This window comes from Saimiri boliviensis, chromosome X (assembly GCF_048565385.1).
Source record: "Saimiri boliviensis isolate mSaiBol1 chromosome X, mSaiBol1.pri, whole genome shotgun sequence".
NCBI lineage: Eukaryota > Metazoa > Chordata > Mammalia > Primates > Cebidae > Saimiri > Saimiri boliviensis.
The window spans coordinates 130,540,974-130,601,921 of record NC_133470.1 but is presented as its reverse complement, the minus strand read 5'-3'; the positions used below and the strand labels follow the sequence as shown (position 1 = coordinate 130,601,921).

Genomic DNA, 60,948 nt, shown 5'->3' with positions numbered 1-60,948 from the left:
TTTCTTTAGTAATGGCAAGTAATCAAAGTTATATATCCAAAGTTATTTACTTGTTTAGAAACTGAACCCAGACAAAAACTCATAGCTCCTAATTCTGTCATTATTAATTCTACTTTTGTTAAGTGCCTGCCTCATTAGGAAGAAATCGGCATGGCCAACATACATTTCAATTCTGAGAACAGGAGGTATGCTGGACTAGTGAGACCTGCCTTTGAACACTCTGGTAAATATCTGAAGGGAATATCTGAGGATGGGAGTCTTGCATATTAGGTGTGGACAGGAGAAAAAACAGGTAAACACAGATCTTACACAAATGACCTCATTCCAGTCATGTGAAGGAAATGCCACCCCCAATGTATACAAATTCCTGGGTTTATTCACCTAAGAGATCCAAATTTGATCAGCAGGTACTTTTTTCTTTGTTTAAAAAAACTTTAATTTAGGTTCCAGGGCATATGTGAAGGTTTGTTACATAGGTAAATTTGTGTCATGGGCAGGTGGGGGGGCTGTTGTACAGATTATTTTATCACCCAGGTATTAAGCCTAGCACCCTATCTTTTATGTTCCTCTCTCTCTTCCCACTCTCCACCCCCACAGATCCCAGTGTGTGTTTTCCCTTTTTGTGTTCATGAGTTTTCATTTAACTCCCACTTAAAAGCGAGAAGATGCAGTATTTGGTTTTCTGTTCCTGCATTAGTTTGCTAAAGATAATAGCTCCCAGCTCTATCCATATTACCATAAAAGACATGATTTCTTTGTGTTTATGTCTGCATAGTATTCCATGATGTATATGTACGTTTTCTTTATTCAGTCTCTCATTGATGGACATTTATGTTGATTCCATGTCTTTGCTATTTTGAATAGTGCTGATCAGCAAGTATTCATTAAGCGATTCTACTGCTTTCAAAGGTTATTTTAAAATGTTTTCAATTATTCTCAAATTACAGAAAATATAAAAAATACATTAACCCATTTCACTGAATGAGTCCGTATATTAATCCTTTGGTATGTTTAATTTCAGTACTTTTCATATATTAAGTTGATTAATACAAATTTTTTAATAAAAAAGAATAGATTACTTTTTAAAGCTGCTTTATTAACTTCACAATATATAATGAACATCTTTCCATGCAATAGGTAAAATTCTTCTGCTAACAAAAATCTTACAGACTGGGTCAGAAACACAATATTGAATTAGAAGCTGGTAATAGGAGACCCACGTAAACAAGTGACAGATAAAGGTTTACAACAAGGGCACATCATGAACATGTAAATTTCGAAAGCAGGGGTCTGTCTCCCTAATAAGAATTCAGGGCATAAGGCAAAACTCATCGTGATGGTCATGGTGAGGGGGGTCAGTGCTGACAGCCCGCAGACTATGACTCAACTGCTTTTCCCTCAGCTTTTCCATCAGCTGTCTCACCTCCTCCCCAAGCCTTTCCATATTCTCCTCTCTCATCCTTGCCTGTGGTTCTCCAAGCCTATGCACCATGTCCCATCTATACTGCAGGATGGGCTGCCTAACGCGGAACCGCCTACGATTTCCTCTGGGCACATAGTATTCACCAGCATCCAAAGGGAGGGCCAAGGGCTCCCCTTTACTAGCAACTTGCTTCTTCTCTTCCTTTTCTTCATTTTCTTGGTCGGCATTTTCCATGCTGAGATTGTTTAACGCTCGTTTCTCTTTGGACTCCATTACTCCTAGGGGACAAAAGGAGAGAAAAGCGGCTGAAAAGCTGGTGAACGCTTCAGTACCGAGGACAGAGGCACGACTACTTATTTTCAGGATTCAGCGTCATGGATATCAACATGTTTTATTCTGTCTAATTTCATGTATCCCACCTGAGAGGCTTCGTGCGCCCACTAGGGGGCCCTCATTCGAGCCCCCCCACTTTTCGTGTTTCCCCCCCCTCCCCTCAAACCCACCATTTTCCCTACAGATCCACCCCTAGATCTTGGCAGGCACCAAAATGGAGGACGGGAGATGGGAGAACTGGGAGGGGACCACTAACTGGACTCCGCACGCGCCCCGACCACCGTCCCTCGCACTGACCTGGGCCTATCCTTGCGGTCTCCTCCTCCTCGGGATTCTCGCCGCGAGGTGCGCCGCCGGCACACTTAGCCTCGCAGACCTGAAGACCGGCCGGGGTGTGGGGAGTGGGGGCTGCTGCAGCGGAACGCTAGCGAGGACCCTCCACCACCCACCTCCTTCACTGGCCCGGGCCCTCCTCACTACCAGGCCCCACGACTCCCGCTCCCCGCCCCAACCCTCGGCCGCCCCGCCCCCCACGCACCCCCCCGCCCCCCACGCACCCCCACGCACCCCACGCACCCCCCGCCCCCCACGCACCCCCCCGCCCCCCACGCACCCCCCCGCCCCCCACGCACCCCCCGCCCCCCACGCACCCCCCCGCCCCCCACGCACCCCCCGCCCCCCACGCACCCCCCCGCCCCCCACGCACAACCCCCCGCCCCCGCCCCCGCTGTGGTGTTCACCGGTTTTCTGCAAGGACTCCGGGGTGGTTTTCCATCGCTCTTGGTTGTTCTGCTGCCCCTGGACCCCCAGCCGCCCCTGCTTGCCCACCCCAGAGGACCCCCATGTTCCCAAGAATGTTGGGGTGTGGAGTAAGCTGGCGGGAGTAAGCTGCGCCCGTGGCCGGGGTCCGTGAGCCGCCGCCGGCCAGGCCAGGGCTCGCGGGCCCGGGGCCCTTACCTGCTCCGCTTTTCCTGGGGCCGGATGCCAGCCCGCCGAGCGCAGGGCAGCGGGGAGCTGGTAGCCAGACGCAAGTGACTGCTGCACCGAAGGCTGCGTAGCGCTGCAGCTCCCGGTCACGTGAGAGCCGCGCGTCACCGCCAAGCTCAACCTCCTACCCACCAACCCCCACGGGCCGGCAGCCAGTCAACTGAAACTCCCCTCTTAGAAAACACAGACAGCCCCCTCCTCCCATCTGTGCGCTGTGCGCGGTGCCCCAGTGCGCACAGCCCAGTCACTCATCTCCGTCCTCTCCAATCTGAGGGCCCGCAAGTGGCATCATCGCCTTGCCGTTGGAGTTTACCCATCTTCAGTTACCGGGGAGGCTCTGTACCCTTCCTTTCCCCCACCCCAAACCGTCATCCTATGGTCTTGGCCTTGGCCTTTTATGCTTTCTGTCCACCCTGACTGTGTATATGCTTCCTAATAATTTCTGTTTATTTCCTTTTTAAAAATCAGCATGCCTCACAAAATTGAAAATAATCAATTTTATTTTTGAAAGAAACACTTCAACCTGGAAAAGTAAATATATATATATATATTTATATATAAAATATTTATATATAAATATATATAAATATATTTTTATATATAAATATATAAATATTTTATATATTTATATATAAATGTATATTTATATGTAAAATATATATTTATATATAAATATATATATATATATATATATATATATATATATATATATATAGTTTATGTTCATCTATACCACACAGAAAACATTTTCTCTGGGCTCCACACCAGAGAAATTTTAGAAAATGTTTTCGAACATTCACACTTGTTTGAAAATTTTTTGGACAAAAAGGAGAGAAAATTTCCTGAAGGGCGTTGGTGTTTTGAAAATTATCTGCGAAGCAAATCTTCAGGAAGCAGTTCTGTTGTCAGATCTTGGCTGTTTTATGTAAATATTCTACCTTTTTATCCTCTGGGACAAATTTCAGGTTTTGTTGATAAACATTTCTATTTTATTGTATTATAATAAACATTCATTAAATACGAAAAAGCATTTGCTGACAACTAATGCCACCTGCTAAAATTAATGGCTACTAATATTGATGGTTTGAAGACCTAAGCAAAAGGAAGAGCTGTGAGGCCAAGGCAGGTTGAGTATTGCAGAGATAGATCATCCCTGCCCTGACAAGAGGTTGGGAAGGTGCTGGTCTTCCACTGCTATATTCCAGAGTTTCTCATTTCCTACGTCCAGACTCCTAATTCTGTTGCTTATTCCAAAAATATAAATCGACAGGTTACCAAGGTGGTGACTTTAATACGTGACTTTGACTCCTTCCCTCCGTTTCTTCCCCAAATTCCCGCCTACTAACTCACTTCTCAGCATAGCTGGGATGTCTCTTCCCATTCTGGAAACCAGAATAGGGCTTTTCTACAGCTCTGTGGTGACAGATTCCAAGAAAAGCCTAGAAGTAATTGACGTGGCGGGAGTGGAGAGCAGTTCTCAAACCTGCCTGCTCTCTTCTCTTTTTCACCCACCCCAGGGAAAAGCCTCTTTGGGACATTTTTGCTATCTCTCACTTGGCTTTGGTAGTGCAGAGTAGTGGGACCCTCACCCTAACTGCCTCACCTCCAGGTCACCCAGAAAGCACCTAGTCTTGCTGCAGGGTCACTATCTGCCAGTCCATACCCACTCTGATACCTCTTCATTTGTGTTAGGGCCTGAGGAACACGCTCCACTGACCATTCTTACTACACTTGGCTTTCTCAACTCAGAAGCCTGTGGAACCCCTTAATTATTATTATTATTATTATTATTATTATTATTATTATTTTCTCTCCCTCTCTCTCTCTCACTTCTTCCTATGTTAGACCTGTTTATTTTCCTTTGTTTTCTACCTTAGTACTCACCCATTTACCAATCCAGAAACGTGGTCATTATCCTTGAATTGCTCTACGTTGTCTCTCAAATTCAAATAATAACCAAGTAACCAAGGCTGGTTAAGTTTCAATTTCTATCTTTTTTTTTTTTTTTTTTTTTTTTTTTTTGAGATGAAGTCTCACTCTGTCAACCAAGCAGGAGTGCAGTGACAAGATCTTGGTTCACTGCAACCTCTGCCTCTCGGGTTCAAGGGATTCTCCTGCCTCAGCCTCTGGAGTAGCTGGGACTACAGGTGCATGCCATCATGACCAGCTAATTTAAAAAATATATTTTTAGGAGAGATAGGGTTTCAGCCATGTTAGCCCTACTGGTCTCAAACTCCTGACCTTAGGTGATCCGCCCTCCTCAGCCTCCTGAGTACTGGGATTACAGACATGAGCCACCATGCCTGGCCTCAATTTATATTTTTTAAAAACAACTTTATAGAGATGTAATTTACAAACCATAACATTTGCCCATTTAAAGTGTAAAAAATGTTTTTTAGTGTATTCATAGATACGTGCAACCATCACCATGGATATTTTCATCACCTGAAAAAGCAACCTCCTATTCTTTTGCTATCACTCCCCTGTTCCCCCATCCTCTTCATACCAAACCAATTACTAATGTTTTCTGTCTATAGATTTCCCTATTTTGATATTTCATATGAATGAATTTGTATATTATTTAGAAATTGGTTTTTTTATTTAGCATGATGTTTTCAAGCTTTATGATGCCACTATGATTACTCACTTGAGGAATTGCCAAACGATTTCCCAAACTGGCTGAGTATTTTACATTGCTACCAGTAGTGTATGACGGTTTTGATTTCTCCACATTTTTGTCGACATTTGTTATTATCTGAAATTTTGATTCCAGCCATTTATCATGGTGGTTTTGATTTGCATTTTCCTGATGACTGATGATATGGTGCACCTTTTCATGTGCTTATTGGTAATTTGTATATCCTCCTTGGATCAATGTCCATTCGGATCTTTGTGCACTTTTTATTTGGGTTTTTTTTAATTATTATTGAGTTGCAAGGGTTTTTATATATTCTAGACAGAAATGCCTCACTGCATATATGATTTGCAGATATGTTAGCCCATTCTGTGGATTTTTTTAACCACTTTCATAATAGTGCCTTTTGAAACAAAATAGTGTCTCGCCAGTCACGGTGGCTGATGCGTGTAATCCCAGGACTTTGGGAGGCCGAAGCAGGCAGATCACTTGAGGTCAGGAATTCAAGACCAGCCTGGCCAGCATGGTGAAACCCCATGTCTGCTAAAAATACAAAAAATTAACTGGATGTGGCGGTGCATGCCTGTAGTCCCAGCTACTCAGGAGGCGAGGCAGGAAAATCGCTTGAACCTGGGAGGCAGAGGTTGCAGTGCGCCAAGATCATGCCGCTGCACTCCAGCCTAAGCCATAGAACAAGACTCTGTCTCAAAAGGAAAAAAAAAAAAAACACACATACACACACACAATAGTTTTGTTTTTTTTGTTTGTTTGTTTGTTTGTTTTTGTTTTTTTCTTCAGCTAAGACAGCGGAAGAGGTGATTTATTTTATGGTTGTTACACTCGGCCACAAGTAAACACAGAAATAGTCCAGAATGTCACAGGTCCAGGGCAAAGGACCAACATGGGCAGTTTTGGTTATGAGCAAGGTGGGTCTCAGAGGTGATCGACGATCAGATGGCGATGAAGTTCTAGATCCATTGAGACAAGCTCTAGACAGTAGCATGCAGTCCCACCACTTGTACCAGCATCCCCAGCGTCTGGCATTCCATGTTTCTGCTCCTGTGGCCTCCACGGTGCAACAAACTAGCGGTTTACTTGGACCTCTGCCTCATCTTTCTTCTTTTGCGCTTCAGCCTGCGCATTCGTTTCTTCCTCCACTTGGCTCTCATGGCACAGAGGTTTCCAAAAAAAATGGCTCTAAGGCCGAGAGAACACACAATAGTTTTTAATTTTGATGAAGTCTAGATTTTCTCTTTTTCTTTGCTACTTCTGGTATTGGTGTCATATCTAAGAATCTTTTGAATTCAAGAGTCATTTAAATCTAAGAATCCTTTGTAATCCAAGGTCACAAATATTTATCCCCACATTTTCCTATAAGAATTTTATAGTTCTAGCTCTTCCATTTAGGTCTTTTACCCAGTTTGAATTAATTTTTTTAAGGTGGGAGCTAAGAGTGTAACCATTCTTTTATATGTGGCTATCCAATTGCCCCAGCACCTTTTGTTGAAAAGACAATTATTTCTCCACTGGATTGTCTTGGCACTCTTGTCAAAATTCAGTTGAGATTAGTCACATAGCTTTACTTTTGGACTGTCAAAACGATTCTATTGGCCGGGTGCAGTGGCTCACGCCTGTAATCCCAGCACTTTGGGAGGCCAAGAGGGTGTGGATGACTTGAGATCAGGAGTTCGAGACCAGCCTAGCCAACATGGCAAAACTCCATCTCTACTGAAAAAATAGAAAAATTAGCCAGGAGTAGTGGCACGTGCTTATAGTCCTAGCTACTCAGGAGGCTGAGGCAGGAGCTAAGTTACACTCTTAGCTCCCATCTTATAAAAAATTAATTCAAACTGGGTCAAAGACCTAAATGGAAGAGCTAGAACTATAAAATTCTTATAGGAAAATATGGGGATAAATATTTGTGACCTTGGATTACAAAGGCTTCTTAGATTCAAATGACTCTTGAATTCAAAAGATTCTTAGATATGACACCAATACCAGAAGTAGCAAAGAAAAAGAGAAAATCTAGACTTCATCAAAATGAAAAACTATTGTGTGTGTGTATGTTTTTTGTTTGTTTGTTTGTTTGTTTGTTTGTTTTTTCCTTTTGAGACAGAGTCTTGTTCTATGGCTTAGGCTGGAGTGCAGTGGCATGATCTTGGCGCACTGCAACCTCTGCAGTGAGCTGAGTTCACACCACTGCACCCCAGCCTGGGTAACAGAACAAGACTCCATGTCAGAAAAGAAAAAAACTAGAAATTATTAAGTGTATTGAGGAAGGCAGGTCAAAAGACAAAATAGACCAAAAGCTAGGCCTCTTGTACTGAACGGTTAGCCAAGTAGTTAATGCAAAAGGAATATTTTTAAAGGAAATTAAACACACTATTCTAGTGAACACATGAGTGATTTTAAAAAGGCAAAACAGTCTTATTGCTAATATGGAGAAAGTTTTAGTGATCTGAATAATAGATAAAACCAGCCACAACACTCCCTTAAGCCGAAGCCTAATACAGAGCAAGGCATTAACTCTCTTCAGTTGTATGAAGGCTGAGAGAGTGAAAGAAGCTGCAGAAGAAAAGTTCGAATCTAGCAGAGGCTGGTTCGTGGAGTTTGAGAAAAGAAGTTATCTCAATAATACAACAGCACAAGGTAAAACAGCAAGTGCTGATATGGAAGCTGCAAATGCAGCAGGTTATCCAGAAGATTTAGCTAAGATAATTGATGAAGGTGGCTACACTAAATGACAAATGTTCAATATAGATGAAACAACCTTCCACTGGAAGAAGATGCTATCTAATACTTTTATAGCTAGTGAGACGTCAATGACTGGCTTCAAAGCTTCAAAGAACAAACTCACTTTCTTTTATTAGGGGCTTATGCAGCTGGTGACCTTAAGTTGAAGCCAATGCTCATTGACCATTCTAAAAATCCTAGGATCCTAAAGAATTATGCTAAATCTACTCTGTTTGTGCTCTAGAAATTGAACAACCAAGCCTGGATGATAACATATCTTTTTACAACCTGGTTTATTGAATATTTTAAATAAACTTTTGAGAACTATTGCTCAGTAAAAAAGATTCTTTTCAAAATATTACTGTTTATTGACAATGTACTTAGTTACTGAAGAGCTCTGATGAATATATGCAAAGAAATTAACATCGTTTTCATGCCTGGTAATACAGCATCTATTTTGCAGCCCAAGGATCAAGAAGTAATTTTGACTTTCAAGGTTTATTATTTAAGAAATACATTTCATAAGGCTACAGCTGCCATAGACAGTGATTCCTCTGATGGATTAAGACAAAATAAACTGAAAATCTTCTGGAAGGGATTCACCATTCTAAATGCTATTAAGAACATTTCTGAATCATGTTCAGAGGAGGTCAAAATATCAACATTAAGAGGAGTTTGGAAGAAGTTGATTCCAATTCTCATGGATGACTTTGAGGGTTTCATGACTTCAGTGGAGGAACTCACTGCAGATGTGGTAGAAATAGCAAGAGAACTAGAATCAGCAGTGGAGCCCGAAGATGTGAATAAATTGCTGCAATGTTATGATAAAACTTAAATGGATGAGAAGTTGTTTCTTATGGATGAGGAAAGAAATGGTTTCTCAAGATGGAACCTACTCCTGGTGAAGATGATGTGAACAATGTGGAAATAACAACAAAGGATTTAAAATATGGCATAAACTTAGTTGATACAGCAATGACAGCCTTTGAGAAGATTGATTCCAATTTTGAAAGGAGTTCTACTGTGGGTAAATGCTATCAAACAGCATTACATGCTACAGAGAAATCGTTCACGTAAGGAAGAGTCAATCGATGCAGCAACAACTTCATTGCTGTCTTTTTAAAATTTAAGAGTCAGGGGTCTCACTAGGTTGACCAGGCTGGACTCAAACTCCGGCACTCAAGGGATACTCTCTCCTCAGCCTCCCAGGTATCTGGGACTACAGGCATGTGTCACTGCACCCAGCTATTGTTGTCTTAAGAGATTGCCAGAGCCAACCCAATCTTCAGCAGCCATCACCCTGATCAATAAGCAGCCACTAACATTAAGGTAAGACCATTTATTATTTCAGCAAAAAGATTATGACTCACTGAAGGCTTGGATCATCATTAGCATTTTTTAGCAATAAAATATTTTAAAATTAGGATAGTTACATTTTTTAAACAATGCTATTGCACACTTAATAGACTACAGTGCAGTGTAAATATAACTTTTAAAAATAATTTCAAAGGTATTACAAGAAAACTATAGAACAGTACCCTTTATGGATACTGATGCAAATATCCTCAACAAAATACTTGCAAGCTAAATTCAACAGGATGTTAAAAGGTTATACATGGTGACCAAGTGGGATTTATTCCTGGAATACAAGTATGGTTCAGCATATAAAAATCAAGTAATGTAATGAACTATATTAACAGAATGAAGGGGAAAGTGCACATAATTATCTCGATTTAGAAAAAGCATTTCACAAAACTTATACCCTTTTACAATTGAAAACACTCAATAAACTAGGAATAGAAGGAAATCATATTAATATAATAAAGGCCATATATGAAAAACTCACGAGTAAAATCATACTCAATGGTGAAAGACTGAAAGTTTTTCCTCAAAGACTGGAATAAGAAAAGAATGTCACTCATGCCACTTCTATTCAACACAGAGCTAATAATGTCTGAATCAAATGGATTTTGCAGGGATTTGACATAACAGGCAGCATCATTCTTTACTGTGAAAAGAAACAGAGATCCTGGGGGTGACAGGGGTGGACAAGTTCACAGAACAACTGGCCCCTTTGGAACGATGAGAGTCAGCCCTGTGAGTTGGGCTTTGGCTTCTTAGCCACAGCCAAATCTTCTGATTCAGTCACAGGGATGTACACCTATTGGAACAAAAATGCAGGGAAGATGATGAGGCTGAAGATTATGACACTTAAGGATTTCTTCTTAGGGCTTTGTTTTCAGGATCCTAGGTCAGTCTATGTGAGGGCCTTCTCTGGGATCTTGCTCTTAGCCAAGAGGAAGTGCAGGAGGGCGTTGGGAGATCAGCAGAGTTGGAAGCCCAAAGTTCCATCCCCAGGCCACCCAGCCTCTCCTCACTTGGACTGAATTCCTAGACTTAACCTTGGGTGGTGCAAGAACTGGAACAGCTCTGCTCTAGTCCTGCTGGTTGTTATGAAGGCATCTGTGGTGGAGGAAGGACAGGTAACATCCATTAGGATCCAAGTGGAGACACTCTGACAACACAATGCCATTTCTTAATTTATGCAACAGAAACATGTCAGCATTTACTGGAATTTATTGCAACAGAAGGAACCCTGTGACATAGTGTATCATGGGGGAAAAATCCAGAAAAGCCAAATGTCTATCAACAAAGGAACAGGATCCACTGAACTGTGAAAGGGAAATAAATCTTGGGGTCCCAAAATCACTAAGCTAAAGGGAAAAGTCAAGCTGGGAACTGGGTCATGCAAACCTGCCTCCACTTTTGGTTCCTAAATAAGACAGCTACAAGATGAAAAGCTATTCACCTCCCCCATATTTTGTCCACAAGGAAATTCCTTGTGAGCTGCAAGATCTTTACTGCAAGGTGTTTCTGTTAAAATTTCACCATGACAACATAAATTGATAGCTTATCTTTATAGGTGCAGTCACCCCCCTGTCCACCAGATACAAATGCATATCTGATTGTTCCCCCACCCCATTTGTCTATGTCATCCTACATAAAAAAATGCAGATTCACTGAGCCAGACAAAGGCATGAATAACTATTTTCCCTACCCCCCTCCTTACATAAAAATTGTGTACTTCTCAATATCCTACCCTTTCCCCTTTAAATTTAGAGTCCTTAAAATCATCTTTAAAAGGCATAGACCTATCTCCCAGGCACACGTCCTTAACTTTGGCAAATAAACCTCCTAAAATGATTGAGACTTTTCTTGTCATTTTTCTAGAATGACAGAATTCAGAGAACTAAGGTACATCTGTTCAAAATAACTAGGTAGCTGAATACGTACCAAGAGAGAAATGTACAGTGTGATACTGAGTGAAATAAATAAGCAAAACCAAGTACCTGCAAGTTCCTATTATTCACTCCCCTGCTCCTCCCAGCTCACACCAATCATTAATCACCATACACACTCAGCACTCACTTCTGAGACCGCTGGAAGTTCATCCCAGACCGGGCAGAGAAACCCTGCACCATTTTCTGCTGCTCCTGGGAGAAGGCAGGCATGGAGCTGGAGAAGGATGTGGGCACTAGGGCGAACAAGGCACTCTGGGTCCTTGGGTGGCTGGTACCTCGCAAAAAGAGCTCATCATTCACGATGCATAAACTTGAGAAAAAAATGGGCCGTCAGGAAGCCAGAGAGAGAGACATCCATCTCCCTACCCCCAACAAAGATCTTTTTCCTCCTGTTCAGCAACCCAATTTGTTTGATACCTCTACTCTGCCTGCCTCCTAGCTTTTTGGCTGGTACCCTCTAACCCTCCCACAGAGCCCGCCTTTGGAAAGATTGCCTACATGCTTCACCAGTTTTGTAGGTTTACCTACAACCCGAGGATGGTTTTGCACTCACATTTGCCCTTTACAATAGCCCAAGGGAGTGGACAGTGTAATCAACATTTTCAAAGGAAGATTCTGAACTACAAAGAGGTCATATGACTTGACCAAAATCACATAGTGAGTATTGCATCAGGAAAGAACTCATCCTCTGACTCCAGAGCTCATACTGTTTTCTTTTTCAAGACAGGGTCTCACTTTGTCACCCAGGCTGGAGTGCAGTGGTATGATCTCAGCTCACTGCAACTTCGACCTCCTGGGCTCAAGAGCTCCTTCCACCTCAACCTCCTGAATGACAGGGTCATAGATGCACACCACCAAACCCAGCTAATTTTTAAATTTTTTGTAGAGACAGTGTCTCACTGTGTTGCCTAAGCTGGTCTCAAACTCCCAGCCTCAAGCAGTCCTCCCACCTTCAGCTTCCTAGAATACTGGGATTGCAGGTATGAGCCACTGCACCTGCCCACACTAAACTACTAGACTAGACTGTTGGTTTTTTACAACATTGAGAACACCCCGAGGACTGCACCCAACACATTCCCACACCACCAGCCCCAGGCTGGGATGGGTGCTCCCACCCACAACACAGAACTAACCTGGAATTGCTACCAGGGGTAGTGATGAAGGTCCGGGTGAAGGCAAGAACAGAACCCTGAGACTGTCCTTCCACTTCAAAGACAACAAACACCACCACCTTAGAGTTGTACAGGCTTTACGTGCTCACACGGTGATCCCCAGTCAGAGTCTCGCTTGACACTCACACAGAAGCGGGGTAGACCAGGACAACTGTTCACATGGAGTCAGGAGGATGTGGCAGGAATGGCGAGGGCAACAACGGGAACAATATGCTCCCAGTGATAGGGCCCCTATCATGTGTGGGGCCCCGTGAAAACCACAAGTTCACTTGATTCCTATTTCACATAGCCCAAGAGATGGGTTATTGTTGGCCCCATTTTGCAAATGAGGGAACTGAAGGGTTAAGTAACCAGCACAAGTTCACAGAGTAAGAACCTGGGATGAGAGCTGTCAAACTCCACAGTCCGTGTCCTTAAAGCACGCCTGAGCTGTGCAGGGCAGACAGTCATGGACATAGTTCAGACCAGGGTGGTTTGCGGGCACAGTAGGGGTGGGAAAACATGGAGGGAAGAAGAGAGGGAAAGGGACAAAATCAGGGAAGCTGGGAGAGTTCTGAGAGGGAGCCCGGCCAGGGGGAGGAAGCAGTGGGGATCGAGGGAGGGGACTCTACAGACACTCACCCTCCTTGAACACCCCGTTGACAGAAAAGCAGAGCATCCATTCCTGAAAGGGAAGAGCTCAGGTGCTCGGGATCCTCCTTAACCTCCTTACCCACCTCTGGCTCTCTGGGCCTGCCCAAGGGAGGAAGCAGGTGCTCACCGTCTGGTACCACATGTCCACCAGGATGGAGCTGAGGTCATGCTGAGTTTTGGGCAATGCACTGAGGAAGTCCACAATGTCACGTTTTGTGTGCTTCAGCAGCTGCCCCCGAAGGTCTATAAAGGAGAGAAGCACGGATGGGGGTGCTGCCACACCCTGACCCTTGGCCCCTTTGATTGTTCGCGTCACACCCCCTTACCCTGCCCAGTCTTCTCTATCACACACTTACAGGGGTTCTGGAGCATTTTTATATTCCTGTTATCCTTGAAGTACTTGAACAAAATGCTCCTAGGAGAAAAAGAGGAGTAGGAGTGGATAGTCTGGCCAGTGAGGGCATTTCCAGGAGCTGATATCTTTCTGCAGGGGAGTCACACAGACCTGGACAAGGATCTGAGCTGTGATACTCACAGGGCTGAGTCCCCAGGGTTGAAGGAAATGCTCAGGGAGAAGCAGGCCTCATCGTGGTAAGCACCGAGGAGACCCTGTCGATCTCCAGAGTCATAGGTTAAGTAATACCTGTTGGGGACCAATGAGACTTGAAAGTCCCACTGTGGGCAGACTTGTACTTGGGTAACCTCATCTGACCTAGCCCTCTGTTTCCTCAGAATCCCAGGAATACTTACTGCTTCAGGAATTGCAGGACCAGATTCTTCAGCATCTCAGATCCAAAGAAGCTTCCCTGGAATAAAGAGTCCCCAGGACCACAGATGGTACCCCCCACTTCCTCATGCACCACCCTGCTGGATCCTCTCTTCTCACCTTACAGGTTGGTAACCTCTTGTGGGCTTCAAGACCACATGGAGTTGGTCCAGATGACTGCTGGCCATCCTGGGGAAGGCAAGAGGAAGTCAATAGTGCAAAGCAGGGAGATGGCACTGCATAATTAGGGAAAAGGATAGACCCAGGAGAGGATGAGATCAGAGATCAGGTGTGAAAGCATTCTGGAATTTACATGGGCAGGACTACAGTCAGGATTGCCGCCACCTGAAGCCTGTTGTGAATTTGTGTGAAGAAGACTCTGTCATGTTTCTACATGGGTCTATATCACCTTCCCCACCTCCCTTGAGGTTTAAGGGTTAGATCCAATAATGTAACTTGGACAATACCTGACGGGGTTTCGGGCAGTTGGGGGCAGCATCAGTGCCAATTAGAAAAGTCAATCATCAAGGAATACACTTACCAAGCATAATAATTTAGGGAACAATTCCAGGATGGAGCTGCCGAAAATCAAAACAAAATAGACAACATTAGGTGAAACTGTGGAGCTGTCCTCCTCATAGGAGCAATCACACTTACATCAGAGACACAGCACCGTGTGTCCACCTACACTCTGGAGTCCCTGCCCTGGACAGCACTGGGAGCCCAGTTTTTATTATTTTCCCCCCTCCTTACCTCCTTTCTTCCCTCCCTCACCTTTGTCCAAGTCCCCATGGAATGTTCTGCAGGGAGCAGGAAATGGGATGGGAACCCAAGGCTCTGCTACTTCACTGGCTGCCCATCAACCTGCCTGGCCTGGCCCTGGCCAAGAGCAGGTAAGCCCTTAGGGATGGCCCAGGGTGCTGGGACAGGGAGGTGAGCGAGGCCAGGCTCAGGAGGCAGGAAGGCGGGGGGGATGACAGTAGAAATGGGGTGAAGGTAGGGGTGGGAGAGACGGGGGAGACATAGGAGATGAGAGACAAAGGAGAAGCCTGATGCAAAGCGAACGGAAGGGAAAGATGCTCTACTGTGGGGGTGGACTTCAGGGAGGAAGAGAGGAGAAAAGGGCTCCCCTGTCGCAGCCCTTTCCCTCACCGCCCCCTGGCTGGCCCTGGGGACCGAGGCAGGAAAGGAAAACATGTACCTGTTGGGCTGGGGCCCGCTGGATGCAGCTGGAGCCTTTCTCACCTGTGTGAGCTCAGTCTGAGCTGGGCATGGGAAACAGAGCAGCCACGGGGACAGGAGACCTTCTCCCAGGAGGAGTGAAGGATCAGGCCCCAGCTCAGCATGGGATTCAGAGTCTGGGGACCCCCTCTCTCGGCCACTGCATTCTCTTCTGATGGTCCCTAGCACCTGTGCCCCAGTGTGCTGGTGCCTTGATCGAGGAACGCTACCTGTCTTGGGCTCCTCCGAGGGCCCAGGCAGGTCAATGTGAGGTGTGGAGGGAAGGAGGGGCAGTGCCCTGAGAGGCCTGTCCTTTTGTCTCCTCAGCCTCCTGTGCCCACTGCCTCAGGAAGGTGGCCCACTTCTGGTCCCCTGACTCAGAAAACCCAGGTTTCTCCCCAAGGAGGGCCCAGCTCCTGACATTGGGTGAGAGGAAAAGATGGCATGAGAGCAGCCACCCAGAGCCTCAGCCCTCAGCACGGGGCAGGGAAGCCCCCATGTTAGCTCAGAACAGGTACGGGAACCGTTTTGGAGCAAGAGAAGGAGAAGATGAAGCATGAAGACCTGGGCTGGGAAACTCTTCTTGGTCCAAGGCACCAGCATCAGAATATTGCTGGTCCTGGGGAGGTGGGGGAGTCCTGCTTCCTAGAGCACTTTCACAGAGGGCATGCTGGAATAGGCTGGGTGGATACAGGCAGGAAATGCGCCCCAGAGCAGGTGAAAAGGGGAGCATGTCAGAGGAAGGAAAGGAGACCTCTAAGCACAGATGAGTGAGTGACACAGAGAGAAGTGTGGGGCGACGGGGAAGGAGAGGGTCTGTGGTCCTCCCAGAGGACAAGGACTGCCTCCTCCTGCAGAAGGGCAGTATCAAACACAGAGAGGGTCCTAGGTGGTGACAGAGGGTACAACTGACTTTATGTTGTTGGAGTTATCCAGGAAGGTGGTGCACATTGGGCTTCTATCCACACACTTCTCTCCTGGCTCTATCCCTTTCCACTTGTCCATCTCCCCTGAAGACATCACCTGTAATTTTGCAGAAGAACCACATAGACCCAGGAAAGAGCAGCTGGAGGGCCCTAAACCCTCTGTCTCCCACCTTGCCAACAAATCTACTTCCTTGCCTCTTGTCACTGCCCTAATGAACCCTCCTCCCACTTTTTCTTCAAAGAACTATCTGAGTATTACACCTCATTTCATTTTTCAAGAAATTCAGCGTGTTGATGTTGGGGGCCTTTGGCATAATGTCAAGCATCTGGTAGGGTTTGTTGTTGCTTAAGTTCAAGAGCAAAAGCTATGGTGACCAATGAGTTAAGAATTAAGAGTGAAGGTCCCCAACAGGGGATATCTTAGACCCATTAGCCTCCCAGCTAATCTCTTCCACTTTCACCCTCAATCCCAGCATGAGCCTCACCTTAGGTATGTTGTCTTCATGGACATTCAGGGAGGCAGCCACGCCCTTTCTAGGATTCGGTGCCCTTTTAGTATCACAGGTCATAAAGTCTCCAGGAAGCAGAGAGGAGAAAACCAGAAGGCTGAGAGGGACCCGGCTGGTACAGCATAAGTACTAACCCCTCTTCAAGTTGCCATCCCTAAGTCTCCATCTCACACAGACACCTCTGCCCTTATCTGCCATAGAGTCACTGTTCTCAGCCATACCTGAGTAAATGGGGAGTTTCTGGATATCAAGAGCCTGTTGTTGGTTCACGGCCAGCTGCAGAGTTAGAGATGGGATTCAGAGGCTCTGAAGCTGAGTTGGTGAAGGGGGCAATAGATGGGGAAGAAGCTGTGGGTCTGGCTTTGTGTAAACAACTTGCTCTGAGTCTGTATTACCTTTACCTGCTCCCCCTTTTCTGACTTTAGCTCCCTCTGCACAGAGTCGGGTATACCATCAGGACAGACAAAGATTGATATCTGCAGAGAACCCAAGAGGGGCCGGGTAAACACTAGGAACTCTGAGCCCCAAGATCAAGCAAGACCTCACCCTTGCCCTGCCCTCTTGCTCAATGCTAGCCCTGGTCATTCAATTGATGCACACCTTTTCATTATCCTCATCCCAAATCTCGCCACTGACATTCTTCAGTGCAGAGGCGATGCTGGCATTCTCCACAAAGAAGGTGGCATTCATTTTTTCATAGTGAAACTACAGGGAGAGTGGCGAGAGAAACAAAATATGAGGCCTGAGTCTGTGCTCATCCAGTCCCCTACCTATCCTGTTCTTTCTTGTCTCCCTCACTGTCCTTTCTTACCTCAACTGGGATGAAAGATACACTGCATTTGTTCTGAAGCAAATTCAGCAGCCATTTCTCATTGTATTTTATGCCGAATGGAATCTGTGAGTGAAAGAAAGAATGAGTGAGGAAAGAAGACTGACATAATAGAATTAAACATTAAAATTGGACCTAAATATGTTCCTTTCAGACTTTAAAATAATTTAGGATAGGACAACATCCATTATTGCTAACTTACGTATTTCATTATTATTTCATTCATTATTTCTAATATCTATTATTTCTAACCACACATGGATTACCTAAATACCCTTCCTTATTATTCAAAGAGTTTTCTTAAAATAATTTAAGATGTTTAAAGTAAGTTTTCTTTAATAAAGTCCCAAGAGTCTACCTAAAGCAGACCAGGCCTGCCCCTTTGACAAAGACTCCACTGATTCAACGCTCCCCCCTACCCCATACACTTAGTTTGAACCAAACTGAAGCATCTGGTGTGGAGATGCTTTATCTCCTTAGCATTTGTTTCCTCCTTTGATTGTAAACGACCTCTTCCATTCTGTCTGCAATCAGTCCATTCTCTTTACATTACTTCTCTGAATTTACTCTTAGATTATCTAGGATGTTAACTCCTAGTAACAAAGGACAAATCACAAACTTTCCTGCCCTTACAAAAGTCTCTAGTATCTACACAAATCCAACACAATTCCCCCGTTCTCCTTCTGAAAATTAGATCCATTTTGCCAGGACACTCACCGTGATCTTGAACCAGCTCCCTAAGGTCTCCTGAGGCCTGTTCACCTCCACTCTTCTCTCTGAAGGTTTTTGCTCTCTCTCCATGTTGACATGGGTTTGGTCTTGTTTAAGAAAACTGCCTCTCCGATGAGAGGGTGAAATGGCATAGGGAGTGCTGTGAGCAAGTAGAGAAAAGATAGTTCACATATGCTCAGAAAGTCTTTTATACACATTTGCTCCATTGATGCCAGGGCTACAATGAAGTTTGCTCAACCATCAATTGAGTTCTATCATTCCTTCTTTCTGTCAGGTTGGAAAGAATGACATATTCAGCTACAGGGTTATGTATTTCACTGGCTGGTACATTCCAGCCATGCTGACTGGTCACTTACTATCTTACTGGAGATTCCACGTGGGCACCCTGCATTGCTGCATCTCCATCTTGCTGCTGATGGGATGAAGAATGCATGCCAAGATTGACTGGTTGAGACACACTGCTAAATCTCCTTTGGTACATATCCCAACATCTTGCTCTTCTTCGAACAACTTGATCACTGTGACCTTAAATTGAGAACGGCACATCAACACTTAGAATACCAGAAAAAAACCTTGGGAAAATATAATGGATAATGAAAAAATTCACTGATATTTATTGATTTATTTAGAATCAGGGTCTGGCTCTATTGCTTAGGCTGTAGTACAATGGTATAATCACTGCTCACTGCAGCCTTGTCCTCTGTGGCTCAAGAGATCCTCCCACCTCAGCCTCTCAAGTAGCTGGGACTACAGGCACATGCCACCAAATCTGGCTTTTTTTTTTTTTTAGAAATGGGGTCTCCCTGTGTTGCCTGGGCTAGTGATTTTTATAATCTAGAAAGAAATATATCACAGTGCCAAAAAAGTTGAAAGATTTTACTGTGGTTTCACTTCCTGGGAGATGAGAGTTGGGGAACATTCACAACCAAGAAAAAACGAGCACAGCAGAAAGGGTTTCGGTTTAGGTGATACTAATCTATGATGATAGTCCTTGCTCCGCCCTTTTCAGGCTGGGGAACCTGGGACAGGTTGCTTATCATTTCTAACCCTCAATTCCCACCACTACTTGGAGAATTAAAAAATCTACCCTAAAAGTTTGCTATTATGGTTCAAGGGTCAAGGGCTCCCTGCCTCAAAGAAGAATCAGATAAATGAAAACACTGCTGAAGAAAATATCCAGAATGAATCTTGGAAAGACATAATTATGGAAATTAATTACCAAAAGAGTGAAAGACAGAAGTTAGAAACATGTGATAGGCCGGGCATGGTGGCTCACACCTGTAATCTCAGCACTGTGGGAGGCAGAGGCAGGCAGATCACTTGAGATCAGGAGTTTGAGACCAGCCTGACCAACAGGGAAAAACCCCGTCTCTACTAAAAATACCAAATTAGGGCGCATGCCCATAATCTCACTACTCGGGAGGCTGAGGCAGGATAATTGCTTGAACCCAGGACGTGGGGGTTGCAGTGAGCCAAGATCATGCCACTGCACTCCAGCCTGGGCGATAAGAGCGATACTGTTTCAAAAAAAAAAAAAAAAATGTGGTAAGCATATCTAACACAAGTCTGAGACCCAGAAATAAGGAGAGGGAACAGTAGAGAAGTGTTTGAAGAATTCCTGGTTAAAAAGTTTCCAAAAGCAACAAAACATTAAGTCAGTATAAAAATATTAATAGACTGGCCATGGAGGTTCATGCCTATAATCCCAACACTTTGGGAGACAGATGGGAGGATTGTGTGAGCCCAAGAGTTTGAGACCAGCCAGGGGAATACAGTGACACCCTGTTTCTACAAAAAAATAAATAAATAAAAATAAAAATAAAAAAATTTAAATTAGCCAGGTATGGCGGCATGTGCCCATAGTCCCAGCTATTTGGGAGGCCAAAGTGGGAGGATCAGTTGAGACAAGGAGGACAAGGCTGCTTTGGGCCATGATCAAGCCACTGCATTCCAGCCTGGATGCCACAGCAAGACTCCATCTTAAAAAATAATAGGAAACCATATATACTTTAAGGAAAAACATTTCAGGGGTGAGTCACCTAAGGTCAGGAGTTTGAGACCAGTCTGGCCAACATGGTGAAACCCCATCTCTACTAAAAATACAATAATTGGCCAGGCGTGGTGGTGCGCTTCTGTAATCCCAGCTACTCAGGAGGCTGAGGCAGGAGAATTGCTGGAACCCAGGAGGTGGAGGTTGCAGTGAGCCAAGATCATACCATTGCACTCCAGCCTGGGTGACAAGAGTGAGACTCCATCTCAAACAAAAAACAAAACAAAACAAAACAAAAAATAGCTAATTCACACTGGATTGTGATAGGACAAGGATGTATATTGTTTAAAAAAAAAAAAAGAAAGAAAGAAAGAAAAAGAAAAACTACAATGGAACATTCCAGAATAAGTCATATTCTGGGCCATAAAACAAGCTTTGAGAAACTTCTGGGGTAGGGGTGGGGGGGTAATACAATCTACCTTGAATGGTTGATGTTAAGATTAAAGATGTATTTCCTGCCCTGCCACCTCTAGCGTACATCCAAGGAATGTTAATTTTTACCAATCTCTGCCCCAGGTGACCCTCCTCATACCTCAAACCCTGCCCCTGAGAAGACCACAAGACTCAGGCCTGGGTCCTTGTCACTATCCACCACTATCTAAAGGGAGACTGGCTGGGTGTCCTATGGGTTGGGGTAAGGTGGGGAAGGAGGCTCAGTCCCTTTTGCTCTGTGGAGACCTCAGACTCCAGCCTCATGCTGGCCAACTCACCCATGGTGTGTCCTGAAGGCTGTGACGTTTTACCAGTGTCCTCACAGGGCTCTCTTGAGGAGAATCTGTGTGGCCTGCAGATGGGAGTTTGGAGAAGAATGAGGAGGGCTGCTGAGGAAGGCCAGAGCAAGTCCCAAGTCACTTCTTCAGGCCTTGGGACAAAATGGAGTCCTTACAGGAAGTTCCATCCCCAAGCATAGAGAGGAGTGTCCTAGGAGTCTGAGGAGAATTAACTTCCTGTTCTTACTGCCGTCTAAGTTTGCTACCAGCTGGACACCCTGAGAGCTGTTTCTAATGTAGCCACTCCTGCAAAGGTGGTTGGCAATAATCTCAATCATGAGGCCTAGAACCCAGATACTTATTGAAACAAATACAAGAGAACTCAGTTTGCTGGTCACCTCCAGTTCATTACATTGTATTCATTTACTTTACTCTGCAGACTCAGAGAACTCTGAGTGCCTATTGTAGCCCAAGCTCTGTACTTGCTATATTACTTTTTTTCTCCATGTATTCCTCACAAGGGGACTCTGAACTCAGAATCACCAACTTCCTGAAGTTGCTGAGGTTTAATGAGGTGTAGGAGCCTGGAATGATTCAGATGTTGCCTGGAGAAACAAAGTGGAAATGAGAACCATGCACAGTTTTTCTAAACTCTTCTAATATTTGGGGTTTTGCTTAAGTTAGGGCAAAGTAAGAGAATGTTCTGAAAACACTTGTGTGGCTGGAATTAACTGTAGCCCATCCTAGAGAGAGAATACAAAAAACAGACCAGGAAAATATAAGTCAATAGCAAAAGTTTAGTGGGTCACTGAAAGTAGAAAAAAATCAAGTCTTTTGTTGTTGTTGTTGTTGTTTTTGAAACGGAGTTTCGCTCTTGTTACCCAGAGCTGGAGTGCAATGGTGCGATCTCGGCTCACCGCAACCTCCGCCTCCTGGGTTCAGGCAATTCTCCTGCCTCAGCCTCCTGAGTAGCTGGGACTACAGGCACGCGCCACCATGCCCAGCTCATTTTTTGTATTTTAGTATTTTTATTTTTTTTAGTAGAGACGGGGTTTCACCATGTTGACCAGGATGGTCTCGATCTCTTGACCTCATGATCCACCCTCCTCGGCCTCCCAAAGTGCTGGGATTACAGGCTTGAGCCACCGCGCCCAGCCAAGTCTTTTCTTGAAGAAAAAGTAAAATGTAGTCAGTGTAGATGGATACTCCTAATGATTACAGCCGGAAATGTAGCTCCTAAAGTCTCAGGCCAGAGAGCAGGAATAAACTAGGAGCTTCTCTGTGGGCTAGGGCATCAGCCAGAACTTTCTGGAATTTTTCGCCACTTTGTTACAGTAGGTAGCTAGTCAGGCCTAGGTGGGGCAGGAGAGAGCTCTTCTCACCCGCCAGGAATTTCAGGTGACCATCAAGTAATGATCTAGCAGTTGTCACACTGCCTCTCGGTAATAATAGCTAATCTCAGCCAGCACCAGGACGAGGCAGTTTCCCAATAGATAAAAACACCTGAAATTAGTAATTGGCAGCTTCCAATAAGATCTCAGGAACTGAACGAGTGGGCTCAAGCATTCCTTTCTTTTTCTTTCCTGCTCTAAAGCTTTTAAATAAATTTCCACTACTGCTCTGAAACTTCCCTTGGTCTCCTTTACTGCCTTATGTACCTCAGTTGAATTCTTTCTTCTGAGGAGGCAAGAACTGAGGTTGCTGCAGACCCATACATATTTGAATATTTACCACCAGTAACATGTTTTGGTGCCATGTGACTCAGATACTTTGTACCAGTAACACATTGTTTGAAGTCCCTTCTTGGAGCTCAATGCCCTGAGAGAGAAAGTCTAGCCCCTGAGTAAGCTGAAAAGATATCTGCATATGACAGTGTGTGAACATTTGGGGTGAAAAGAGTGTAACATAGAAAAAGCATACACCTACACAAACTGTGAAGTCATGAGTTTAAATCTGTATTATTCTTGGTTTTATTTTTGTTTTTGAGACAGTTTCTCTCTGTCGCCCAGACTGAAGTGTAACGATGCAATCTCAGCTCACTGCAGCCTTCTCCTCCTGGGTTCAAGCAATTCCCAAGCCTTCCTAGTAGTTGGGATTACAGGTGTGCATCACGATGCCCAGCTAATTTTTGTATGTTTTAGTAGAGAAGGGGTTTCACCATGTTGGCCAGGCTGGTCTCAAACTCCTGACCTCAATTGATCCACCTGCCTTGGCCTCCCGAAGTGCTGGGATTGCAGGCATGTGCCATCACACCCAGCCTAAATCTTTATATTTTTATAAAACAATATTATGTGAACATTTTTATAAAATGGTAAATGCTATAGTTCGAATGTTTGTGTTTCTCCAAAATTCATGTTGAAATGTAATCCCCAATGCAACAGTATTAAGAGGTAGGGTCTTCAGGAAGTAATTAGGTCTTGAGAGCTCCACCTTGATAGATGGGATAAGTACCCTCACAAAAGGGCTTGAGAGTGCAAGTTCATCCTTTTTTGCCCTTTCCGCTATGTGTGGACATAACAAAGGTGCCATTAATAAAGCAAAGAGCAAACCTTCACCTGATACCAAATCTGCTGATGCCTTAATCTTGTATTTTCCAGCCTCCAGAACGCTGAGAAATAAATTTCTACTATTTATAAATTATTCATTCTATGGCATTCTATTATAGCTGCACAAACAAAGATAGTAAATATATGTGAAATTGTTCATCAATTTGTTATTCAATATTTTCAAGTATTTCTCAGTGAATCTCCCTAATGACAAAATACTAAACACTAAAAATATATACTTAGAAACTAAAATCATTCTGTACTTTTATAAAATCCCTTCACAGTGACCTATAGATATCCAAGTTATCCAGTGTAATTATACAATGCAAATAGACTGGTACTGGTTTTTCAGATATGTATCACTTAATTTATATATATATATTTAAAAGATTTATTTACATATAATATATATTTTTTATTTTTTTCTACACATCTATTCCAACATACACAACTGCTAGGTAACAGATTTCCACACTGGATTTCCAAAGAATGAACCATATCATAAAGTATTTCCTTCCTGATGTATCTGGCTAGTCTCAGATCAGCTCTGACCTCTCCTCTTAGCCTGGCTAATGCCTCCTGTCCAAACAATGTCTTTTTATAATTTTTATTTGACAATTGCCCCTCTTTCGGTAAGTGAGAATGTGATAAAAATTTATGGCATCAGTATTACTTTCAGTTGCTATTATTTTGGGTTTCTGGTCTCAACATGCCATTTATAGGTTACAGTGACTGCCCTCCTCATTACTAAGAGAGAATTTTTTCTTGATCTTGACGCCCTTTGTAGGCAGGAACTGGAGTCTCTCGTTTCACTCCACCTGCAGTCCGTGGACGACTAAGTGTTACATCTCAGTGAAAGGTCAGGGTGACAGTGTCCTGCACCTGCCCTTTTTAACACCCGAGTTCTTGTTCAGCATCCAGGAAAAATCCCCTTCATGAATGGATTGAAGGGTAGTGTATGCAGAAGATTTTATTGGACGATGGATGTGGCTCTCAGAGGAATGGGGAGTTGGAAAGTGGGTGGTGCATGAAGAAGGTGATCTTTCCCTGAAACCCAGCCATCTCCAGCCAAGCTCCCCTCCGAAGCTGCACCATCTAAAGTTAGCCATGTCTATCTGTAGTCTTTGACATTCAGCCACTTGCATCCCCAGTGTTCAGCAGCTTGTATCCCCAACCACTTGCATCAGCCGCTTTTGCTGCTCTTTTTTTTTTCTTTTATTCTGCCAGCTGGTCTGGTTTTATGGGCACAGAATAGGGGGCAGGGCGGGCCAAAAAGGCAATCATTTGGGCAGAAAAATGGGGTCAGCTCTTTTTATTTAGGGTTGAGGTTCCAGGTTTGAGGGTTGGTTTTAGACGGGAGCCCAGCCATTCTGTGTTATTACTATGCATTTATTTGAGTTTTTCAGCTAAAGAGACATCATTTCATGTTTGACAGCAGTAAGGAAACATTTAAAATTTTATGTGATCATGTGGTGCATATCTGTAATTCCAGCAAGTCAGGAGGCTGAGGCAAGAGGATTACTTAAGTCCAGGAGTGTGAGACCAACCTGGGCACCATAGAGAGACCTCTGTCTCAGACCCCATCTCAATTAAAAAACAAACAGAAAGCTATTGTGTGGTCAATGTGTGCAAATGCTTCCATTTTTGTTTACAGAAGTATATTTTACCAAATTGCTGTAAGCTATAGATAGCTTAAAAGAAGTAAAAAAGGTTTCCTTGGCTGGGCGCGGTGGCTCACGCCTGTAATCCTAACACTTTGGGAGGCTGAGGTGGGTGGATCACCTGAGGTCAGGCGTTCAAGACCAGCCTGGTCATCAGGGTTAAAACCCATCTTAAAAAAATAAAAAATAAATAAAAAATAAAAAAGGTCTCCTTAAATCTGGAAAAACATTATAAGAACTAGCAAAGTATCAAATAAAGAAACCTTGAAAACCCATAACTCTTTTTCATCAGTTTGTTAAACGTGCACTCTGAATTAAGAGACCCCCCCCCAAACAGGCTTTGTGTGAGCAGCATGGCTGTCATTCACCTGGGTGTGGGTGGGCTGAGTCCAAAAAGGGAGTCGGCAGAGGGAAGTGGGATAGGAGTTGGTTTTATATGTTTGAGGTATGCAGTGGAAAGTTACAGAAGTTACAGTTTAGGGCAGTTTTTTCAAGCTGGGAGGAGGTTGTAGGGTCTGGAGGCACGAGGTTGACCAAGGTCAGTTACAAAGTCCACTTGCCTTATCAGTTGAGGCGGGAATACAGAACAATAGAAGAATGTCTCAAGTTAATTAGGCACTGCAGGGGCTAATCATTCTTCCCTTTTTCGTTGTTTTCCAGTTACTTCAGACTTTCTAGTTCCAGGAACTCATCTGGAGAGTCCGTTCAGGGCATAGACGTTACCATGGCAACTGTGGTGCTATCAGTCAGCCGAAAAGACCTTACACAGTTCATTGTGTCTCATGTAATTCTTGCTCTAATCTTGGTCATTAGTTTCACAGACTTAATTTTTTCATTATAATTATGGAAATATAGTCTAATCATATGAACTCAAAGTTATTAAAAACCTGTACTTGTCAGAATTCTTTTCCTTCTTCCTATGAATCTCCTTGAAGCTGTGACACTTTAAGATTATAATTGCTTGTGAGACACTTTAAAAAAGCCATCAATATAAAGCTATTAACTGTGGACATCAAGTCTGAAAATAGCCATTGTTAAAAACCTGATGAGAGTCTATTATAATAATGATGCAATTGACAAAAAGAATTTGGTTATTTCTGAACCAAAATTGTGACTGATAGCATTTATACCAAGACATCAGATTTCCAGGAATGTCATATAATTTCAGAACACATATTAATAATATATCCATGTAAATATAACTCAAAGAAGATTAACCATCATTCTTTATTTAGACAGTGCTTCTCATAGAAATTAACATAACAGATAAGCTGACTTGGTGTACTATCTCTTTTACAGTTACTTTCAGAGTTCTAGGGCTTGTCACAATATCCCAAAGTTACTTCAAGGTCAAAAAGACTTAATTTTGATATTGAGAAGTTTGTCAACTATCAAAGGTCTAGAAAACTTTATTAAAATAGGATCACAGTCATTATGAAATAAAATGAAAGTGACAAAAGACTTCATAGGCACAAAGCACAAGAAATTATTTTGATTAAACACAGAATCTCTGTTCCCTATGCCAGTTACCTAAAATTAAAAGGTAAGAAAAACCTCTCACAATTTTCCTTTAAAAACAGCTCAATGTTCTGAGAAAACCCGATTATTACAACACAGGGGCCCAAAACCTCGCCTTCATAATGCATTTTTGTATTAATGCTTAAATTTTTTGCAAAACTTTATATTATTTATAATTAGCTTCTAATTTTAGGCAACTTGATGACACATAAAATTTCTATCATGAGATTTACATTCCATGAACTTTCTATAATTTGCAAAATTTACTTTCCTTTTCCCTGTATCATTTTTACTACACAAAGTTCTCTTAAGCAAAAGAAACAATTACTTTTTTCATCGTTCGTTACCAAAACTGCATCTTCATACTTAAAACTTTTTTTTTTTTTTTGACATCTCTTTTACTTACTGGTTCCTTCCTGCCTTGTTTTCATTCCCTTCTGTAAACCAAAAATAAAATTCTAAGACCCCTCAACCATTTGAATGGACTTTTTCCTCAGCGAGAGCTCTTAAAATTTAACCTGAGAGACTGTTTAAGGTCGTGATGGGAAGTAGGGGTTGAATGGCCTCATTATACCTCTCCAGCATTAACATCAACATAGACTTTAAGTATGACAAGAAATATTTTACAACCTATTCTCTCTGAAGCCTGCTAGCTAAAAGCTTCATCTGCGTAGCAAAACTTTGGCCTCAACAATATCTTGTCACAACCCAGACATTCCTTTCTATTGATCACAGGTCTTTAGACAAACTCAACGAATTGTCAATCAGAAAATGTTTAAATTTACCTTAAATTTACCAATAGCCTGGAAGACCCCCTTGGAATTGTCCCGCCTTTCTGGACCAAACCAATTTATTTCTTAAATGTATTTGATTGATATCTCATGTCCTGCTAAAGTGTATAAAACCAAGCTGCACCCTGATCTCCTTGGGCACATGTTCTCAGGACCTCCTGAGAGCTGTGTTAAGGGCCATGGTTGCTCATATTTGGCTCAGAATAAATCTCTTTAAATATTTTACAGAGTTTGACTCTTTTTGTCGATGCTTCCTAAAGCTATACTTTGAAATATTCTTTTAAAAATCTCCAAATTAGATGAAATTTGCTTTTTTAACAAAAATATATTCTCATGTCTTTTTACAATTTCTCTTGCCAAAACACACCTTACTTTTCTTGTATACCTTGCATAAATAAATTGCTTTTCCTATTTCTAGTAGTTTTAATTATATATATTAATTAAAAATTTCAATTCTTAGTAACCTTATTTTCTTGTGAAAATGTAGGAAGTAGACAATTTGAACTGTGTCACATGCCAATATTTAATGAATATACTGAAGAGAATCAAAATATTTCACCCCAAAATATACTTATTTGACATATTTTGAGATGGCAGTCCAGACAGCCAACTGAGGCAGGAAAACAGAATTTGCAGGCAGGGAACATTAGGCTGATTCACACTTCAGCTATGACAGGAAATATCCTCTCCATAGGGTGTAGGCCAAGTAAATGACATTGTAACTTAACTTCATCCTCTTCATTTACAAAGGGCACACCCCAAGTAACCAATGGAATCCTCCAGAGGATATTTAAAGTCCCAAAAATTCTGTTAAAGGGGACTTTGAGCCTCTATGCTCAGACCTGCTCCCGCACTGTGGAGTGTACTTTCATTCTTAATAAAACCCTTCAATCCTTCCTTGCTTTGTTTGTGTGTTTTCTTCTAATTCCTTGTTCAAGACCCATAGAACCTGGAAACCCTTCACCATTAACACAATGAGCAGAAGAAACCTCACAAATCTATTTTCTTGTAGGAGATTTGCATCTATAAAGAATCTGCATTGATGCAGCCAAAGTTTCTCTGAAGCCCTTCTTCGTCCAGATCTAGGGGAGATTAACTGAGAGTCTGACACCTTAAAGGTCTATAAGAAGTATTTACCATGTGTATTGTTTCTTATGGCTGCTACCTCTGATGTTTCATCTACATAAGACAATCTTTGCTAGCCAGGCCTCTACTTCTCTCCCTTCCCTAACCTGTCCTGCAGCTATAACCTGATTTATCACCATAACCAGTTTTTGGCTCCAAGTCCCCATTTTTTCTGTAACCTCAAAATAGTATATAAGCTTCTGTACTCCATGGGTGGGGGAGGCTTTGGGAAAATCACTGTGATTCTCTCCACGCAAGTCAATAAATGTGTGTGCCATTTCTGCTATTAATCTGCCTTTTGTGAGTTGATTTTTCAGCAAACTTTCACAGAGTGAAGGAGAGGTCTTCATTTGGCCCCTACAGTTTATTTCATAATTTCTAGAAGCATATACTTTCTCACAAAACAAATTTTTAAATGTTTATTAATAGACACAAATATATTTTGCTTCTTTATACCATATAAAAACAAGATACCAAAGTATATGATTAGTAATTAATGTTTTAGTGCTCTAACTTATTTAGAAAGGATTATAAATCATTCTACTATAAGGACACATGCACAAGAATGTTCATTGCAGCACTGTTTACAATAGCAAAGACCTGGAACCAACCCAAATGCCCATCGATGATAGACTGGATAGGGAAAATGTAGTACATATACACCATGGAATATTACGCAGCCATCAAAAACGATGAGTTTGCATCCTTTGTAGGGACATGGATGAACCTGGAAACCATCATTCTCAGCAAACTGACACAAGAGCAGAAAATCAAACACCGCATGTTCTCGCTCATAGGCAGGTATTGAACAATGAGAACACATGGACACAGGGAGGGGAGCACTACATGCTGGGATCCGTTGGGGGGAAATGGGGGAGGGACGGGGAGGTGGGGAGGTGGGAAGAGGTAGCATGGGGAGAAATGACAGATACAGGTGAGGGGAAGGAAGGCAGCAAACCACACTGCCATGTGTGTACCTATGCAACAATCTTGCATGTTCTTCACATGTACCCCGAAACCTAAGATGCAATGAAAAAAAAAGAAAAAAAAAAGAAAAGAAAAAGAAATAACCTGAACATTTAATGAGTATTTATTACTTAAGGATTTAAGTTACCAAAAAGATTTCTGAAACTATGAAGGGTTCATTTATAAACATTTATGTCTAATCTACATATTTAATAAACTTTCTTGTGATCTATAATGTTTGTGATCCTGAATCTCTCAAAATGGAGCCACTTTTGACAAGTAACTCAGCTTATAGTGAAAATACTGAGCTCTCAGAGTGATAAGCATATGTATGGTGGAATGAAGTGATGACACTTGCTGTGGCCAGACACTGTTGGGATGGCAAATATTTAAGTTACTGACAGCTAATCCATAGAGGACTGCAGCAAGTGCAGTTCTTCCCTACTTAGAAGAAAGAACTTGACTGCGGGCCATAAGGCAGAAGAAACCAAGATAAGCTTTAGAGCAAGAGTAAAAGTTTATTAAAAATCTCTAGAGCAGGGATGAAAGAAGGTACACCTGGAAGGGGCCCCAATGGGCAACTTGAAGAACAAGTGTAGCATTTGACCTTTTGACTTAGGGTTTTATATGCTGACCTACTTTGGGTGTCTTGCACCCCTTTCCCTTTATTCTTCCTTTAGGTTGGGTTACCCGCATGCACAGTGCCCTCCTTGCACTTGGGAGGTGAGCATACACAATGCCTTTACTGGAGTTGTACACCTGCTCACCTGAGGCTTTCTTCCCTTTTCCAGTGGAATGCCCCCAGAAGGTCATACTCTGCCTTTTTGTCACTTAATATGCATGCCCAGGCTCACTTGCCCAATACCTGAGATTTTATTGGAAGCTGCTGATTACCAGTTTCAGATGTTTTAATCTATTGGAAAAATGGCCTCTCCCTGGCACCTGCAACCAATTACATTTTAATGTGACAACTGCTGGATCATCTGGAAATTGCATCTCCCTGGTGCCTGTGACCAATTATCATTTTTAGAGAGGCAGTGTGACAACTGCTGAACCATCACCTGATCATCGAAGCAGACCTTTAATTCTCTTCAGCTTCTAAGGCCATTTCCCCTTCAGGTTTCTACATTGCATCTCAAAAGGAAAACTTAGAAGTTAGCCAGAGGAGGGACCAGTTGGTGCTGCAGGCAAGGTCAAGGGTAAGACCCCTACTGCTAACCACAATCCCATCTATAGATCACAGATATGGTATGGAGGAATCTTTCCAGAAGGCATTGTTTTTACTTAAACAAGTTTAGACCCCCACCTAAGTCACGTCCCCCACACCTACCTCATGGATCAAGACCCTTTCACATGTAATTTCTAGAGTTGTAAACTCAAGACCCTTTCACATGTAAGTTCTAGAGTTGTAAGCCTTTAAAAGGGCAAGGATTTTCTTTGTTGGGGAGTTTGGTTGTTAGGCATCTATGCCACTGCAGCTCCTGCCCTGCTCATGCCTGGCTAGCTACCTACTGTCGCAAGACCTGACAAGAAAGTGAAGCCAAAAGGTAGCTAAAGATGATGGGTATGGATACTGGACACTCCTACAGAGGACCATAAAAACCACAAAGAAATTGACCATGACAGAGACACCTGCAGAAACTCTGCCCATGAGAACTCTGAGGCCTCTTTTCCATCTATTGCAGTTACTGGAAGCACTGCTGAGAGAAGAGAAGCATCCCCACCGAATCCCGGTCAGTATGCTGGTCTCTTGAACTACTTGCTGTGTTCCTTCTCTCTGTCTCTAACAGTCTGTGTCTGTTGAATGTATTTGCACGATTGGTGGTGTGTGAAAGCCTTGGAGTAAACTATGGATTTGTAAGAATTTAACTGGTCAATGAGTCATTTTGAAACATTCCCCCCACCACCTACATAGGAATTTGCACAACCAGGCTGATTTGACCTGACACAGATCATGAAAATTCTGAGACATTGAATAAAACTAACCACTATCTCCAATTATCCTGTTAATAAATTTTACAGCATAAAAATGTTAGGCATTGACCATTTAATAAAAAATCTAGCTGAGTGGTGGTGGCTCATTCCTGTAATACCAGCACTTTGCGGGGCCAAGGCGGGCAGATCACAGGTCAGGAGACAGAGACCATCCTGACCAACACGGTGAAACCCTGTCTCTACTAAAAATACAAAAATTATCCAGGCATGGTGGCGCATGCCTGTAATCCCAGCTATGTGGGAGGCTGAGGCAGGAGAATCACTTGAACCAGGGAGTCAAAGGTTGCAGTGAGCAGAGATGGAGCCACTGGACTTTAGCCTGGTGACAGAGCGAGGCTTTGTCTCAAAAAAAAAAACAAAAAACAACCAAAAAACCCCCCAAAGTTAAATACATGGGTGTTTTTGCTGATCAGAAGACACGATTATTTCTCAAATAGCCTTATTTACCAAAAATGTACTTAAGTCACGTAAGCTAAAAGGCATTTAAGTTCAATTTTTTGACAAAATATTTGATTTAAGCACTTTAAGTCAATCAGTTACAGTCTCTTACATATTTTGGTTGAGAAATATTATATAAGCATTAACACACATAGACATGTAGAAAAAAACAGAAGCAGATTTTAAAGCTTCTTCATCTGCCAGTTTTGAAATACTTTCACCCCTTTAGACATCACTGTTTCAATCACTCATTCCGATGCCCTAAGCAATTGTTAATCAGGCAACTCTACAATGTGCACTTCCAAAAAATGATGACTTTCACATAAAACGAGACAATTTACAATACTTAGAACAATATAGAATCTTGGATTAATAGAAACCCTATTATTTGTCCAAAAAAAAAAAAAAAAAGGCATAGGTAAAGCTCCAGTTAAGACAAGATGGCTAGAAAAAGCATCTTAAAAATAGGTAAGGCTCTTAGGTAAACTAAGCCGCTATCTTTACCATTGTTAAAGTTTCTAGTGGTTTAGGTGCAGAAAGGGAGACAACCTTACTAATGGGGATTTCTTTTACAGATGTAAATTTCCTTTACGAAGAGTTTCAAAATGGCCAACTAAATGTCATAAAGTTGTATTTTATTTTATATATATTTTTAGAAACAGGTTCTCTCTCTGTTGTCCAGGCTGGAGTATACTGTCACCATCAAAGCTCACTGCAGCCTCAAACTCATGGGCTCAAGCAATCCTCCCACCTCAGCCTCCCAAGCAACTGGGACTACAGGTACAGGCTACCAAGTGTGGCTAATTTTTTTTTTTTTTTTTTTTTTTTTTTTGTAGGAAGGAGTCTCCCTATGTTGTCCAGGCTGGCCTTGATCTCCTGGCGTCAAGCGATCCTGCCAACTCAGCCTCCCAAAGCACTGGAATTGTGGGTATGAGCCACTGAGCCCAACTAGTTGTAAAGATTTCATTTCATAGTTAGTCTTTTCAATTTAGACGTTTTGTTGATTTGATGACTGACTTCGAGGAAGAGCCCTTTAATGAATAGGACAAAGAATAACGGGTAGAAACGTAACCTGAGCATTCCTTGGGGCCTATAAATCCTGGTGTTAACATGAAGATTATTATCAGAGGGGGTGGGTAGCCTGTTTTTGGGGGCTTTCTTGGAACTCTTTGGGGGCATTCCCTTTTTCAATGTCCTAGTTGTTTGCACAAATGGCACCAATACTTTGGAAACTACTGTTTTAGGGGTCCCTTATTGGAGAAGTGCTCTGGGACAAGCCTAGAAATCATTCTAAGTTGTTGGTTGGGAATGGCTTTCAAAAGGTCATTTGAGTCTTTCTCACTTTGCCCGGACCATAAGTAGACCAGATGGGGTTGGTCAGGTTCTTGATATTGACAGAGCAGGAGCACTGTCATTGATGACAAACACTGCCACTTTAAGTTCCAACTCCCTTTCTCAGCCTCATGCATTCCAAGGAAATCACTTCTTTTCTAACTACAAGCAACCAGAAAGAGCAGATAGTAAAACACAGACAAGACAGCTCGGGCACAGAGGGAGGTGGAAGAAAAGTCTCTTGGGTAACTGCCAAACTTCACCCTCATACCATGGGCCCCAGTAAACCAGTGGGCCTTAATAAGCACATTCCTTTCCCTTCGGGTACACTAAGATAGGGAAACTAAAAGCAGACTGGGGTGGGGGCAGTAATGCCTGCAGCTGCAGAAAGATGTATGGGAACAGACACACAACTCTCCCTCCCAGATAAGCACAACAAAGAGACGCAGAAGCAGTCCAAGCCTCTGATAAACTCTCCCACCCTGAATCTTTAAAAACTCTTGGTCTGTAAGAAAGTGTGCCTTTGACTTAAATTGGCCAGACACCCTTCTCAGATTTGTTTTCTCTAAAATAAACTTTTCATGTTTCTTTCCTCTTTCTTTCTTTCTTTCTTTTTTTTTCTTTCTTTTTTTTTTTTTTTTTTGAGACGGAGTTTCGCTCTTGTTACCCAGGCTGGAGTGCAATGGCGCGATCTCGGCTCACCGCAACCTCCGCCTCCTGGGTTCAGGCAATTCTCCTGCCTCAGCCTCCTGAGTAGCTGGGATTACAGGCACGTGCCACCATGCCCAGCTAATTTTTTGTATTTTTAGTAGAGACAGGGTTTCACCATGTTGACCAGGATGGTCTTGATCTCTCGACCTTGTGATCCACCCGCCTGGGCCTCCCAAAGTGCTGGGATTACAAGCTTGAGCCACCGCGCCCGGCCTCTTTCCTCTTTCTCTAATTCTTACAGATATCATTCTCAAGAGAAGACAGTTCTGCCTCTTTTATCTGTTTTGCTTGTCCCCAGACCCCACCAATTGCATTAGGTGGTAGAGGTCAAGCATTTTAAGGGATCATAAGTTACAATTAAGGGCCACGATGGCCAGGCCAAGGCAGGTAGATGACTTGAGGTCAGGAGTTTGAGATCAACCTGCCCAACATGGTGAAACCCCTTCTCTCTCTCTTTTTTTTTTTTTAAACATGGGGTTTCACCATATTGGTCAGGCTGGTCTTGAACTCCTGACCTCAGGTGATCCACCCACCTCAGCCTCCCAAAGTGCTGGGATTACAGGCGTGAGCTATCACGCCTGGCATGAAATCCCTTCTCTACTAAAAATATAAACATTAGCTGAGTGTGGTGGCTCACACCTATAATCCCAGCTACTCTGGAGGCTGAGGCACGAGAATCACTTGAAGAACATGGTAGACAGAGGCTGCAGTGTGCTGACATTGTGCCACTGCACTTCAGCCTGGTCACAGAGTGAGACTCAGTTTAAAAAAAAAAAGTTGTTGGCTGGGTGTGGTGACTCACACATGTAATCCCAGCACTTTGGGAGGCCAAGGCTGGTGGATCACCTGAGGTCGGGAGTTCAAGACCAGCCTGGCCAACATGGAGAAACCCCATCTCTAATAAAAATAAAAAATTAGCTGGGCGTGGTGGCTCATGCCTGTAATTCCAGCTACTCAGGAGTCTGAAGCAGGAGAATTTTTGAACCCAGAAGGTGGAGGTTACGGGTTAGACAAGATAGTGCCACTGCACTACAGCCTGGGCAACAAAAGCAAAATTTCATCTTAAAAAAAAAAGTTAAAATTAAGACCTTGAATTTTGTTTAATCAGGCACAATGACTCATGCCTGTAATCCAGTGACCTCAGGAGGATTGACTGAGCCCAAGAGTTTGAGGCTGCAGTGAGCTACGATCAGGCCATTGTACTTCAGCATCATCATGCTGAGTGGCTGAGCAAGACTTTCTCAGACTCTGGCCTGAATTCTTCAGAAAACTTTTGAAGATCTTTCGGGTTTAGGAAAATTTTAAACTATGGCCCTGGCCTCCAGAAAGTATAAGCAAATAGGGGACTATCTCCAGAATTTTGAGGTGGTTCTACCTTATAAGGAAATTGTTTAACTTTCCTTTTTGTCAGAGAGAAAATGCAATTCAGACAGTACACTGGGAATATTCCAGGCAACATAAGTTAAAGGGGAACACAAAGAGTTAGGTAAATTTTGCAGTCCTTTTTATGGGGGATATCTTGTGTTTTTAGCTTTTTACTAGCTTTTCACAATGAATCTTTTAGAAAATATTTTAGAGTCCTGTTTTCTCCTCCAGGCTTCTAAATGCCAGTAGGAATCCCATTTTCTCTGCCTTCAAGAGGCTAAGAATTCAAGTACACTTTCTTAGATGATGTCTCACATAATGGCCATTGTAATACTAGATTATCTTTAGTAAAATTTTGTCACTTTTGTAAAAATTTGTTGCTTCTGGAGCCAGAATTTTTTTTTTCTTCTTTATTTTTTTAAAATAGAGGGTCACTCTGTTGCCTAGACCTAAAGGCAATAGTTCAATCATAGCTTACTGCATTCTCGAACTCCTGTGCTCAAGGAATCCTTCAGCTTCAGCCTCCCGAGTAGCTAGGACTACAGGCATGTGCTGCCAGGTTCAGCTAATTTATTATTATTATTATTTGTCTTAGAGACAGCTCATTTCAAACTCCTGACCCCAAACAATCCTCCCTCTTCAGCCTCCCAAAGTGCTGAGATTATGAGTATGAGCCACCAAATCCTGCCTGGGGCTAGAAATCTTATATATAACTAAGGCAGGTCTATGGAAATGTGAATTACTCAGATCTTTAGAAATTCGGGATCCCATTTTTATGTTGAATCTCGGGTTTCTCAGAGCCAAGATGACTTTGGCTACAGGATCTTCTTGACCAACTTAGCCAATGATTTTATAGTTTCTGTCTGACCCAGTTCCCTTACTAAGGCTTCCCTTGCCTAAGGCTTTCCCTTACCTAAGACCTGAGGCTTCCCTTACCTAAGTGCAGAAGAAAAAACCCACATACCTGTGAATTTCGAAAGCCGGAGGTCACTCCCCTGCAGTAATAACCACTCACTTCCACGACTGTCAGTTACCTTAAAACTGCAGTCCTTTCTAGCTGCAAATGTGGTGCAACCCACATTTCTGTATGACCATAATCTTGAGAAAACACATGAAACATCTCCAAACAGAGCAAAAAACTGCAGTCCTTGCCAGTAATTTGTCAGTTACTGCAAACCCTGCTCTGCAACAGAACAAACTAACCCTATGTACTCCAAAGTCAAATGCTTTCTCATAGCACAAACTAACCTTGGTATAAAAATATCAGGGATCTCAAATGCCAAAGAGCTGAGCTCAGACCTGAGAGGGACTTATTCAAGACTTTCAGGGTTTCACGGGGAAGACAGTTCACTTCATGATTGCCAGATCAGTCAAAAGATAAAATTACAACAAATTTAGTTTAAAGATCTCAATTGGCTTTATTTGCCATTCTAGAATCTGGTCACACGTTATACCATAAAATACAGTAAGTGCTCTCATGAGCTGAACAGAAGAGCTTAACTTTATAGACAGAGACAGGCTGAAGAAAGCAGAAAGAAATAACAAAGATCATGTTAGGCATTTCAAATATACTTTTCTCATAAGGAAGGAACAGAGAGGCAGAACAGTAGTAAAACAACTGATTAGTTAACTTCAGGTAACTTCAGGCTACCTTTTTGTGTGAGAATTAAAGCAGAGGGAACTTCATTATCATGTCAACTGAAGATTTAAAATGGGCTAGTGTGTAGTAAAATTGACTGTTATCTCTTTCTCTGGAAGGTCACAGAGCAACTTAGTTTGGGTTTGGTTACATAGAACTTTAGCATGGTTAGGCCTGGCACAGTGGCTCACACCTGTAATCCCAGCACTTTGGGAGGCCGAGGAGGGTGGACCACCTGAGGTCAGGAGTTTGAGACCAGCCAGGATGACATGGCAGAACCCCGTCTCTACTAAAAATACAAAAACTAGCTGGGTGTGGTGGCTGGCGCCTATAATCCCAGCTACTCAGGAGGCTGAGGTAGGAGAATCACTTGAACCTAGGAGGTTCAAGGAGGTGGAGGTTGCAGTGAGTTGAGATTGTGCCACTTCACTCCAGCCTGGGTGACAGAGCCAGACTCCATCTCAAAAAAAAGAAAAAAAAAAAAAGAAATTTTAACACGGGTGACCTCATTTTGATTTTTAGTCTATGCTGTTGGGGCCTAGTGCAAAAGTTTAGTCCAAAACAATGAACTCCTATAATTTTTATTTGGCATTCCCTAGCCTCAGGTCTTTGCTTAAACATCACTTCCTGTGAGAAGTCTCCTCAAATATACTCTAATGCTTTAATTATCATTAGCCACCTAACTCCACCAGTGTCACCATTTCTAGATGTTACAGGTAGATAGGCATGAGCAGGGCAGGAGAGTGTTCTCCCCCAACCCACTAGGAATGTCAGGTGATGGTTCAACAAGTATCACACTACCTCTCTAAAAATGGTAATTCAGCAGCTGGTGCTGTGGCACCAGGGACGGACAATTTCTTGATGATACACAGCTATTAGCATTAACGTGTTAATTGAAACCAGATACCAGGGAGAATAAAATTCCTGGGCATGCACACTAAGAAACAAATGGTGACATATGACCTCTCAGGGACACTCTGTTGGAAAAGGGAAGAAAGTCTCAAATGGGCTTGCAAACAACTTCCTAAGCACATAGAGTGCTCAGTTCCCAAGGGTAAGGAAGGCACTGTGCATGTTTCCGTTAGGGAAGCCCACCGTAAGGGAAGAATCAAAGGAAAGAGGAGCACCTATAAAGTCCTAGGATCAAGGTTCAATGCTCTTTTTGTACTTTAACACCCTCTTGGATCTCTTCCAAGTGAACTTTCCTTTCTTTATTGTTCTCAAGCCTTTTAAAATAAACTTCTACTCCTGCTCTAAAACTTCCTTTTGTCTCTTTTTCTGCCTTATGCCCCTCAGTTGAATTCTTTTTTCTGAGGAGGCAAGAATTGAAGTTGCTGCAGACCCATATTGATATGCCGCTGGTAACTCAGATCTCTTCAGCCAGTAACATAGATACAATTTTTCATTTGAAAGGGGTCCAATGAGTGTGAGTTCATAATTTCTCATGGTTGTTACTTCACACAATGGACTGAAGGCTCTACAGCTTTTAAATGTCTTATCTAAAGATTGGCCCTAGGATTTGCCTCTTCCGTTTTTGAGGGAGATGCCTGGGACATAAGTCAGATAAGCAATGGAAACACAGAATTGTTCCACAGAGTGAGTACAAGTGAGCATGTATTTATGAGAAGCTGTTGAAACTGAAACTGAAGAAGACTAGATAGATGCTTCCTTCTCTAAAAGATCTCATGAGAGGAATAAAATAACAATATCCTCTTTTTAGCAGACATAGTTTTGCATGATGAAGTCCATAGGAACCTTCTAGAGGTAGAATTGCAGATTTGAAGGTTTGAAACAATTTATTTAGTGAAATATTCTTTTAAATGTGTTTTCAAAATATGTAAATATATTTGAAAAAGAGGACAAATTGAAGAAGCAAGCAAATATACCATTAACCACTGGTTAGATATCATCGTTGTTTATATCCTCATTAAACAAATGCTCTGGGGATAAAATCACTATTGTAAAACCTAAGGCCAGTGCTTGAGATATTTTGTAGACCCTGCACTTGATGATCAGCTGGCACTACCCAGATGGATAAACTGGTTCATCTGATCTTGTGGCCCCAGCCCAGGAACTGACTCAGTGCAAGAAGACAGCTTCAACTCCCTATGATTTCATCTCTGACCTGACCAATCCGCTCACTGGTTTCCCCCAACCCGGGGGGAAACTCCCAGCTCTCGGGTTCCCCTCTACCCACTAAGTTCTCCTTAAAAACTCTTATCCCCCAAGTTGTTCCTAGGGGTAAAATAACTGTTGCAAAACCTAAGATCAATGCTTGAGATATTTTGCAGACCCTGCACTCAATGGATCAGCCGGCACCATCCAGATTAAGAAACTGACTTATCTGATCTTGTGGGCCCCATGCAGGATTTCCTGACTTAGCACAAAAGGACAACTTTGACTCCCTATGATTTCATCTCCTATCCAACCAATCAGCACTCATGACTCACTGCTCCTCCTACTGCCAACCAAATTATCCTTAAAAACTCTGATCCCTAAATGCTCAGTGTTGGAAACGGGTTTATAACATTGGGAAGAATCCACACCGAGACAGTGGATAACTCAGCAAGGCTAGTTTACTTCCTGCAAGAGGGGTGCAACCCGCCGGTGGTCTTGCCATGAGAGCACACCTGAACAAGGCAGACAGGGACATTTATAACTTTCATAACCTAACACAATCGCCCTACTGCTGTGTCCTGTTTCCATTGGCCGGAATGGGACCTCACATTCTATGCTTGACCCGATTGGCTAAAAACTTGTAAATTTCCTGAATAGATAGGGAGAAAGAAGATGAGAAAGAAGAGGAAGCTAGACAGGAGACAGTCAGGAGGGTTTCCAAATAAGAAATGGCATGCACCAGGGTTTGGAGCTTGCCCAGTTCTGTTCAGACATGCTGGAGCAAGTCAAGGTAGCTGATTTAAGATGTAGCTGATTTAGAGAATATATATACATGGGTGTATGTTTATGCTAATAGTGGATAATGGCCATAGAGCAAGAGATTGTAACTCCTTATAATGTAGTCTAAGATATAAAGTTTGAAGAGCTTTTCTATGTCTCACACTCAGGGAGACTGGTCTGAGTAATAATAAAACTCTAGTCTCCCACGCAGCAAGATCTGCCTAAATTTCTCTTTCCTTATTGCAATTTCCTTGTCTCGTTACTTGGCTCTCTCTGGGCAGTAGGCAAGGTGAATCTGTTGGGTTGTTACTAAACCAGCATGAGAGATAGCAGGCCCTTAAAGAAATCAAAGTATTTTACTACAAAACATATTCCTTTGACATATGGCCATTTTGAAATGGCCCTGTACAACTGTCCCTTCTGGGGAATATCTACATTCTATAGAGAATTTCCTTCTCTTTCCAGATCTTTTTCCTGATCCAGGAGAGAATTTACTAAGAGTCTGGAACCTTTTTTTTTTTTTTTTTTGCAATGGAGTCTTGCTCTGTCACCAGGCTGGAGTGCAGTGGTGTGATCTCAGGTCACTGCAACCTCTGCCTCCCGGGTTCAAGTGATTCTCCTGCCTCAGCCTCCTGAGTAGCTGGGACTATAAGTGCACGCCATTATGCCCAGCTAACTTTTGTGTTTTTAGTAGAGACAGGATTTTCACCATGTTGGCCAGATGGTCTGGTGGTCCACAGGCCTCTGCCTCCCAAAGTGCCCCTTTTTAAGTCTGGTAAGAAACATTTACAATTTATTATCTTTGAAGCCTGCTACCTGGAGATTTCATCTGCATAATAAGAACCTTGGTCTCCACAACTCCTTCCTTATCTATCCCAGACACTCCCATCTATTGATTCCAAGTCTTCAGATAAACTCTTTTAACCAATTGTCAATCAGAAAATCTTTGAATCCACCTACGACCTGGAAGCCCCACTCCCCCGACCACATCCCTATCCACCTCCCCACACCCTCGACTTCAGGTTGTCCTACTTTTCTGGACTGAATCACTGTACATCTTACATGTATTGACTGGAGTCTTATGTCCACTTAAAATATATAAAACCAAGCTGTAGCCTGACTACCTTTGGCACATGTTCTTAGGACCTCCTGAGGTTGTGTCACAGGCATGTCCTGACCTTGACAAAATATACTTCTAAAATGATTGAGACCTATCTCAGATACTTTTTGGTTTACAAGTAAAACCCCAACTTGGATTGGCACCAGGTGTGCTCCTGGTGATCTTTTGGCTAGAGAACACTGATAGTGGGATGGTCCTAAATTGGCGGGCCACCTTGAGATGGTAATGCAGGGTTCCATAAGCCTTTTCATTCCTTGTTTCCACAGTTTCCGGGCTCCACATTGGTCAAAAATCTGTGAGGGACAGCGTCAAATGTAGATGCCTATACCAAAGTACAGATAGATTATCCATTTATTAATTGATGGTCACTTAGGTTGGTTTCACATCTTTGCAATTGTGAATGGTGCACCTATAAACATATGTAGGCAATGGCTTTTTTATATAATGACTTCTTTTCCTTTGAGTAGGTACCCAGTAGCAGGATTGCTGGGTTTAATGGCAGATTTACTTTTCGCTCTTTGAGGATTCTCCATACTGTTTTCCACAGAGGTTGTATTAATTTTCATTTCCACTGGCAGTGTATAAGCGTTCCCTTTTCCACATATCAATGCCAACATCTATTGTTTTTTGACTTTTTAATTATGGCCAATCTTATAGAAGTAAAGTGGTACTCTGTGGTTTTCATTTGCATTTCCCTGATAATTAGTGATGCTGAGAATTTTTCATATGATTATTAGCCATTTGTATATCTTCTTTTGAGAAATGTCTACTCATGTCATTTGTTCACTTTTTGATGAGATTTTTTGTTTTTTGTTCTCAATGATTTGTTTGAATTCCTTGTAGATTCTGTATATTAGTCCATTGTCAGATGTGTAGTTCACAAATATTTTATCCCATTCTGTGAGTTGTTTTCTATGCTGATTGTTTCTTTTGCTGTGCAGAAGCTTTTTAGTTTAATTAGGCTCCATTTACTTATTTTTGTTTATTTTTTTAAATTGCTTTTGGAGTCTTAGTCACAAATTCTTTGCCTAGGCCTATGTCTATAAGAGTTTTTTCAATGTTGTCTTCTAGAATTTTCGTAGTTTTATATTTAAGTCTTTTATCCATCCTGAGTAGATTTTTCTACAAGGTGAGAGATAGAGATCCGGTTTCATTCTTCTACACATGGCTTGCCAGTTTTTCCAGAACAATTTGTTGAATAGGGTGTCCATTCTCCAATTTATGATTTTTTAAAATTTATCCTACTGCACACTATTTAAGTAGAACAATTTATGTTTTTGCATGCTTTGTTGAAGATCAGTTGGCTGTAAGTATTCAGCTTTATTTCTGGGTTCTCTATTCTATTCCATTGGTCTTTGTGCCTACTTTGTACCATGCTGTTTTGGTAACTATAGCCTTGTAGCATAATTTGAAGTCTAATAATGTGATGCCTCCAGATTTGTTCTGTTTGCTTGGGATTGCTTTAAAGTCTCCACTTATAGATATGGCAAAACATGTTATTCTTTAGAGCAATTGACAAAACAGTTTGGAAAGTCTTTTGCCAATTATGTTTGGAAAATTTCTATGTATATTAAAAAACTAAACATAAATTTCATTTTATGTTAACTCCATATATTTGGTTCATTTAATCCATCTCGTTTACTTACTCTGTCCCTCACCAGTGTTGGCTGACTTGCCTACACTGTAGAGATGGCCCCTCCCAGAGAGCAGGCTGTTCCAGACAGCCTGGACCTCATTCCTGTATAGGCTTCCCAGACTTTCTCCCACCCACTCTCTGTCATGCCCTCTCCAGGACTCTGTGGATGCAGCTGTCCAAATCAGTATCTCTGAATCATGCTGTGAGCTCAGAGGAGCCTGTTGCATAGCAACAGAGGCTCAGAGCCAAATATAGCCCTTGAAAGAAAAAAAGGTTTCAGATAATGTTGGTGCTATTAGGAAAGTGGAAAAAGATAATTATGCCTTCAAAACATCCTCAAAAGCAGCCCACCTTCTCTCCCTGCCAAGGACAACTCCTTCCCCATGGACCCAGCCTACATTTCTAGTCCTGTGTGCCAAGCACTCTGTGCTCTGACCTAACTGCACCGTTGGCTGATCCCTCCATTTTCCAATCACCCCAGGGTCTCATTAACATGAACGGGATTATATTTGCACTGAGCTTATTTACTGCACACACAAGATGTCAGTTTACCTTCAGGACCACTCTTTAAGGGAGCGGTGTCAATCCCCTTTTTTGAGTTGAAGGAATTCTGTGTTCAGTATGGCGAGAAACAAGTCTGCCTTTCCTTTGAAAAGGCAGCTTGCAGCCATTCATGAGGAGAGTAGAGAGTTGGGAATCAGCAGGCCTGTGTTCTAGCTCCAGCTCATGAAAGCATGTACAAGTGCTCTAACATCTCAGGCCAGCATCTCACTTAGCCACAGTTGATGGTCCAGGTCCTCATGTACGACTGTATGGTTCCTGCTTTAAGAGGCCCCTGCTGCCCTCCTAGCTGTCTCTCCTGCCCTCCTCTTAGCTGGAAGAGGCTATTCTTTTTCCTATTAGTGGGGTCTGGAAAGTTGCTCTGATCACCTGTGTCCTCCAAAAAATTCAATCCTCTTCCATGACTCCCATCCTCATGCCACCGCTCCACCTTCTGAGAATAACACTAATGGTGTCCTTACTCACAGTGTCGGAAACCGGTTTACGAGGCACACAAACATGGCAGGGTCATACCCTGACAAGAAATTCAGATGCCTCTGAGGAGGAGAAATGTAATACTGTTATTAGACATCACATGTGGGCCGGGCGCGGTGGCTCAAGCCTGTAATCCCAGCACTTTGGGAGGCCGAGGCGGGTGGATCACGAGGTCAAGAGATGGAGACCATCCTGGTCAACATGGTGAAACCCCGTCTCTACTAAAAATGCAAAAAATTAGCTGGGCATGGTGGTGCGTGCCTGTAATCCCAGCTACTCAGGAGGCTGAGGCAGGAGAATTGCCTGAACCCAGAAGGCGGAGGTTGCGGTGAGCCGAGATCGCGCCATTGCACTCCAGCATTCCAGCCTGGGTAACAAGAGCGAAACTCCGCTAAAAAAAAAAAAAAAAAAAAAAAAAAAAAAAGATAAAAAAAAAATTAAAAAAAAGACATCACATGTGACTGGGTATCGTGGCTTAAGCCTGTAATCCCAGAAATTTGGGAGGCAGAGACAAGAAGAGCACATGAGCCCAAGAATTAAAGAACAGCCTGGGCAATATAGTGAGCCCTTGTCTCTTCTTCGAGAAAATAGTTTCTTTAAAAAGAATTTAAAAACAGATTTCATGTACATGCCAGACTAACCTGACTTAGCGCCATGGCTTTCACTCCTTTCTTACATCAGGATCCCCTCCTCTCAGGGCTTCCCTAACAGCTGACCCCTCCCTAGCATTCCCCTCCCCCGCACCCCATTCCTGCACAGAAGACACACACCAACACCATCAGAGCCACAAATGGAGCACAAATCTTAGTCCACAGGGAATAATTAAGGGAGTGAGAGAAGTAGAGGCAGCCTCAGGAGCGCACACTAGGGCTTCCATCTCTAGCTGATGGCATCTTGTGAAGAATAGAGCATCATCAGTCACTTGCCATCTCATCATCTCATTCATGACGTTTGGGCTCAGGGATAAAAATCAAAATCCTATTTCCAGATAATAAGCTATTTTGTGTCCCCTCATTTTACCTTCAGGTTTAACATCATAGAAGTATGCCACATTTTCATGTTGAGCTCTTGTAACAGGAGACACCATCGAGGAACAAGAGCTGTGAATCTCTAAGTTAACGATCATCTGAGAGAGCTCTTCTAACAGGCAGGTCTAAGGAAATGAACGATCAAAGTGGCAGTAAAGGAAAAAGATGGTCATACCTGGTACTGGTAGAATGAAGGGGAAATAGGCTTTCACATAACACTTCAGGTGTCAAATGGAATATGCACTTTCTGAGGCCCGCATTACTATGGCTTAATCACTTGAATGGACTTTGATATAGAAGTCTTATTTCCAACAACAAGTGAATTTCTGCTAAAAGTTTTTTTTTTTTTTTTTTTTTTCTCTTTTTTTTCTTTCTTTCTTTTTATTTTTTGAGACGAGGTCTTGCTGTTGCCTAGGCCAGACATGGAACTCCTGGGCCCAATGAGATTACAGGCAAACCCTGATTGTTTTTAATAAATTTTGAGCACTCTTCATATTTTCTAAATACAAATCCTTTTTTAGATATGTGAGTTATAAATCTTTTCTCTCATTTTGTAGCTTGTCTTAACAATCCCTTTGTCAGGGCAAAAATTTTAAATTTCAATGAAGTAGGGAGCACTACACACTGGGGTCTGTTGGGGGGAAATGGGGGAGGGGCGGGGGGTGGGGAGGTGGGAAGAGATAGCATGGGGAGAAATGACAGATACAGGTGAGGGGACGGAAGGCAGCAAAGCACACTGCCATGTGTGTACCTATGCAACAATCTTGCATGTTCATCACATGTACCCCAAAACCTGCTAAAAGTTTTTTAAAGGCTCTCCAAGTTAATTCTGATATGCATGCAAGTGAAGGGGTCCTACCTGAGGGGTCAGGTTACAAGCCACATTAGTTTCCTGATCCAGAGAGGAAGGGCAACTAATATTGATGAAGTACATTGTTTAGAGGGTCCAGCCCCACATTCTTCACTTTAGTGGTTGAATTTAATCCTCATGACAACCCTACTAGCGAGGTATGATTATGCTCTCTTCATGGATGTATATGACTACAACGTACTTGCTGCTAATCACAGAGCTGGATGGCAAAGAATTTGCTCACCACACAAACTGATGGAGCCAGGGATAGAATCTAGCAGCTTGGGCAATGGTACAAAAATGGTCAGGATTCATAATATCTAAACATCCCCAAAGTCACCTTATTAGAGAAATCTCAGAAACACTATTTTCAGGGGGGAAAAGGTGCAAAGGGGCACTTACTCTAAGATAGCACAAATACTTACAGCCAAAAATGTGCAATTACATACTTTGCATAATTCTCTCACAACAAGTCTGTGAGGAAGGCATCATTATTTCCAGTTTACAGATGACCAATTCAGATTCACTGATGGCAAATCAATTTTGCAGAAGCATCTAGTAATGATCAGGAGTGGGGTTGCAACTCTTACTCTCCTCAAAGGACAACACATGATCTGCTTTTATAGATGATGACCATCTAGGACTTAAACACTTGTAGTTTTTTATGTTGCTAGGATTGTGCCCTTATGGGTACTCATTCAACAACCTCTCTCTCTTTGAAGAAGCTGATAGTGCAGATGAAATCCCAGCACAAGGTCATGTAAGTGGTAATGGGTCTGGTATAAGGGTCAAGGGCTTATGACTCCTGCCACCTCTTCATCTGCACTCTCTTCATTTGAGACTCAATAGGACACTGCTTTTCCAATATCAATCTAGAAGATCAAAGAAGGGGACAGAAGTGACAAATCTTCTCATCTCACCCCAATACATCAGGAAACCATCCGGCAACACAGAAATGGCCCCAAAGGTTCATGTATGATGTAAGTGTGAGCATGTGCTCCATCTTCCTGCTCCACTGCCAGGTGGTCTCTGTGGCAGTTGTGCTGCTTGGTTTAGATAACAGTCATCACTTCTCTGGGAGGGTGGAGAAAAGTGGACCTGGATGACCATTTATTGAAATCCTACTAGATGCCATCTACTCTGTGTGGGATTTCTCATTTATTCCCACAGAACAGTTTTCTAAGGAAGGCATCATGAGTTCCCTTTTACCGATAAGCAAGGGCAGGCTGACAGATGCTGAAAAAGCATTCCAGTGTCACACATCAAATAAAGGGCAGGGATGGGGTTCCAGCTTTTGCTTTCATAACAGTATTTTATGCATTCCCAAGAGGGGTGATATTACCAGTAAGGGGCTGAAAATAGACTTTTGAAGATAAAGGGACGATAGACTTCAGAATGATTTTTGGTACTACAAAGGTCCATAGTATATAAGGAGTTAACATTTCATCTGTGGTATTAAAATTTCATGATCTGGGCAGAAAGTAGTTGATAAGAAAAACATGTCTAAAAATCCTTCTAAGGGAGATGATATTGCAAGAAGATTGAGAAATGTTTTACATACTGAGTGACCTCTCCTATAGATGATTAACCACCAAGACTTAGGGACAAGTCATTTTATACACCTGCATAGATGCTAATCTGATAATCCTGTTGTTGATCATGATAATGGTGGGGGAAGTGAAATCATCACCCTAGGACCAGCAGACCTTGGTGTGAGGACTGTGAACTGACTGGTTTTTAAGGTGGCAACAAATAGGGAGGGATTCAGTCAGAGCAACAGGTATTTTCTCTGGGATAGGTGATGTGAAGGATGGAAAATTAATGTTAACAAAACTAATGTAAGCAAATGGTACTCCAAATTGTAACTACTTTAATCTTAACCTTTATTTCAGCAATCTAATATTAAATCATAGGTTTTTTCCTTTGTTTTTTTGAGATAGTCTCGTCTGTCACTCAGGCCAGAGTGCAGTGGTCCAATCTTGGCCCACTACAATCTCCGCCTCCCAGGTTCAAGCAATTCTCCTGTCTCAACCTCCTGAGTAGCTGGGATTACAGGCATGTGCCACCAAGCCCGGTGAATTTTTTGTATTTTTAGTAGAGACAGAGTTTCACCATGTTGGCCAGGCTAGTCTTGAACTCCTGACCTCAAGTGATCCTCCCACCTCAGCCTCCCAAAGTACTGGGATTACAGGAGTGAGTCATTGTGCCTGGTCCGTAGTTTATTTCAGAGTATAGAAATTCGCAGAGGTTAAGTAAATCAAGGAAAACCCTTTGAATGGCTGATCAGTATCGAAACCCCAAATTGCTCTAAAGCTTTTACTATGGCATCCTGAAGCCACTCGGGCCCTGGTTGCCTTAAACTTTTTTGCACTGATATTTGAAGCTTCCTAGGCCATTACTTTTTTTATTATTTTTATTTTTTGAGACAAAGTCTTGCTCTGTCACCAAGCTGGAGTGCAGTGGCGTGATCTCGGCTCACTGCAATCTCCAACTCCCTAGTTCAAGCGATTCTCCTGCCTCAGCCTTCCGAGTAGCTGGGATTACAGGTATGCACCACACCTGGCTAATTTTTGTATTTTTAGTAGAGACGGAGTTTAACCATGTTGGCCAGGATGGTCTCTATCTCCTGACCTCATGATATGCCTGCCTTGGCATCTCAAAGTGCTGGGATTACAGGCGTGAGCCACTACACCCGGACTGTTTGTTGTTTTTAATAGTGACCTGTAGTAGTAGTTTTAAATTATAATGCTGAAAAATTTCAAAACATTATAAGTGGCATATTTCTTTTTTTTTTTTTTTTTTTTTTTTTTTCGAGATGGAGTTTCGCTCTTGTTACCCAGGCTGGAGTGCAATGGCACGATCTCGGCTCACAGCAACCTCCACCTCCTGGGTTCAAGCAATTCTCCTGCCTCAGCCTCCTGAGTAGCTGGGATTACAGGCACGTGCCACCATGCCCAGCTAATGTTTTGTATTTCTGGTAGAGACGGGGTTTCACCATGTTGACCAGGATGGTCTCGATCTCTTGACCTCGTGATCCACCCGCCTCGGCCTCCCAAAGTGCTGGGATTACAGGCTTGAGCCACCGCGCCCGGCATAAGTGGCATATTTCTTATTCTTGTCGCTTCCATTTGAGACTCTGGGGACCATAGGGAGGCATTGGCTGCCACAACAGAATTCAACAGGTTTCCACAGGCTGGAAAATGTTGGAAACACATAGCCCTGTATGTACTACAACTCCAGTAGACTACCCTTCTACAGTGCTGAAATAGAGCAGGCCCTGAAATATTGTCATTTTGTTCAACGTTGTTTTATTATAACACTGAAGAGGGAAAAAATGGATTTTGGGCCAGGACTGATATCTGTTTGAAGTTTGCACATTCTTCCCATGTCTGCCTGGGTTTTCTCTAGGTACTCCTGTTTCCTCTCACATCACAAAGATCTGCACATTGGGTGAACTGGCATGTCTAAATGGTCCCAGTGTGAGTGTGTGTGTGTGCGTGTGTGTGTGTTTGTGTTCCTGTGATGCAATGATATCCTGTCCAAGACTGGTTCCTTCCTTACACCCTGAGCTTTGAAGATAGGCTCCAGCAACCAGCGACACTGAAACAGAATAATTGGGTAGATAATTATCTTACTTATTCTTAGTAATCTTTCTTAAATGCAGGTGTATTAGTCAGTTCTCATGCTGCTATAAAGAAATACCTGAAATTGGGTAATTTATAAAGAAAAGAGGTTTCATTGGCTCACAGTTCTGCAGGCTATACAGGAAGCATGATGGCATCTGCTTCTGGGTGGGGGGGGCTTCAGAAGGCTTTACACGTGGTGGAAGGTGAAGCAGGAGCAGTCTTGCATGGCAGGAGCAGGACCAACCGGAGGGGAGGAGGTGCCGCACGCTTAAATGACCAGATCTTCGGAGAATTTAATCACTATTACTAGAAAAGCACCAAGGGGAAAATTCACCTCCATGATCCAATAACATCCCACTAGTCTCCACCTTCAACACTGAGGATTACAGATGGACATGAGATTTGGGCAAGGACATGGATCCACACCATATCAGTAGGTATAGCTCACATTTATTTGTGTTTAATATTAAAAGTGTTTTGGTCTTTATTTAAACATTTGGTGATTTTTTTATTGTACTTTAGGATCTGGGGTACATGTGCAGATCAAGCAAGATTGTTGCATAGGTACACACATGGCAATGGGGTTTGCTGCCTCCATCCCCCCATTGACCTCCCCACCCCCAGCTGTCCCTCCCTTGGCCCCCTACTACAAACCCCAGTGTGTGATGCTTCCCTCCCTGTGTCCATGTGTTCTCATTGTTCAATACCCACCTGTGAGTGAGAACATGCAGTATTTGATTTTCTGTTCTTGTGTCAGTTTGCTGAGAATGATGGTTTCCAGATTCATTCATGTTCCTACAAAGGACATGAAGTCATCGTTTTTTATGGTTGCATAGTATTCCAAAGTGCATATTTGCCACATTTTCTTTGTCCAGTGTATCATCGATGAGCATTTGGATTGGTTCCAGGTCTTTGCAATTGTAAACAGTGCTGCTATGAACATACATGTGCATGTGTCTTTATAATAGAATGATTTATAATCCTTTGGATATATACCCAGCAATGGGATTGCTGGGTCAAATGGAATTTCTATTTCTAGGTCCTTGAGGAACCACCACACTGTCTTCCACAATGGTTGAACTAATTTACACTCTCACCAACAGTGTAAAAGTGTTCCTATTTCTCTACATCCTCTCCAGCATCTGTTGTCTCCAGATTTTTTAATGATTGCCATTCTAACTGGTGTGAGATGTATCTCAATGTGGTTTTGATTTGCATTTCTCTAATAATCAGTAATGATGAACATTGTTTCATATGTTTGTTGGCCTCATATATGTCTTCTTTTGAAAAGTATCTGTTCATATTCTTCTCCCACTTTTGGATGGGTTTGTTTGTTTGTTTGTTTTTCTTGTAAATCTGTTTTAGTTATTTGTAGATTCTGGATATTAGCCCTTTGTCAGATGGGTAGATTGCAAACATTTTTTCCCATTCTGATGGTTGCCAGTTCGCTCTAATGATTGTTTCTTTTGCTGTACAGAAGCTCTGGAATTTAATTAGGTCCCATTTGTCTATTTTGGCTTTTGTTGCCAATACTTTTGGCGTTTTGGTCATGAAGTCCTTGCCTACGCCTATGTCCTGAATGGTTTTGCTAAATTTTCTTCTCGGGTTTTTATGGTGTTAGGTCTTATGTTTAAGTCTTTAATCCATCTGGAGTTAATTTTAGTGTAAGGTGTCAGGAAGGGGTCCAGTTTCTGCTTTCTGCACATGGCTAGCCAGTTTTCCCAACACCATTTATTAAACAGGGAGTCCTTTCCCCATTGCTTGTTTTTGTCAGGTTTGTCAAAGATCAGATGGTGTAGATGTGTGGTGTTGCCTCCAGGGCCTCTGTTCTGTTCCATTGGTCTATATCTCTGTTTTGGTACCAGTATCATGCTGTTTTGATTACTGTAGACTTGTAGTATAGTTTGAAATCAGGGAGTGTGATGCCTCCAGGTTTGTTCTTTTTGCTTAGGATTGTCTTGTCTATGCGGGCTCCCTTTTGGTTCCATATAAAGTTTAAGGTGTTTTTTTCCAGTTCTGTGAAGAAGGTCAATGGTAGTTTGATAAGGATAGCATTAAATCAATAAATTACTTTGGGCAGTATGGTCATTTTCATGATACTGATTCTTTCTAACCATGAGCATGGAATGTTTCTCCATCTGTTTGTGTCCTCTCTTATTTCCTTGAGCAGTGGTTTGTAGTTCTCCTTGAAGAGGTCCTTTACATCCTTTGTTAGTTGTATTCCTAGTTATTTTATTCTCTTTGTAACAATTGTGAATGGGAGTTTGCTCATGATTTGGCTCTCTGTTAGTTTGTTATTGGTGTATAGAAATGCTTGGCGATGTTTTTATAATCAGAATGTATGCCACAGGAACTTAAGTTTTGTTTATATCAATCAGCCTGTGGTAAAAGGAGTTTCATTATACATCCTTTCACTTAAAGATGCCATTTCCAAGAACCTATGGACAACTGTCAAAGTGAGGATTTACTGTAATCTCAATCTTCATCCCTATCATAAAACATTGTCAGAGAGCACTGGAGTACTACAAGAGCCTCTAGGGTTTGAGTCATGGAAATAGAACCACTGTCCTCTGTTGAGAAGAAAGTCAGATGAGGGCTATGTAGAACGTGAGACTGCTTGTGGGTGGGTAATATCTTAAAGACTGTGAGAATCATTCAGTAGTTGTGGATTTCCCTCTTTATCTGTGGTCAAAACCGTTGGTAGAACCATAGAGCTGTGACAACAGAGAATATAAGTATTTGAAGCTGTTTCCCTCTTCCTTGTCCCTGATTTCTTTTCCTCTTACAACTTTCTATTCTTCTAAACTCATTCCATGTCAGTGAACTGAAGTGAGCAATCTATAAGGACAGGCATTCTATGTCTAAGTCTATGTGCACATGGTTAAACACTTCTTTGGGAAACATTACTAGAGGAACGGTTGCAGTCTCAAAAGGTGTGCACTCTTTCAAATATCTTTTCATGTTTGTTGACAATATAATAATACTCAGAAAAGTTTGAAAATTGCTATTCTCTGATTTCCAGTGTTGAGTTAGGGAAAAGCATGGCCCTCTTGAGACTGGCGCACAAAGTGAATGAACTGAGTCTGGTGTAGAAGTGAGGAGTAGACAGAAACTTTACTCAGTATGAGGATAATAGCATGGAAGGAAGAGCATAGGACCGGGAGTCAACAGGCCTGGGTTCCAGTGCAAATTTTACCAACTTGATATGAAAACATATCGAGGGCTTTTCTTTGAAGACACCAGCCATTCCTGTGTGGCAGAGTACCAGACCAGCATCATATTAACCAGCCTTGATCCAAATTTTTATCAAACCAATATAAGGCCCCTGCCATGTAAGAGACAGTGAGGGCCCTTACCTCCTGCGTGATTCATGCCTGGTCTCCTGAGGGTAGAGATCTCTGTCATCTGCTATACAGGCATATTAAATACTTATTTCACACAGGTTTTGTGAGGAAAAAAGAGAAAATCTATAGAAAGTCCTATAATGCTTAAATAAATATATCTTTAGCCTCTCTTGTGTTCTCCCTCCCACAACATGTATGACTTAAATATGAACATCTCATAGAGATCATACAGATTTGAAGCAGCAGGAAAAGAAACATATGCATATTTATTCAATGGATAAGCTTTGGTGCCCTTTTTTTGTAGGATGAGATACCTGAGGATAGTGGAAGTGAGGAAGGAAATCATCCCCTAATTAATTTCTTTTTATTTGTGATATTGTATTTACTACAAACATGACACTCAAAGATCAGGCCTGTTAATGTTTGCATCTGCATTATATTATTCCAGAAGTTTTCTTATGCAGGTATTTGTATACTTATGCATGCATGTATTTGTATTTATACACAGAAAATAACATCATATTACATATAATTTTGCAACCTCCTATATCACTGTAGTGGGTTGAATTGTGTCACTCAAAAGGGTTACTTCAAACTGGGTGTGGTGATTGATGCTTGTCATCCCAGCGCTTTGAGAGGCTGGAGTGGGAGGATCTGCTTGAGGCCAGGAGTTTGAGACAAGCCTGGGCAACATAGCAAGACTCTGTCTCTAAAAATAAAATAAAATAAAAAGAATAAAAAGATATCTCTAAATCCTAACCCCCATGCCCGTGAATGAGGCCTTACTTAGAAATAAGATTTATGCAGGTATAATTAAGCTAAGGATCTCCAGATGTGAATATGCTGGATGGAAGTTGGTGCCTAAATCCAATGACTAATGTATATATAAGAGAAAGAAGAGGGAGACTTGACACACATAGGAAGAAAGACATGTAAAGATGGAGGCAGAGGTCAGGCACAGTGGCTCATGCTTGTAATCCCAGCACTTTGGGAGGCTGAGGCAGGAGGATCACTTGAAGCCAGGAGTTCGAGACCAGCCTAGACAATATAGTGAGACCCCCCCCATCTGTACAAAAATAGAAAAATTAGCTGGGCATGGTGGCACATGCCTGTGGTCTTCATTGCTTGGGAAACTGAGGTGGGAGGATCCTTTGAGCCTAGGAATTCAAGGCTGCAGTGAGCTATGATTGGTCCATTGCACTCCTGTTCTACAGCCTAGGCAACAGAGTGAGACCTTAAAAAAAAAAAAAAAAAAAGGAGGCAGAGACTGGAGTCATGTTGCCACAAAACAAGTAAACCAGAAACCACTAGATATGAGAAGAAAAAAGAATTTCCCCCTAGAACTTTCAGGTCCTGTTGATATCTTGGTTTCAGAGTTCTGGTCTGAAGAACAGTAAGAGAATAAATTACTGATGCTTTAAACCTGAAGTTTGTAGTTACTTGCTATAACAGCTTTAGGCTAAAATTTCTTATGTGCTAATGGCTTTTATGTATTGATTCATTTAATGGTCACAGTGCCCTTCTGAGATAGACATAATGTTATTCTTATTCCGTAAATGAAAAACCAGAGAGACAAACAAAATAAAGACTTTGCCTGAGACTGCACAATTAGAGAGTGGAACAGCATGAATTTGTGTCCAGTACATCCTGCTCCAGAGCCAAAAAAAAAAAAAAATGTCAAAGACTTGTTGTTAAGAGAAAGAGGCAGCCTGCAAATGTCACTAAAAGTAACATTCGGTATCTTAATATATGTCTACAAAATAGCCAGATCTAGTAAAAAAAGTCTGTGATGTTGGTGAGAGCAATTTTATTGCAATTAGGGGTACAGGAGCCACGGTGTAGCTGTAGTGTAAATAAGAAGTCAGTATGACATGAAGAATATTAACAGGAATGTAGAAATCACTTTCTGGAACTGTGTCTTGAAGGGGAAGGGAGAAAGAACGAGAAACACTAAGACACAGACCTGTGGCTTAATAGGATGAGGAGTCCAAAAACCAATTAAAAAAAATCTCCAATTCATTTTTAAGAAACAAATGGAAACATAAACAAAAAACCAAGGTCTCCTTCTATCGCCCAGGCTGGAATGCGGTGGAGCCGTCATAGCTCACTGCAGCCTACATCTCCTGCTGGGCTCAAGTGATCCTCCCACCTCAGCCTCTGGAGTGGCTGGGACTACAGTTTTTTATTTTTTGTAGAGACCAGGGTCTCACTTTTTTGCCCACGCTGGTCTTGAACTCTTGGCCTCAAGTGATTCTCCACACTCAGCCTCCAAAAGTGCTGGGATTACAGGGGTGAGACATCATGGTCAGACGCAATTCCTTGAAAACTGAGCAAGTTTAAAAGTTAGTGTGTGCTGGGTGCAGTGGCTCATGCCTCTAACTGCAGCAGTTTGGGAGGCCAAGGCAGGCAGATAACCTGAGGTCAGGAGTTCGAGACCAGCCTGACCAATGTGGTGAAACCTATCTCTACTAAAAATACAAAAATTAGCCAGGCATGATGGTATGCGCCTGTAACCCCAGCTACTTGGGAGGCTAAAGCAGGAGAATCACTTGAACCTGGGCGGCAGAAGTTGCTGTGAGCTGAGACTGCATCACTGCACTCCAGCCTAGGCAACTCCGTCTCAAACAAAAAAGAAAAAAAGTTAATGTAAAAGAACCATCTCATCTCAGATTTAACCCTCGAATTTGCCCATATATACATTTCCCTTCTTATTCTCTTATTTTCACTTTACAGCTAATGAGATGCCTCCACAATGGAATAATATGGGTTTTGAGCTCAACACATATTTCATTATTAGCGAATGAAAAAATGAGCAATTCTCTATCTAAGAAATGCTATAATTCTTGGATTTTTACCTCTCAGGAAGGCAGTAAATGGCTGAAATCCTGGTGTGATGTGACTGCACAATCCATGGCCTGAGGACACTGCACTGGTGACTGTGGGATAGGTCCAGAATTTTTTTTTAAATAAATTTATTAATGAACAAAGCAGTCCAGAAGCAGCAATTAGGCAAAAACCATTTCTTGTGTTCCTGGTGAGATCTATCACTAAGTTCACCTGTTGAGTTCAAAGACACAGTTGTCTTCCCAGTGTGGGAATCTGGATTTGGGTGTGCTCAGAGGCATGATGTTCAACAAAAAAGAAGAGATTTTTTTTATGAGATTATGAAACATTCAGGAATGTAGAGAACATTCTGTCCAACATTTAAGACATGCAAAGACAACTTTTCTTGACTTATGGATGTTTGTGTCTTCTCCAAATTCATGTTGAAGCTTTAAACCCTGATGTGATGACATTTGAAGATGGGGCCCTTGGGAGGTAATTAGGGTTAGATGAGATAATGGGTAGGGGATCTTCATGATGAAATTAGTGCCCTTGTAAGAGATACATCAAAGAGCTTGCTCTCACTTGCTCTCTCTGTGATTGCAAAAAGAAGAGGTATTGTGAGGACATAGCATGAGATGGTAGACACCTATAAGCCCAAAAGAGAGCTCTCACAGAAAATGACTTTACTGGCACCCTGATTTTGGACTTTCGTCTTCCAGAATTGTGAGAAAATAAATGTCTGCTGTTTAAGTCACACAGTCTATAGCATTTTGTTATGGCAGCTCTAGCTACAGTCAACTATTTCTACTTTGTAGGTCTTGTAACAGCTTATTGAAAACTAGATGTTGTAGAAAACATGTATTTGCTACTCTGGCTTCTGGCTTCTCCTAATAAAGTTTGCCTTTGTTGCTGGATTTGTCATTTCTTTGATTAGTACTATAATACCCCTGGGCTAAAACTGTGAAATTTTTTTTCTTTTGTCCTACACAGCAGATGATGTTTTTGTTCATTTGTGTACTTGTGTGTGTATGTGTCTACATGAGTATGTTGTGTGTGTGTGTGTGTGTGTGTGTGTGTGTGTATGTATGTGTGTTTGCTCAGTTTTGTTCCTGCATCTGTTTATAAGGCTGACGTATTAGGGACATCCCTTGGTTCTGTGTAACATAAAAGCCAATAAACGATTGGACGGAATTTGCACTCAAACAACTCCTGTGAGTGAGGCTTCTATCTTCTTTCATTTTATCTGTGTAGGGCTAGGGGAGCACATTCAAAGTTCTGAGGTGTCAAACTCTCAGTTAATCATTCCTAGATCCCTACAAGGCAGGCGTCCCCAAACTTTTTACACAGGGGGCCAGTTCACTGTCCCTCAGACCGTTGGAGGGCCGCCACATACTGTGCTCCTCTCACTGACCACCAATGAAAGAGGTGCCCCTTCCTGAAGTGCGGTGGGGACCAGATAAATGGCCTCAGGGGGGTCGCATGCGGCCCACGGGCCCTGTTGTTTGGGGATGCCTGCTACAAGGGAAGTTTCCCCAAAGAAAGATTACCTACATCAAGGCAGACTTTCTCCACAAATGCAAGGCCCCTTCACAAAAGACAGATTTCAGCTATTCTTGTATTTCCAGTTCTTCTGAATAGCCATCTTCAAATATGTCAAAGTAGTGACATTATGGGGTGAAATGTATTGATTCATTTCAAGTGGATATCATTGAGACACCAATTTCCCTGAGTTAATGTATTCATTTAATGTAATTTAATAAAAATAGCATTAACTTTTATAATGGATTTAGACAAGCTGGCTGGGAGCTATGGCTCAGGCCTGTAATCCCCACACTTTGGGAGGCTGAGGCTGACAGATTGCTTGAGCCCAGGAGTTCAAGACAAGCCTGGGAAACATGGTAAAACCTTGTCTTTATAAAAAAATTAGCCAGGCATGGTGGTGCATGCCTGTAGTCCCAGCTACTTGTGGGACTGAGACGGGAAAATCACTTGAGCCTGGGAAGCTGTTCATGCCACTGCACTTCAGTCCAGGTGACAAAGTGAGATCCTGTTTCAATTTAAGAATAAATAAATAAATTTAAACAGGTTGATTATCCACTTTATGTGGCAGTATAAATAACAAGAATTATCAGACAAACTCTGAAAAAAAAAAAAGTGACGTTCTAGATATGATGAAAAAAACCCTTTTCCATCTAAGTATCAGAAAAATCTGCACCTGAATGAGAAAAGACAATCAACAGATAATAACACTAAGGTGTCACGGATGATGAAATTATCAGACAATGATTTTAAATAAGTTATCATAAAAATGTTCTAATTAGTAATTATGGTAGTCCTCTCACATTTGTGGTTTCACTTCTCATGGTTTCAGTTACCCTCGGTCAACTGTGGTCCAAAAATATCAAGTGGAAAATTCCAGAAATAAATAATTCACATTTTAAATGTTGCATTGTTCTGAATAGTGTGATTAAAATCTCTCAGCATCCCTCTCAGTTCTGCCCAGGACATGAATCATCCTTTTGTTCAGCGTATCTGTGCTGTATATGCTACCTGCCCATTAGTCACTAAGTAATACTGGTTATCAGAATTAAAAAAAAAAAATACATATAAGGTTTGGTACTATTTGTGGTTTTGGGCGTCCATTGGGGGTCTTAGAACATCTACCTCATAGATAATGGGGGATTACGTCAAAAAACTTTTTAAAACAAATGAAAACCCAGAATGTCTCAGCAAATGAATTGAAGGCATAAAGAAGAACCAAATTGAAATTTCATCTTTCTAATACTTTATTTTATTTTTAATAGACAGAATCTCACTGTGTTGCCTAGGCTGGGCTCAAACTCCTGGGCTCAAGGGATCCTCCTGTCTCAGCCTTCCAAGTAACTGGGAGTACTACTACAGGTATATGCCACCACACCCAGCTTAGACATTTTAGAACTGAGACATATTAGTCAGGGATCTCCAGAGAAACAGAACCAATATAAGAGGGAGAGATTTATTTTAAGAATTTGGTTCACAAGATTGTAGAGATCTGAGAAGTCCAAAATTTGTAGGGTAGGCCAGCAGTCAGAAGACCCAAGGAGGATTGAAATTTTGAGTCAATGGGAAGTCTGCTGGTATAATTCTCAGGGGAGATCAATCTTTGTTCTCTTCTGGTCTTTGACTAATTGGATGAGGCCCACTTACATTCTGGAAGGTAATCCTTTTTTACTCAAAGCAAGTGTTTCAAATGTTAATTTCATCTAAAAACAAACAAAAACAAAGAGAAAACAACAAGTACTTTTGCAGAAACTTTTAGAATAACGTTTGACCTAACATCTGATAATCATGGCCCAGTGAAGTTGATAGATAAAATTAATCATCACCTGAAACATAGAATAACTGAAATAAAAATCGAATGGATAAACTCAAAAGAAGGAAATAAAAGAAAAATATAAGGCCAGGCGCGGTGGCTCAAGCCTGTAATCCCAGCACTTTGGGAGGCCGAGGCAGGTGGATCACAAGGTCAAGAGATCGAGACCATCCTGGTCAACATGGTGAAACCCCGTCTCTACTAAAAATACAAAAAAATTAGCTGGGCATGGTGGCGCGTGCCTGTAATCCCAGCTACTCAGGAGGCTGAGGCAGGAGAATTGCCTGAACCCAGGAGGCGGAGGTTGCGGTGAGCCGAGATCGTGCCACTGCACTTCAGCCTGGGTAACAAGAGCGAAACTCCGTCTCAAAAAAAAAAAAAAAAGAAAGAAAGAAAAAGAAAAATATATAGTGAATCTGAATATAAGACAACAGAAATTACCCAATCAGAACATGAGAAAGTAGACTAAAAAAATAAGTGAATAAAGTCTCAACAACCTGGGGGACTTGCCATTGTTGTCTTGGATAGAAAGGAGAAAAACAAAAAGAAAATCATCTTGAAAGCAGGGAGAAAAAAATAATGCATTGAGAAAAACAAGGGGAAGGACAGCCAATTTCCCATCAGAAACCACGTAGACCAAAAGAAAGTTGTGCATTTTTAACTGCCAAAAGAATTGTCAATCTCTGGTGAGTGGAAGTCATGAACTGTGAACAGTGGTTTGTCTGGATGGTCAAGGGCTTGGAAGGAAAATCATTGGAAAATTGGAGACATGAAAGTCTGGAGAAGAGTGGATAAATCTCTATAAATCAGGATAAATATGATAATTTTTTTTGTTCAACGTGAATGTTAATGAAAGGGTGCCTCAGCAGAGGCGGACTTTAATAATCAAGTGGATAACATGACACATTTTGTGGATACCAGTCAGCCTCTTTGCCTAGCCACTCCTGTCATTACCCAATTGACTTATGAACAAAGTGTCCATGGTGGCAGGAATGGATTTTATGCTCGGCTTAGAAACATGGACTTCCATTCAACAAGGTCAACTTAGCTACAACCACTCCTGAGTATGTGCCAGCAAAGGAGACCAATCCTGTGTCCCCAGTATGACACCATTTTCCAAGGTGAACAATCAGTCACCTGGTGGCAGATATATTACATTGGATCACTTTCGTCATCAAGGAACAGCATTTTGTTCTTACTGTAGTATGTTCTTACTGGAATATTCTGGATATGTATTTGCCTTCCCTGCATGCAGTGCTTTTGCCAAAACTACCATCCATGGACTTATAGAATGCTTTACCCACTGTCATGGTATTACATACAGCATTGCTTCGGATCAAGGAGCTTGCTTCATAGCAAATGAAGAGACAATGGGCCTATGCTCATGAAATTCACTTGTCTTACCATGTTATCCACCATCATGCAGTGACTGGATTGATAGGACAACCCCTGTATAGGGGATGTGATGCTACATGGTAAAATTGCATAGGTATTTACTCTTGGAAGGAGATCTCTCTTTCCCAGGAATCTATTCCAAATAAAAAATTAAAAGATGCATAAATACAAGGTTATTCCTGGCTGAAAATCTGGAACAGCAGAAAACCAGGAGAAAGACTAATGTTCATCAACAGGAGGATGATTGAATAATCTAATGTGCGTCTATATTAGAGAGTGCTGTACTATGCAGCTATAAAAGCAATAAACTTTCACTCTCTATAATGATATGAAGTAATCTCTAAGATATCTTGTTAACTGAAAAAAGCAAGGTGCAAAGACATGTGTAGAGCTTTCTAATACAGTAGTCATTAGCCACACATGGCTATTTAAATTTAAGTTTGATAAATTTAAATACAATAAAAAACCAGTTATTCTAAGGATGAAGAGCAGCAAGGATGGAAGATGATGATGTATAGTCTTTTAAAATATAATACCTATTTACAGGATCCATGCACTGCAAAAGTAAGAAATAATGATCAACTCAGCAGCAATGAGAAACCGTATTACTCAGATCGATTCCTCTAAAATCATTTTCTGCTAAAAAGAACTGAACTTCCTTGAGGGAAACATATGATTCCAGGTCTAGAATAGGGTTTGTTCCAGATAATTCTGGACCAAACCATCATACCAGAAAGCATGCCAAAAAATACTTAGAAGCCAAGCTGAAGGGGCTCCCACTGGTTAAACA

At 42.1% G+C, this 60,948-nt stretch overlaps 2 protein-coding genes and 1 long non-coding RNA gene across 3 annotated transcripts; all 3 read right to left on the bottom strand.

Moving 5' to 3' along the window:
• Positions 1-1,075: 1,075 nt before the first annotated feature.
• On the bottom strand, positions 1,076-2,836 carry BEX1 (brain expressed X-linked 1). The gene is made up of 3 exons (XM_039463959.2): positions 2,714-2,836; positions 2,054-2,132; positions 1,076-1,701 (listed from the first exon to the last, which is right to left on the bottom strand). The coding sequence occupies exon 3, from the start codon at positions 1,694-1,696 to the stop codon at positions 1,310-1,312; it is 387 nt and encodes a 128-aa protein (XP_039319893.1). The 5' UTR covers positions 1,697-1,701; positions 2,054-2,132; positions 2,714-2,836; the 3' UTR covers positions 1,076-1,309.
• A 3,341-nt stretch (positions 2,837-6,177) lies between these two features.
• LOC141582680 (uncharacterized) lies at positions 6,178-6,574 on the bottom strand. The gene has a single exon (XR_012515564.1). It is a non-coding gene; the product is annotated as an uncharacterized LOC141582680 (long non-coding RNA).
• Positions 6,575-11,536: 4,962 nt separating this feature from the next.
• NXF3 (nuclear RNA export factor 3) lies at positions 11,537-45,699 on the bottom strand. Its single transcript, XM_039464010.2, has 20 exons — positions 45,625-45,699; positions 44,758-44,890; positions 20,962-21,072; positions 18,558-18,726; positions 18,187-18,340; positions 17,452-17,535; positions 17,241-17,345; positions 17,036-17,116; positions 16,862-16,916; positions 16,617-16,705; positions 16,119-16,228; positions 14,526-14,562; positions 14,105-14,173; positions 13,969-14,024; positions 13,754-13,861; positions 13,575-13,633; positions 13,346-13,461; positions 13,207-13,249; positions 12,547-12,619; positions 11,537-11,723 (listed from the first exon to the last, which is right to left on the bottom strand). Exons 1-20 carry the CDS (start codon positions 45,697-45,699, stop codon positions 11,537-11,539), a joined length of 1,914 nt encoding a protein of 637 aa, XP_039319944.2.
• Between the last annotated feature and the right edge of the window lie 15,249 nt (positions 45,700-60,948).

What these genes read in the sequence shown, in the direction of transcription:
- BEX1 (XM_039463959.2), bottom strand. Translation starts at nt 1,696, where the DNA reads ATGGAGTCCAAAGAGAAACGAGCGTTAAACAATCTCAGCATGGAAAAT.
- NXF3 (XM_039464010.2), bottom strand. Translation starts at nt 45,699, where the DNA reads ATGTACTTCATCAATATTAGTTGCCCTTCCTCTCTGGATCAGGAAACT. An exon ending in GGAGCTGGTTCAAGATCACG is followed by an intron (nt 17,536 to 18,186) that starts GTGAGTGTCCTG and finishes TTTCACTCACAG; the next exon opens with ATTCCATTCGGCATAAAATA. An exon ending in GATAACTCCAACAACATAAA is followed by an intron (nt 14,563 to 16,118) that starts GTCAGTTGTACC and finishes GATTTTCGGCAG; the next exon opens with CTCCATCCTGGAATTGTTCC.